The sequence below is a fragment of the Theropithecus gelada genome, chromosome 7b (assembly GCF_003255815.1).
Source record: "Theropithecus gelada isolate Dixy chromosome 7b, Tgel_1.0, whole genome shotgun sequence".
In the NCBI taxonomy this organism is placed as follows: Eukaryota; Metazoa; Chordata; class Mammalia; order Primates; family Cercopithecidae; genus Theropithecus; species Theropithecus gelada.
In genome coordinates this window covers 97092612-97164700 of record NC_037675.1, presented here as the reverse complement: position 1 = coordinate 97164700, position 72089 = coordinate 97092612, and the positions used below count along the sequence as shown (strand labels likewise).

The 72089-nt window shown below is 46.6% G+C and overlaps 1 pseudogene across 1 annotated transcript; it reads right to left on the bottom strand.

Moving 5' to 3' along the window:
* Positions 1 to 15259: 15259 nt before the first annotated feature.
* LOC112628916 lies at positions 15260 to 20616 on the bottom strand (annotated as a pseudogene). The gene is made up of 2 exons (XR_003120502.1): positions 20563 to 20616; positions 15260 to 17558 (listed from the first exon to the last, which is right to left on the bottom strand). The product of XR_003120502.1 is annotated as an uncharacterized LOC112628916 (transcript).
* Between the last annotated feature and the right edge of the window lie 51473 nt (positions 20617 to 72089).

Genomic DNA, 72089 nt, shown 5'->3' with positions numbered 1-72089 from the left:
AGGATCAGATAAAGCCGACAGAAACAAGGCCACGGGAGGCCACGTGGCCACCTGGCCAGCCCATCCTTGGCCACGGGACCCAGTGCGCCCACTTGGCCTGGTCGTCTTATTTGCTCGACTTTGTCACGAGGCCACAGAAGCTCAAGAACATAGCAAGGTCCGTTCTATAAGCACCCTGGGCCGCTCCTAAATGCACCATGAATAGGAACCTTTTCATTTTGAAATCCACATGCATGATTCTTCTAGTTCAAGTGAAAATTAGTATTGAGATGACGCCATTCTGCTGGGGAGATGTGAAAATGATTTCTGGACAGTCCTGATCCAGTGTAAGTGGCAGGTAGGATAACCACTTTTGAAGAACTCACTGGGCAGCTTCTGTGGAGGTCTGAGCCTTGTTTTCACAGCAATTCCACCTCCTTCCCCAGTGTTTTTCCAAGAAACCAACACTTGGGCTGGGACTGGAGTAGGCCAGGAAGACAAGGGACATCACAGTCTCATATAATGTGATGTGGAATCACGTTATATGTGGAATCACGTACGTATGTCACCTTTGCCGCATTCTATTGGTCAGGGGTAGGTCCTACCCTTACTCAAGGTTATGAATACTAGGAGGCAGGGATCATGGGGACACCTGGTCTCCTGGGCCCCCCGTAGCCTGTTTGCTGTAAGTACCTACCCTATGGGACTCCTCTGAGGATCCGATAAGGCTGTGTGTAAAGTGTTAAAGCCTGACACATAGTTAACACTTGAAATACCCTGGTCAATAGTTATGTTCTCAGACGAGTTCCCTCTCTCAAGCAGAATCCATCAGTCCTACCCTTGTAACCCCAATGCAATTACTATTTATCTCTATCACTTTCTATTGCAAATATATATATTGATATTCTCAACCTCATTCCCTGATGGGCAGGTGTGTGACTGTCAGTGGGGTTGGAGGTAAAGGTTGCTTAATATGTGGGAAGCCCCTATGCCATGTCAGGCATTTTTCATAGAGTATCTCACTGACATCTCCCAACAACTCCATAAACTAGAGACTGTCACCCCCATTTCATAGATGAAGCATCAGAGGCTTGAGGGGCTTAGTAACCTGAACGAAGCGGGTAGCAGAGGAAGCATATGGACCCAGCTGTTCCTGATTCTAACATGCATGCTGCTTGTTGTCTGCCTTGGCCAAGTTTGGCTCATTACATGGAAGAGGCAGAACCTGGAGCAGGGAGATCCACAGTGGCTACTGAAGAAATGGTGGTGGGCTCTGAAGGTGCAGACGGAGAACACCTTCCCATGAGTGGGTGGTCAGAAGGAAAGTAGAGGTCTCCATAGGCAGAAAGAAATAACTATCAGTTAGCCTCGAGGTGGAAAATTGATTGCTTCACCGATCACCCTCCTTGGCCAGGTCTCCCACTCCTCAACCCTTGGACCTGCTCCAAAAAAAGCCTCAGAGCTGCAGGTGAGAACAGTTTGGTCCCTGGTCCTTCAGCTGGCCTTTGCCCATGTCATATCTGAGATAAGGCTATGTCTTCTGGCCAAGTTGTCCATCTCTGGTACCTGTGACCTGAAGGATTCACTCTTGGGGGTAGGTGCCACCAAAGTCTTTGAGAAGCACTTTGATCTCTCCAGAATTTCTCCCAGGATTGCCTGGTACTGACAGTGCACTCATGCCTGGGCGCAATGCTCTCCTCTTCCAGCAGAGGGAACCCTTCACAAGCCCCAAGCCCCCGGGGGACCTGCTTGCTGGAAGGATTCCAGACCACAAACAAGGAGGCACTGTGCAGGGATTGGAAGGCTGGGTAAGAGTCACTGATACCTCTGCACAGTTCTGTTCAGCTCCTCCTCGGTACTGGGCCAAAATGGCAGGGCAGACAAGATGTCAAAGGCAGACGGTCTAGACAGAGCGTGGTATAGATGGAACTGGCAAAGTTATCCCACCAAGGAAGCAGCATGAGTAGACCTGGACGAGAGGTAATTCAGGGTGTGTCTGGAGATCAGGAATAATGAGGATTATCCAGGCTCATACGATAAAGAATAAGAATGTGGTGGTGGTGGGGTGGTGGGGGCAGGGGTGGTGCTGATGCTCCATTGTAAGGATCAAACACGTCAGTGCCAGCAGCTGGTTTTGAATGAGGAGCAATGAATGTTTGAGACAAGGAGTGACATAAGTATGCACTTAATGTTTGAACTAATGATAAAACCAGAGAGTGGCTTAGTAATCAAGTAGATCGTGACTACTAGAGAAAAGACTGGATGGAGACTGTGCAGATAATAACAAAACAAGAACGTCCAGAGCAAACTTGCAAAGTGGTAAAAGAAACTCAAGCCAACCATGGAACTGAAGAATGGGGGTTTAGGAAAGTTTTGCTCATTTCAAGGTGAAAATGTACACTATTTTCTTCTAAAGGTTTCATTTAGATTCATTTGTCCATGTTGATATCCAATTAACTTAATGCCATTTATTTAAAAGACTACCCGTTCTCCTACTGTACTGTATCATCACTTCTGTCACAAATCTGGGAATATTCATGTCTGAGTCTGTTTCTGGACACTTTTCTATTCCACTAGTCTGTTTGTCTCTCCTTGTGTTGATACCACATTGCTAATTACTATAGCTTTAAAATAGGTCTTTATATCTTATAGTAAGATTCTGTTTCTCTGGAGAACCCTAATACAGCTATTCGCTTCCCTTTACATATGCATATGCATTTTAAAATCAGCTTGTTAATCCTTCCCACCTCCAAAAGCCTGCTAAGATTGATGGGGATTGTGTTGAATCTATAGGTCTATTTGAAGAGAATTAACACCTCCACCATATTAAGCCTTACAATCAGAAGCAATTGCATAGTGTATCCTTCCATATTTTGGGTTCTCTTTCATTGTTCTCTCTGATTTTATTAAATTAGCTCTTAAGTATTTGATTGATGCCATTTTAAACGTCATTTTAAATTCTGTATTATGTTTGTTGCTGTTATAAAAAAATGCAACTGGTTTGTGTACATTGACACTATATCCAAGACCTAGATAAATTGACTTTAATAGTTTATCCATTCTTTGAGGAAATGTCTTAGCCATTGTTATCTTCAACTATTCCTGTCTCATCCTTTCTTTTCCTCTTTCCCTCTCTTTCAGTAACTCCAACTACACATTGTCAGACCCTTTAAACTGTGTGCCATGCTCTCTATGTTCTGTCCTGTTTTGTTTCCCCTTTTTTCCCTCTCTGAGCTTCAATTTTGATGTTTTCTATTGGTTTATCTTCCAGTTCACGAATGCTGACATCTGCTATATCCAATCTGCTCTCAATTGATTTCTTTGCTGCAAATATTATGTTTATTAGTTCCAGGATGCCCACTTGATGCTTTTTTTGAAAGATTAAAACTTTATCTGATAATCTCTACACTTTTAATCATTCTGTCCATCATTCTATTTCTTTGGACATAATCATAAAGTTCTTGTCTAATAACTCTGATTTACTGGTGGGCCTCCTTCTATTGTCTGCTTTTTCTCTTGGTTTTTAGTTAAATGGTCTTTTCTCTTGAGTAATATATAAAGGAATGCCAAATATTTTGTATAAAAGCACTGGAAAGGCTCTAGTGTTTTCCCCCTAAGTACGGTTAACCCTATTCTCTGCTAGGCAGATACAGTGAAGTATTAAACAGTTTAATCCCAATAGGGACTGAACTGAGCCAAGGTTAAGTTGCAGTTTGGAAAAGAATCAGTCTATGCGGCCAGGCACAGTGGCTCACTTTGTAATCCCAGCACTTTGGGAGGCCAAGGTGGGTGGATCGCTTGAGCTCAGGAGTTTGAGACCAGCCTAGGCAACAGTGAGACCCCCATCTCTACAAAAAAAAAAAATACAAAAAGTAGCTGGGTGTGATGGTGCATGCCTGTAGCCCCAGCTACTTGGGAGGCTGAGGTGGGGAGGATCACTTGAACCCCAGAGGGCAAGGCTGCAGTGAGTCAAGATCGAGCCAGTGCACTTCAGCCTGGGTGACAGAGTGAGACTCTATTTAAAAAAAAAAAAAAAAAAAATAGCCCATCTACCTCTAGTTTGCCCTGTTCTTAGAGTATGACCTTCAATCAAGAGGCTGGTAGGTCTTTGTCTCAGCACTGTGAACAAAAGTTCTCTGGAAAGGAAATTGGAGGAAAGAGACTTTATATTCCAGTGAATAGTTTGCACACCAGGGAGATGCAGCCTTCAGTGTAAAACAAGATGTGTTCCAGAGAACAAAGGGAGGCTTGGGGTTCTGTAGCAAAAGTTTCCACCCAGGTTCCCAATCAGGTCCATTTATGCAACTGAGAGATTCAGACTCAGGTAGTTCCAATTAGTTGGTACAGCTGAGCCTTGATTGGTCAAGGCAGGTGGGCTCTGACTGGTTGGTTTAGACGTGCTCTGAAAGTCCTCAAGTCGAACAGAGGTGTTGGATTTCTGGGAACTCAGAGTACCTATGTGATTTCTAGTTAGCAGATGGCTGCTTGGCTCTGTTTTACATTTAGGCCCCATTAGCCACTAAGGATCTTTCTTGAAAGATTGGCTCTTTCGGGTTCACATTTGCTCATGACACTAGGAGACTGCAGGAAATTATTTTGCTTTTGGGGGTTTGGCTTTGCTCTTCAGCATCCTGCCCTGAACTGCTTCAAATTGTAAAAAGCCTGTGGTTAGAGGGTACTGGCCACACATCTGAGGTTCCCTCAAGTCTCCACATTTGTCCAGCTGCACAAAGACTCATGGCTAATGTTCTCAGGAAAGAGCAGCTGCAGATGCCTGACAGCAGGGGTCAGTTCACCTGCTCTCCAGCGTTTTCTGCTCCCGCCAAGTTGTTCTCAGGAACTCCACCCCCTGGTGAGCCTTTGTCTTCTCAGGAGACCACAGGGAGCCTGGGCAACATGGTCAGACCCACTCTACAGAAAATACAAAAAGTACCCAGGTGTGGTGGCACGTGCCTGTGGTCCCAGCTACTTGGGGGCTGAGGTGGGAGGATCACTGGAGCCTGAGAGGTCCAGGCTGCAGTGAGCTGTGATTGTGCCACTGCAATCCTGCCTGGGTGACAGAAAGAGACCCTGCCTCAAAAAAAAAAAAAAAAAAAAAAAGACCACAGGAAATTCCACTCTACTTTTCTGAGGTCTTCAACTTAGCCTGTTAGCCTCTCATATTACACAGCTTTACAGTTCAGCACATCTTAAGGAGGAAGCTGGCTGGATGCTTGAGGCCCCTCAGGCCTTTAATTTGATTACTCCACAGCAGCCCCCAACTAGACTCGGCACGAATTTCAGTCTTTAGCCTGTGCCCGGAATTATCAACTGACAGCAAGGGAAAGGCATCTGCAGATGCTCACCTCTGAGCTGTCCTCCCTTCTCCAGAATTTTACTTCCTCTGGCCCTTGTTGCTTCCGTAGCTCCCCGACGGTTTGGAAAATACAATCTTTATTTTTATCTAGATTTTCCATAGCGTGGCTGTAGTGTTACCAGAAAGGGGTCCCAATCCAGACCTCAAGAGAAGGTTCTTGGACCTCATGCAAGAATTTGGGGCAAGTCCATAGGATAAAGTGAAAGCAAGTTTATTAAGAAAGTAAATACAGAATGGCTACTCCATAGGCAGGGCTGCTGGTTGGCTATTTTCATGGTTATTTCTTGATTATATGCTAAACAAGGGGTGCATTATTCTTGAGTTTTCCAGGAAAGGGGTGGACAATTGGACCGGAGGGCTCCTCCCCTTTAGACATATAGGGTAACTTCCTGATGTGTCCATGTCATTGTAAACTGTCATGGTGCTGGTGGGAGTGTCTTTTATCATGCTAATATATTATAATTAGTGAATAATCAGCAGTGAGGATGACCAGAGATCACTTTTGTCACCATCTTGCTTTTGGTGAGTTTTGACTAGCTTTTTTTTTTATCACAACCTGTTTTATCAGCAAGGTCTTTGTGACCTGTATTCTGTGCTGACCTCCTATCTCATCCTGTGACTTAGAATGCCTAAGCTCATGGGAATGCAGTCCAGTAAGGTCTCAGTCTTATTTTATTCAGCCCTTATTCAAAATGGAGTCACTCTGGTTCAAACGCCTCTGAAAGTAGCATTAGCCTGTTGCAAACCACTTCATCTTACCCTAAGAGAGGGAGAGCTTTTTTTTTTTTTTTTTTTTTTAAGGTAGAAGGAATTAAATTACGTCTTTGTGCTGATGGAATTGAAGCAGGAGGGAATGACAAGGTATAAACTGAAGGCAAGCACAGTGGTGAGAGCCCAAGGGGATGACTTGGCTTGAAGGAAGGAGGGACTCTTCTTCCAATGTAACTGAAAGGAACAAGGAGAATCAGCTCAGAGGCAAGTAAGGGTTTTAGGTTTGGGGGCAAGAAGAGGAAATTCCCTTCCTCCACCTTTCACAACATGAAATTACAAATGGTTATTTTGTAATTTTCTAAGACCTAACCTTGGAAAATAAACATATGAAAATATTAAGAACATGTTTATGACCTTCGATAGGGATGACCTTCTGAAAGATGATGCACAAAGCAAAAGTATGACTTTTTTTTTTGTTTTTTTGAAATGGAGTTTCGTTCTTGTTGCCCAGGCTGGAGTGCAATGACACGATCTCTGTTCACCACAACCTCCGCCTCCCAGGTTCAAGCAATTCTCCTGTCTCAGCCTCCCGAGTAGCTGGGAATACAGGCGTGTGCCACCACACCCGGCTAATTTTCTATTTTTAGTAGAGACAGGGTTTCTCCATGTTGGTCAGGTTGGTCTCAAACTCCTGACCTCAGGTGATCCGCCTGCCTCGGCCTCCCAAAGTGCTGGGATTACAGGCATGTGCTACCAAGAAGTATGACTTCTTATGACAATACATGAATTTTCAAAAGTGACCAGAGTAAGAGAAGATAGTAACAATATATAGCAAAGGATTAGTTTCCAGTATATGTAATGAACTCTTACAGATCAGTAAGTAAAGGGAATAACCCTTTGGAAAAATAGGGAACAGCTAGAATTCGCAGAAAAGGAGATGAAAACGGCCAGTTGCTGTATGAGAAGACGCTCCGTCTCACAAGTAATCAAGAAAATGCAAATTTTAAAAGTGAGATACATTTTTAAAATCTATAGTAGTGCCAAACAAAAGCACTTGGCAATATCAAATGTTGGCAAGTGACGTCATTTGCCTTATTGACCAGGTCCCTTCTTCACAGGAGCTGGTGAGGGAGAACCAGGCTCTTCCTCTCGTGGCCACCCTGGCCCGTCAGTTTCCACGGAACTAGCACACCAGGCTGGGCAGGCCAGCGCAAGTTTCTTTACTGAAAGTTGGGTCCGTTTCAAAAGGACAATTTGGACACAGAATAGACAAATGTTAGAGTTTGAGAGTTTTCCCTTGAGTTTTGCAAGACAAAACATCTAGTAACTTCAGTATTCACCCGGAAAAATTCTCCAGTGGCCTCTCCCTCCGGCCCTTTCTCCTGCCTGCCTTCAGGGTCACCCCTTGTCTCATAGGCTTTAGTTTTTCAGGTCTCCTTCTTGGATAGATTCTATCCTGCCCACAGGTGAGCCCTCTCTTCCCATGCCAAGTTTCCACCTAACCTTGGTCTGGAGCAGGTGCAGGCTTCGGCCAGGTGGAAGCTGCTGGGTGGGTGCTGCCTAGCCTTGGATGCTTGGGTAAGGAGAAGCAGGGTGAAATTAGGGTGATGGGCTCCAGCCTGTTGGCCAAGGTTGAGCCTGGCTTCTCTCATTCAAGTTTCCTCATTGGCAAGAACTATAAGCCTGCCAGTTCTTTTATTAACAGATCTATAAAGTTGGCACCTCTCCCAAGGGCAGACCTTTTCTCCCCCATAGGACAAGACAGTCTAAAACCAAATTGAGGAAACAACACTTTGTCCGTTAGCACGGGCTCGTCCTGCCCTTGCAAACTTTGGTCTCATTCTTGTCAGAGGGGCTTTTGATTTCTCCCCAGCTCCACTGAGAGGGGGTGGGGAGAGCTGGATTTATCCTTCATAGCTGAGCTTTGTTGGAAGAGGACCAAGGAATAAATTAATTCAGCCTAGCCATTCTTTCTCCTTCCCCATATAAATGGAGAAAGACGGTTCCTACAATGCAATAGTATTTTCCATTTGCAAATGAGTTAGGAAGCCAGGGGCACATAGCATCAAGCCTATGGCAGGAACTCTTGCCTCCCTTTCAGTCAGAATAATTGTCTCCCACCTTTTCTTCAGACTTCCGTTATCACATCAGCCTCACTCTGACTTGGCTTACAGCATGTAGGTTTATATTGCCTGGATCCTATTTCAGGCTTTCTATCTCTGTCTCCACTGGACTCTGGCTCCCAAATGAAAAGGGGACCTGGAATATTTGGAAGTGAAATGGGAGAGTTCCCTGACCCCTGTCCCATGACATGTGACAGGGGCATAGCTCTTATGTTCAGCCACCACATCCTCAAACCCCTTACCACAGGGGGAGCATGCAGATGGGCAGGTGCAGGAGCCAGGGTGAGCACTTTTGGGGCTCCGGCCCCACAGTAGCATCTATGGGTGGGTGTCTATGACTCCCAGAGTCCAAGTGGGCACATGTTACAGTGTTCTGTTAGCCTTGCTGTCCGTGGATTACTTAAGTGTTAGACAGTTCAGTGGACCCTCTTGGTATCTAGGTCTTTGTCCAGTGTCCAGGAAGAATCAGGTCACACATAAACTTGAAGGATGAATGCAGGGGGTTCATTGAGTGGTGGAGGTAGCTCTCAGCAGGATGGATGGGGAGCTGGAAGGGGGATGGAGTGGGAAGATGATCTTCCCCTGGAGTTTGGCTGTCTAGTGGCTAATCTCCTTTCCCACTGCCCCCAGCCAAATTCCTCTCAACATTCAGATGTTCCTTTTCTTCTCTCTACTGTGCCATTCTGCCATTCTTCTGCTCTTCTGTTTGTCTCCTCATCTGCTTCTGGAGCCTGGGGTCTGGGGTTTATACAGGTATAGGATAGGGGACATGGCGGGCCAAAAGGCAACTTTTGGGCATGAAAACAGGAATGCCTCTTCCCATTTAGGGCCACAGGTTTCCAGGTTTGAGGGTAAGGCCTTTGCCAGGGAACCACCCTCTTCTACCCAGTATTTCCAGGTCTCCTGTCTGTATCAAAAGCATATAGGGTTTGATGGTGAACAGTCCCAAATCCAAAGGTTAGTTTTACCTCTGACTAGTTGTGTGACTTTGACCTTATAACTTAACCTTTTTGAACTTCCTACTCCTTACCTGTAACACAAAGATGCTATCTACCTTACTATGTTGTTGTAAGAAATGGTAATAATATTTGTAAAGTCCCTGGCACATGGCAGATCATCAATGATAATTGATAATTGATAATCAGTTGAGGGACAGAGACCATTTCTTATTCATCTCTATGTCCTCAGCATCAAACCAGTGCCAGAAACATTGGAAGGGCCCAGAGAGTATTTGTTGGATTGAAATATCCTTTAGTCAAATGGTTTCCTGGGTCAACATGAACCCAGAGGTGTGCTGAAAATATAATTCATTCTGACTCCCTTCCTGCCAACTCCTCATAGAAAATGTACTCAGGAATGAAAGTGTTCACAGCAAAACAAAGGCCCTGGGTATTGAGAGTTTGCAGTGAAATAGAGAGGTCTGAGGAGTCAGGAGAAACAAAGCATCAGTCCGCACAGACGGTCCCCCGGGGTCTCTGTAATTATCATGTCTTCTTTTGCAGGTCTGCTGTGTGACTGGTCTATTTAGGTTAGCAGAGTTGCCGAGGTGAGAGGTGCGCTCTGATTGGCCATGGGGGCTGCCCTTGTGTGCCTGGAGCTTTTCCTGACCGTGGTACAAAGCTTCCTTATGCAGTGCATGAAGATCCACCTGCATCTTCCCTCTGCTGCCTCTCCCTCTGGCTCTTTGGGCTGTGGTTTTAAATGGTTCTTCATTTAATCCATCAGAATGACCCAGAAGGAAGCAATTGTTTGTAAATGGGTCACTCCCTCAAGCATGGTGGCAGCCTTCTTATGATGAAGAAATTGGGTCTTTGCAAATATTAAGTATCTAACTGAAGGGTGAGGGGAGAGAGGCCAGTATGTGTTACCAGCTCTCCATGGAAACTGGGCAGTGTTCCTATCTTTGTTTTAGAGATGAAGAACCAAGGCTCTGAAAGCAACCATCAGGATGGGCACGGTGGCTCACACCTGTAATCCCAGCACTTTGGGAAGATGAGGTGGGTGGATCGCTTGAGCCCAGGAGTTTGAGACCGGCCTGGGCAACATGGCGAAATCCCATCTCTACAAAAGGTAAAAAATTAGCTGGATATCATGGCGCACACCCCACAGTCACAGCTACTCAGGAGGCTGAAGTGGGATGATCTCTTGAGTTTGGGAGGTTGAGACTGCACTGAGCCATGATCATGCCACTGCACTCCAGCCTAAGAGACAGAATGAGACCTTGTCTCAAAAAAAAAAAAAAAGTGACCATCAGTTAGCCAAGATCACAGAGGTAGCTAGTGGAGGAGCTGGAATCTGAACTTCAGCATGTTTGATTCCAAAGTTCAAACTCTCTTCTACTACACCACAGGTACCTGGTGGACACTGCAAACCCTGTTCACTGATTGACGGAAGTCAGGGTGGTACTCATGAGCTGGGGACATATGCCCCAGTAACTCAGCAAGCCTCTCAAGTTACATTGCCAAATACTAATGACTCATCTAATCCACACAGAGCATCTGGGGCCCAGCTCCAAGCTACTCCATAACAACAGAGGGTACCATCTTATTTATACTCAGGCCCTGTAGGACCCAACTTGTCTAGGAGATATTCTGGGGATGAAATGGAGGGGACCTCACTACACAACTCTAATAAATAGAACGCCTGATTTGCAAGGCCATGGTTGCTTGAATATCTGAGGTCCCAGGGATGCCAGCCAACATGCCTGGCTTTCTGGGGTTGGGAGAGGAAGTACCCCACCTCTCCCTACTCTCTGTAAATACAGATATTATGAGGACCCTCCCATCCTTAGAAACAAGCCTGCCCACCGCCATCTTTTCATGATGGTCAATATAGTATGTGGGTTAAAAACACAGATTCTGGAGCCAGATTGCCTGGGTTCAAATCTCAGCTCCGGTATTTACTAGCCATGTGAATTCCAGCAAGTAACTCACCTGTCAAAAGGTATAATGAAAAGACTACATACTTCATAGAGTTGTAAGGCATTTATTAAATGAGCTGAAATGTGCTGAGTTCTTAGAACAGTGCCTGGCACATTCTAACTGCCTTAGGTATTGTTATTACTGAGTATTGTGCTAGCTCTCCAGCCTTCCCTTCGAAGCCAGACTTCTCAGAAAAGTCTAGGGGCACTAACCCTCAAGCCTGATTCCTGATACAGACCATCTCATAATCTTGTTTCTGCCAACCTGCCCACAGCCTCCACTGAAATTGCACTCTTTTTTTTTTTTTTTTTTTTTTTTTTGAGACGGAGTCTCGCTCTGTCGCCCAGGCTGGAGTGCAGTGGCCGGATCTCAGCTCACTGCAAGCTCCGCCTCCCGGGTTTACGCCATTCTCCTGCCTCGGCCTCCCGAGTAGCTGGGACTACAGGCGCCCGCCATCTCACCCGGCTAGTTTTTTGTACTTTTTAGTAGAGACGGGGTTTCACCATGTTAGCCAGGATGGTCTCGATCTCCTGACCTCGTGATCCGCCCATCTCGGCCTCCCAAAGTGCTGGGATTACAGGCTTGAGCCACCGCGCCCGGCTGAAATTGCTCTCTTAAAGGGCCCCAGGCGCCTCCTTCCTGAAGGTGGTGGATGATCAGTTCCTTTAGCAGAAGTCATCCCAGTAACTCTGCTGCCTGCCACACCGCGGCCCTTCCCACCTTCTCAACCCTCTGGTTTTCCTTCGGTTTCCGTGCCTTGACACTGGCAATTCTCACCTTTTGACATACCAAAGTTTAAAATGTTAGGTGGAATTAAAATTAACCATCATCCATCTCCTAAAAGCTTTCCCCCCAAACTTCTTTTCCTTTTTTAGACAGGGTCTCACTCTGTCAGCCAGGCTGGAGTACAATGGTGTCATCGTAGCTCACTGAAGCCTCGACCTCCTGGGCTCAAGCGATCCTCCCACCTCTGCCTCCCGAGTGGCTGTGACTACAGGTGCATGCCACTGCACATGGCCCCCGCCAGACTTCTGGTAACAGCATGTATTTTGTCCCCACCATTCACCTTTCTCATCAGAGAGATCTGGTAAATGAGGCTTCACTGAACACACAGAGCCCAAGATGTGATTGTTTAACAACCATCCATCTTTATCCACCAAACTAGATTCCCTAGTGTCCAGGGAAAAGGTTGTTCCCATTTTCCTTATGCTATAGGGACCTGCTATGGGAGGTGGACAGGCATAGGGGCAAGGCAGAAGCAATGAACAGCCACTGGCTGGTCTCACTGGGTTATAAAGTGTGTTAGCTGGGCTCTCTGGGCAAAAATCAAAGGTCTCAACTCAGATCTTACACAGACGTCCAACATACAGCCAAGTCCATGATCCTGTGACCTGCCAGGTTCATCATCCATCCCTTCTCCTTCCCAGTGTCTAGAACCATTCATCTCCCTGCATCATCAGCCCTGAACCAGCACTGAGTCCAATTCTACCCTGATTTAGAGAAGAGGAGTGGATTAAAGACCTAGCTTAGAATTCAGCAACTCCAGCCTGTCTGCTGGCCATACTAGTGTTCGAAGTCCCCACTTCAAAACTAGGGTTCAAGTCCCCACACTCTAGTCACTCCATCAAAGATTTGCCTTAATACCAACAGTTCAGGGAGAATTTTCTGCCCCCAACCCCCAACATACACACACCCTACACACAGTGCATGTATACATGTACACACACTCACTCATCCTTTGCAAACACCAGAGGCCTGCATCTGATTCAGAGCTGTGCCTCAGGCCTCAAGTCCTGATAACAGTCTCTCTGATGCTCAATAGATAGACACGGACCATGTCATCTTGGGGTTTACAGTAGGCCTGGCACATACCAGGTGCCTGAGAAATGTCAGAAGAGCCAAATTCTTGCTCCCTCATGCCTGCTGCAAGAAAAGTCATAAGGAACAGGATAAAGAGTACGTCCTTGGGGATGAGACAGCCTAGCTTGGATTTGGGTTCTGGCACTTCGTTGGCTTTGGGATGGTGAACACATTCCTCAACCCCTTTGCACCTCGGTTTCCTCAAGGTTGCGAGGATTAGCAATGACATATGGAAATGTGTGCTGTAAAAATGCCTGCCTGGGTTTGATCTTGAGAAATGGTGCTATGAAAACAGAATATTATAACTCCCCTGCCCTTTCAGAGGGGAAATAAATCAGAAATATACATTTTTCTTCAGGAAAAGAATTACTTGTAATGAAAATAAACTATGAAGAAATTACCGTACCTTTGTTTATCCAGTGCAGAAATGCTGCCTCTGCTCTGAAATATTTGTAAGGCCTTCTGGGTTATAAAGTGTGTTAGCTGGACTCTCTGGGCAAAAATCAAAGGTCTCAATTCCGAGCTTTCTTCTGAGTTTTCACCCTCCCTAAGCTACCTGATGCTCAAGGTCCAGAAATGCAAGAGATTGCTCAGCTGTGCACTCCATCTTTGCCTCTTTATAAAATACAAATCAGGCTGGGAGTGATCGCTCACACCCGTAGTCTCAGCACCTTGGGAGGCCAAGACAGAAGGATCGCTTGAGCTCAGGAGTTTGAGACCAGCCTGTGCGACATAGTGGGATCCCATCTCTACAAAAATAAATAAATAAATAAATAAAATATGAATCAGAACCCTATATTCTGTGCAGACTCCTAGCTTTGTGAAGCACATTTTGTATGATGCCATGAAGCCATAAAACCTGGCAAGTATAGGAGTTTGCTGAATGTTACACATTTACTCACTCGAGATATACATGTACAGAATTTAGTTTTGTTTGGGATTTTTAAAAAAATGTTCTCTCCCTCTGTCCTCCTCCTCCTCTGGTTGTTCCCCAGCACTGTGAATAACTCCAGGAGCCTTTAGTGTTTGAGGGGGCAGCTTCCTGTGCTGATTCTCCCTGTTGGAGGGAGGTGTAACAAGTTTCTATTGATAAAAGTGCTTTGGACAATTTCAGAAACTAAAATTCATCTCAAAACAAAATAGTAGCGATTGTTACTGCTGTCATTATTGTGAAGTCCTCGTACATCAGCTTTCCCCCAGACAGTGGTAGTCACCCACTTGCTAAGATACCAAATTTACCTCTTCTTGGAGTCTCCCTCCTTCTGCCTTCTGTCACCTTTCATTTCTTCAATAAATATTCCTCGGGCTCCTACTTTGTGCCGGCATGGTCCTGGATGCAGCAGATCCACAGGTGAATGAGACAGGCACGTGCCTCCCTGCTTCATCCATGTCCTTTCTCGTGGGGTGGCAGATGATGCACAAAACCAACTGATGTTATCTAGATGGCAATAAAAGTGTTATGGCACTGTAATGGGCTGGAGGGATGGAGGAGGGTACCATGTCAGACCACAGGGCCAAGGAAGACCCCTCGGAAGAGGGTATTCAGGCAGAGAGCCAGCTGCATGATCTGGCAGAGGGGGCACAGACTCTCAGGAGACAGAAAGCATGAAGGTCCAAGAGCAGAACAAGCTTGGAGTGTCTGAGAAACAGAAAGGCCGGTATGAGGAGGGGAGGGGGATCCTAGATGAGCTTAGGAGGTAAGGACAGGCAGCAGGTCACACAGGGCTGCAGGCCGAGGTTTCATTCCAAGGGCTGTGAGAAACCAAGGAGAGCAGATTAAAAAGATCTGTCTTGTGGCTCCACAGAGAAGGCACTGCATGATTTGAGAGCAGAAGCCAAGACCACTCGGGAGGCTGTTGTGAAAGTCCCAGTAAGAGATGAGGTGGCATGGACTGGAATGGGGGAGACAGAGGTGAGAAGGCGCTGGAGGCAGGATCTATTTCAGAGCTGATAGGACTCGACAGTGGGTTGAGGTGGGTGTGAAGGAAAGAGAGGAAGGAAAACAGGCCCTCTGCCTCCCCAGTACGCGCTTCGCCAGCCTTTCTGACTAGCCAAGACCCTGGCCCAGCTCCCACCTCCACCCAAGCACCACCCTGATTTCCCTCCTCACAGGCTACATGTTCCAGAGCCCCCCTCCTCTCTCACCTGCACTCTCACCTCCCCAGCTTCTGTTGTAACTCCAAGAAGGAGAATGAGGGAAAAAAAGGACATGACTGGAATCTGCAATGGTAGGTGCTCTTGGCCCAGTGTGAATGTGTCTGGGATGTAAATCTGTTGTCTCTCTGGATAAAACAGGAAACAATTACTCATGCCGATGAAAAACTTTTATTCCCCTCCTTGACAGCTAACATCTCAAGGAGCCTTTACTATGTCAGTCCTCAGTTGAGATAGAAGCAAATATTTAACATCTATAGTCTCTGGGATAATGTAAGGCAGCTCCTGGTTTAATAATGAGCTTCTGATTTTTGGCAGGACCAAGGAGATACAAGGCAGGGAGAGGAGGAAGGCAAAGAACAGCGAGAGAGGTTCTAGGGAAGTGCACCTGAAAATTGCACGTGAAAATTATTTCAAAGTCGAGGAAGTCGATATGGTACTGGGTACTGGTCTAGTTACTGAGATGATATAGGGGCTCCTGGGAGAGATGAGCCCTTAGACAGCGCCTGGGCAGGGGACAGGGACCAGAACTGGAAATTACAGCCCTGGGTTCCAAGCTGGGGCTTATTTCATTCAATCATTCACTCATTTAACAAATCTTCATTGAGCATCCACAATGTGCCAAGCCCTGTGTAGATTTTACTTTAGGTACTGGCAGGAGTGGGAGGGGATTAACAAGTAAACAGAAAAATTACGATGCAGAGTAAGCATTAGAAGAAACCAGCACAGATTTGGATGCTGCTAATAAGAGCCCAAAGAAATTGCATCTAAGCAGAGGCCTTAGGAGGAGGTGGGCAAAGGCAGAAGAGATGGAATTCCAGGCAGAGGGAACAGCATATGCAAAGGCAGAAAGGCAAGAGGTGTTCAGCAGGCCCAGGGAGTTGCTAAGAGCTCAGTGTAGCTGCAAAGTGGATTGTAAAGTGTGGAAGGCAGCTTCTAAAATAGCTCTCAAGTTCTTCACCTCCTGCAGTTTATCCTTTGCACAGTCCTTGAATGTAGGTATGACTTGTGCCTTGCTTCTAACCTGTAGAAAACAGGACAAAGGTGGCCAGGCACAGTGGCTCACGCCTGTAATCCCAGCACTTTGGGAGGCCGAGGTGGGTGGATCATGGGATCAGGAGATCGAGTCCATCCTGGCTAACACGTGAAACCCTGTCTCTACTAAAAATACAAAAAGTGCTGGGTGTGGTGTTTGTTTATTGATTGATTTATTTATTTTTCAACTGAAAAAGCTTAGTAGCCCAGCCCTGTGGTTATCCACTAACTCCAAAGTTATCAACTAGTGCTTAGCTAGTTACGGGCTTATAAACACCAGAATTCTAGCTCAGCTCCAGCAAAGATTAGTCAACAGCTGGCAAGGAGAAACACAGACAGGGGGACAAGAGCCAGAGAACACCAGAGACAAGAGCGAGGCTGATTAGGAAGCCAGAGCTGCGAAGCCAGACAGCCAGCAGCCTCTTTCCAACCCTATTCCTCCACTACATCGTCACTCAGGTTTCTCTTTTCTTCGCTGCTTTCCTGGCTCACTTGAATCAATTTACAGGTGACTCCATACACCTGTCTGCCTCTGCACTTCCGACCCCAGTGGGGTCTTCATCCCTATCCAAAGGAGGCTGGGGAGTGAGGATTGCTCATCCAACTCTGGCTGAGGGCAGCTTCTGGAACAAAGAGGCTGCTTAGAACACGCCCATGGAAAGAAGTCGAATTGAAGCCATTGGAATTCCCCGCTTGTTGATGCTGGAGTGAAGCAGAGACATTCCATTCCGTAAGGCCCATTTTGTAGATGGGGAACTGAGGCTAGAAAACATGTCCCTCGAGCCCTGTTTTTAACGATGACAAAGAGACAGTGGTGTGTCGTACAAAAGGCCTTGAACCACAGATGCAGAGATCTGGGCTCTACTTGTACCTCTGTCAGGGACGCCTTGGTTGACTACAGACAAGCCACTTATTCTCTGAATTTAGGAGAAAATCAGAAATTGCTGATTCATCACTCATTCAGCAAACATTTCTGGAGCCTCTTGGATGTGTCAGGCCTGGGGATAACTATTGAAATATGTGGGCTCCAAACTGTAGCCAGATCACATCATGGAAGTCGGGTTTGGCCCTGCGGCCACGTGTCCGCATGGCTTTCGGTCACGTTTTCTCACTTGCTGTGTCTTCTTCACATATGTGTAAATGAGAGAAAAGAAGGCCTGTTTTTCAGGCTGCTATGCAGATTGAATAGTAACATAGGATGGTGCAAAGAGCAGCCCTGGCCTGCAGAGGCTCTCAAGCTGTAGACAGTGTTGGTCAATGGACTGCTGCAAAGAACCAGCAACAGGCAGGACACTCAGTAGACCAGGGTCCACTCTAGAAACACTCATCCAAGCCACACACCTCTGGAAACTTAGCAGGAAGGCTTAATTTGAAACACTTGTGGTCATACCTCAGGCTGTCACTTGTAATGTCCATGATCTGTAAAAAGGTGAACTTTCACACTCACATTTAATAGCTTCATTCTAACATCTCAGGTACCCCATAAACACATCACTCTGCACCCACAAAAATTAAAAATAAAAAAATTTTAAGTTGTTTTATGATATAAAAATAGCTTGACTCTAATCAAAACTATAGACAAAATCATGAGTTTGATATTCTGGTAACTTTTTGGAAATACAGAAATGCATATTAATCATTGCAATTCTCTGTATTTGCAGCAGTTATAGCCTATCGGGAAAAATTCCGAGAAATCGAAAAGCATTATAGATGGGATGGAATCATTAACAAGAGGTAGATGATGAAAATTTCCAAATGAGGGGCATGAGTAGTAGGGATGGCCTCGGCTTCCAAAGGGGTCTCTGGCCATAGAGTGGGGCGGGAGATTCCAGGTGAGCCCAGACAGGAGCAAGGAGGGGGTTGGGCTTGTGACCAGAGCTCGAGTCTGGGAAGGGCCTCCACTGGCCACCCTGAGCACGATGAAGGTGTGGTACAATACCCAGCAGGGGCCTCAGCACGTGCAGACATGGGCCATCACCCCCTCCTGAGCTTCGAGCCCCCAGGGAAGCAGGCAGGAAGTGTTGTTTGCAGAGAGCTTTCAGCAGAGTGCCCAGCAGATGCCCTTTGTGCAGATGGTACATTTCCCAGGAGATCTCTCTCTGTGCCCTGCCCTCCAGCCCCACCCCTGGTACCAGGGAGGGCCACACCAGGGCAGGATCCAGCAGGACAGCAAGAAGCCAGCTCCCTGCCTGCCTGACTACAATACAAGGTGCCTGTGGCTCTCAGACCGTGCAGTAGTGGAGCAGTGGAGCTGCAGCCAGCCAGAACCCGGTTCAAATTTCAACTCTGCCTCTTACTAGCTGGCTGACCTGGGCACTTCCTTCCTTTTCTGGCCCCCGTCTCCTTCTCTGTAAAACTGAACATGAATACCTGTCTCATTGGACATTGCATCCACCCGATATGTACTGGGCATCAGTTATGAGTGAGGCACTGTTCCTGCCGTGAGATCCCAACGACACCCGGGGAGAGCAATCATCATACTCAATAGAGCTTTCATTTATCACGTGCGTGCTTCCTCTATACCAGACCCTGGATGAAATGGTTTACAGCTAGTATTTCATTTAATCTTCACCAAAACCCAAGCAGAGATCGAATCATCCCATTTAACAGTTCAGAAAAAGAAGGCTCAGGAAGTGAAACAAGCTGCCCAAAGAGTTTCAGCTTAGCACAGCACAGCTGGGATGGAACCAAGGCCTGTGGGACACCAGCCTGCCTCCCAGTACCTCTCAAGGAGTCCACACCTGGGACATTCTGGGGAAATGCCTGGGATTAGCCAAGGTCCTTGATCCCCTTCCCACACTGCGTTGCACACAGGATGGGGCACACTAAGTGTCCATACCCAGTCAGGAGTGACTGGTGGAGGGTGGAACAGCATAACCAGGCATTCCACCTCACATCAGGGGTCCTGCCCCTAAATCTCAGTGGGACCTCAGCCAAGTGGCTCCCCATCTGGGCCTGGGCAATGAAGAGATGACAGTTGATAAAGATCTTTTGGAGAGTTCTCTGAGCACTGATCAAATATAGAGTCACCATTTGGATCAGAGGGAGCTCGTGTTTCTGGCCTTGGATGCTGGCCTGCCACTCTCTAGCTTTGTGACCCTGGGTAAGTGACTTAACCTCTCTAAGCCTCGATCCAACTCAATTTTCCTGTCTGTATTCTAGGGATAGTAATAATGCCTTCCTCACAGAGCTCAGAGGTTAAAGGAGATGATAGAGGCGAAGTGCCAGAGCAGGGTGCCAGGCCCCAACGGGGTGCAATGACGTGCTGTGATCATAAGAAGAGTGGGTATGGTGGCAACCCCATATCCCTGCATCCTCCTGGCCCCAAGCATGGGAGGCAACACCCAGTAAACCTGTGGAATTGAGTTGAATTTACCAACCCCAGATAAGAACCCATGTGCAGTGACATGAACCCACTTGTAAAGACCTCATAGGAAAAAAATATGCTTTGTCCACAGTCCAGGATGGGAGGTCCAGTGGGGGCTTTATTGAGCAGGGCAGAACCTATTTTCTTTTTTCTCTTTTTTATTGGTTTTTTTTTTTTCCTTTTTTTTTTTTTTGAGATGGAGTCTTGCTCTGTCACCCAGGCTGGAGTGAAGTGGCGCGATCTCGGCTCGCTGTAAGCTCTGCCTCCCGGGTTCATGCCATTCTCCTGCCTCAGGAGAATGTTAGCCAGGATGGTCTCAATCTCCTGACCTTGTGATCCCCCCGCCTCTGCCTCCCAAAAGGCTGGGATCACAGGCATGAGCCACCACGCCCGGCCCAGAGTCTATTTTCTTTCCCTCCATGCTAGAGTCAAGCCCATGTAGGGAGCTCCAAATGCCATGCCTTTCCCTAGCTGGTGACTGCTGTTATGCCGAACCCCTGTCTACTCCAATGGGGATGGCAGCAAGTTTGAGAGGCTGAAGAAGGGACCCAGGACTGGTGAAGGAGATGCGGAGTTTTACTGGGGCTTACATGCAGGGGAGAGCATCTAGCAGTGGCAGGCTGGGCAGGAGAGCCACACAACTTGCAAAAAGCATGCAGCGTATATAGCGTCTTCACTTAGCACCCTCCCCCAACAGCCTCCATCTGGCAACATTTACCTAACCCAGAACAAGGGGCCTTGATCCCCTGTATTGTCTGTGTTGCACAGGACCGGACAGGAGCTCAGATGTTCCTCATAGATAAGGAATCAGAATGAATCTCCAGGTTGGCCACTCCCAGATTCATTAGCTCAGAACTCCAAATCACATTCACCTGCACCTGCCACAAGGGTCATTCTCAGGGGATGCTTAAGTGATTGCTATCAGGTGTGTTCACCGTAAGCGGCTTTTGTGGAAATCGCCTGCTGGGACTGGATGAGCAGGGCCATCATAGGAGAAGGTCCCCCAGGGTCAGAAGAGCCTGGTGATCTCAAGCACATCAGCTCTCCAGGCCTCACCTTCCCCATGCATCCATCCAGGGACCTCTTCCTCTGTGTCACTCTGGGCTCCATCCTCTTGGTGCATTTGGAGTCAGATGAGACCTTGGTTCAAATCCTTGGCTGGAGGGATGCAAGATGCACATGGAAGGAGAACCAATTCACCCTGTCCAGGCTCTTCTAGAGCAGCTGGTCCCCTGCCGAACTGTCTAGCTGACCCTAGGCACCAGGGCAAGCCCAGCCAAGGTGGGCCAAGCCAGGCCCCGACTGGCAGAAACACTCAGCTGACTTGAGACACGTGGGCGACAGTAAGTGCTCGCTACATGTCGGTGTGGCTTGTCACGGAGCAATAGCTCACCGGTGCAACCAAGAGGCAGCAGGGCGGTGCGTACAGTAAGCAAACAGCTGTCCAGCTGCCAAGGAACATTTCATATAGGAAGGCAGTATACAAAGGCAGGAAGCCTTGACAGCACCTGCAGTTTACCAGCAGGGTAGTTGTGAGGTCTGGTGCTGTGGGGGTCCTTCTACCACGAGAGAAGCCAGCCTGGGGACAGAGGACGGAGGAGACCCTGTTCCCCACTTGTCTCCTCGTGTGCTCCCACATGGCACAGATATTTGATGCTCAGAGCTGTGCCAGGCATCTTACAAAGGCGAAGGAAAGGAAAACTGTATAAATGGGGATGCCAGCTCAGTGCCCTGACCTGATGAACCAGTGCTGGAAGCTTCTGTTCAGGGATAAAAATAAGTGCTTCTTATTTCAGCTACACTGGCGGGCTGTCTTTTGCCTGCTGCTGAAACTCCTATCCGATGCACAGCGGCTGCCTGGTCCCTGCAACTCCCTGATTTCTGCAAGACCAGGCCAGACACCAAGAACCTCCCATTCTGTCCCCATGCCAGTGGTCGGTGCCTAGTTGGTGCACTTCTGAATGCAATTAAAAAGCTTGTTTGAGGCCAGGTGCCATGACTCATGCCTGTAATCCCCACACTATGGGTGGCCGAAGCAGGTGGATCGCTTGGTCAGGAGTTCAAGACCAGCCTGGCCAACATGGTGAAACCCCATCTCTACTAAAAATACAAAAATTAGCCTGGTGTGGTGGTGTGTACCTGTAATCCCAGCTACTTGGGAGGCTGAGGCAGAAGAATCACTTGAACCCAGGAGGCGAAGGCTGCAGTTAGCCGAGATCGTGCCACTGCACTCTAGCCTGAGTGACAGAGTAAGACTCAGTCTAAAAAAAAAAAAAAAAAACATTGTTTGGTGCTCAGCCCAAGTGTGGGACATTTTGTTTCTATTTTATTTTTTTCTCAATTGATTCTTTATGAAAAGTTCTTAACCTGCTCTGCCTTTTAAAACACTCTGTGTCACCCCCCCAAACAGCACAATCCAACAAGGTGCTGGTATTATTTCAAATTGCTGTCCACTTAAGATTAAAGTCCAAAAAGAAAGAGAGAAAATAAATAATCACAAGGCATGAAACTGACCACACCACTGCTGTCCCCTCTTTGGCTCCACACACACTCTCAGACTTCGTGTTTCTGATTGCAGGCGTGTAGCTGGAAGGTAAACCGAGATAGTATGAAAACAGGTGGAACCGGCTGCAAAAAGAGCACTGGGGCAGGAAACCTGGATCCTGTGCTGCTCGGATGGACTTGGCTGTGTGACCTTGGACTTGGCCATCCACTCTCTGTGCTTCGGTTTTCTCCTGTGTTCAGGGCAATCTCACTAAGTCCTTTTCCCACTCTGCTCCTCTGTGAATTGAGTGAGGATCTTTCTCTTTAATTTCAGCCTCCATCTTGTAAACCAAAAAGTATCTGAGACAGGTCTCAATCGATTTAGAGATTTGTTGTGCCAAGGTTAAGGACATGCCTGGAAGTGTTAAAAAAAAAAAAAAAAAAAACCACGAAATTACAGCAACAGTCTCTAGTTTGTGCCTTTCTCCAAAGATGATTTTGAGGGCTTTGATATTTAAAATGGAAAAGCAGGCTGGAGGGGAGAAAGGCAGGGGATGGTCACATGACTGGATCCCCATGTTACAAAGGAAAAGGAGCAGGTAGGGGATAGTCAATTATGTATTTGTCTCATGCTCAGCAAATCAGCAGTTTACGTAAGATAAGGTGAACATAGAGTAGCTACCTGTGGAGCTATTTAACCTTTTATCTGTAGCGATCTACTTAGGAGCAAAAGGAAAGGCAGCTTCTTGCATGACTCAGCTTTCAGCTTTTTGTTTTGTTTTGTTTTTTTTTGCCTTTTTGGCATAGTGAATTGGGTTCCCAAGTTTTAATTTTCCTTTCAGAATCTGCAGCTGCAACCATGTCCCATGAGTGTGGTAAGGCTTAGGGTGTTTTTGGAGATGAGCAGGCCCGAGTTTTAATCCAACTATGATGCCCAAATGCTAAGTTAATGTTGGACAAATATTTAACCAACCTGATCTTCAGTTTGTCGTCAGTGAATGGGGAATAATAATAATAATAATACCTTCTTTTGATAATTAGAGACAATGCATATGAGATATAAGCACACAGCAGATGTTCCATGGCTGGTAAATATTCTCCCTCTTCTTCTTTGTGTAGTTGTCTGCTTGCTGTGTGTCTATGGAAGTCAGATGAGCATTTGCCCAGAGGCTGGGTAGATGGAGCCCACAAACTCATAAGAATAAAATAACTAGAATGGAAACAGAAACTTAGGTGTTCCATATGTTGTAACTCATTTTTGGCTGGAAATTATAGAGACCTCGGTTGGGAGTGTCATTAGATACTTGGAAAGGATGGGCACTGATTAGCACAGGTGGCTGGAGATGAACTCCCTGAACCGGCCCTGACATCTTGTTAGAGACAGAAAAGCTCACATAGGTGTGAGCCTAGAATTTCAGTTAATATGCATTTATTCCGTATCTTCTCATCACAGAGTTGAGTTTTGCAGTCAGCTAAGAAGAGCAAAGAACTTCCCAGTAATATTGAAAGGTAATAGTCCTAAGGACCTTGAAAAGCTACATTTGTTAGGGAGTTTATTGTAGAATAGCATGCTTATTCAGTAAAAGTGGAAAATTAACTTTGTGATTGATTTCACCGGACAGCACTAGTGATAACCCATCATGACTTCCATTTTCGCTCAGTCACCTCCACCTGTTGTGCATCTGGCAAAAACAGGAAAATGGCTAATGATTTCTTTCCCCAGATGAGTATTTGTTTTGTATATAAGAATAATGTGACCAGACACGGTGGCTCACGCCTGTTGCAGGAAGTCAAGGACCCCGAACAGAGGCCAAATTAATACTTTTATAATTTCTTACACCTGTCTTTACTGTAATCTCTGAACATAAATTGTGAAGATTTCATGGACACTTATCACTTCCCCAATGAATATCCTTATGATTTCCTATGCCTGTCTTTACTTTAACCTCTTAATCCTGTCTTCTTCTTTGTAAGCTGAGGAGGATGAATGTCACCTCAGGACCCTGTGATGATTGTGTCAACTGCACAAATCGTTTGTAGAGCATGTATGTTTGAACAATATGAAATCTGGGTATCTTAAAAAAAAAAGAACAGGATAACAGTGATGTTCAGGTAATGTTGGAACCGAACTGCACCAAATGTTGGAACCGAACTCTCGATTCCCTCCTGGGCAGGGGTCGCCGCGAANTGCACCAAATGTTGGAACCGAACTCTCGATTCCCTCCTGGGCAGGGGTCGCCGCGAAGGATCACCGACACGAGGTTTACAGCAGAGAGTTATTTATTGCTAGCGCGCTAGGGTCCCAAGCTCTAAGTTGGCCCTGGGACCCCGACTGCTTGTTACAGGCTGTTTATATAGGCAAACACAAGTTCAAACACAGCTTATGGCGCGAAATTCAAACAAAGCTTAAGGCGTAAAATGATTGGGTCTAGCTATAGCCTGAGCAAGGGGTCTTGGTTTAATTGGTTAGAGCAGGACCTTATGAGGTTCTTTCCTGGAGTTGTTGATTCCGGGAACTTTGAGGCAGGGTGAGACCCCTGGAATTGGCAGGGTGGGACCTCATGAGGTTGTTTCCCGGAATTGGCAGGGTGGGACCCTATCGAGGCAGGGTGGGACCCTATCTAGGGCCACCTGGTGCTAACTTTTTAGGTTTTGTGAGGCCTAGTTTCAGTAACACGAGAGGTAACTTTGAACTGGCTGCTGGTGAGCCGGACGGAACAGAGCTATATTTCTCCTCTTTCAAAAGCAAATAGGAGAAATATTGCTGAATTCTTCTCAGCAAGGAACATCCCTGAGAAAGAGAATGTGCCCTGAAGGTAGGCTTATAGATGCCCCTTTTAAGGCGTGCCGTCTTTTATGGTCAAAGCTGAAGGGATGAAATAAACCTCGGTCTCCTGTAGCACTCCCAGGCTTATTAGGTGGAGGAAAATTCCTGCCTAATCAATTTTGGTCAGAGGTTGTCTGCTCTCAAACCCTGTTTCCTGATAAGATGTTATCAATGACAATGCGTGCCGAAACTTCATTAGCAATTTTAATTTCACCTCATCCAGTGGTCCTGTGATCTCGCCCTGCCTCCATTTGCTTTGTGATATTTTATTACCTTGTGAAGTAGGTGATCTCTGACCCACACCCTATTTGTGCACTCCCTCCGCTTTTGAAAATCGCTAATAAAACTTGCTGGTTTTACAGCTGGGGAAACATCACGGATCCTGCCGACATGTGCTGTCTCCCGCGGACACCCAGCTTTAAATTTCTCTCTCTTGTGCTCTTTCCCTTTATTTCTCAACCCAGTCGAGACACTTAGGAAATAGTAAAGAACCCACGTTAAACATTAGGAGTGGGTTCTCCCGATAACGCCTGTAATCCCAGCACTTTGGGAGGCCGAGGCGGACAGATCCGAGGTCAGGAGATGGAGACCATCCTGGCTAACACGGTGAAACCCCGTCTCTACTAAAAATACAAAAAATTAGCTAGGCGTGGTGGCAGGTGCCTGTAGTCCCAGCTACTTGGGAGGCTGAGGCAGGAGAATGGCGTGAACCCGGGAGGTGGAGCTTGCAGTGAGCCTACCTAGATTGTGCCATTGCACTCCAGCCTGGGTGACAGAGTGAGACTCTGTCTCAAAAAAAAAAAAAAAAAAAGAATAATGTAACTATAAACAAGTATAGAATAACAAATCATCTCAACCACAGTAAAGCTCCTGAGAAGAAGTGAGCCAACAGCAATCAGGTCCAGCTGCTGAGGCCACAGGGACTTTCTGTGGGAGGCCTCAGAGGCCATCTGAGAGGAAGGGTGTCTGAATGAAGAGTGGGAGAATATCTCAGCGCAGAAGCTACTCCATTTCTTAACCTAAAAACACAGAGGTCTGTGCTTTTGTGTGGATTTGTGCCGGGTCAATTTGGCTAAGCTAGAAATACGTTTTCCAGAATTTCCTTTCCTGTATAGCTGCAGGTTACCAGGGGCCCAAGAGAAATTCACTGTGAGATTTGCAAGCTGAAACAGCAGTCACATTCTTCTTGCACTCAGAAGGAAATCTAGCCGAGCATTCCGCACGGGTACTCCACAAGTAAACATCAGGGGACGGAGCAGAGAGGGGCCAAGGGCACACTCTCTAGCCTCAAGGTTCAGGGTTAGACCCCTGGGTTGGTGTGGTCTGCTGCACGATGTCCCCACAGATCTATCCAGGTCTTTGTCTCTGGAACCTATGAGTATTACTTCATGTGGCAAAATAAACTTCACAGACACTGCTTAAGATTAAGTTATAGATCTTGAGGCCAGGCACGGTGGCTCATGCCTGTAATCCCAGCACTTTGGGAGGCCGAGGCAGATCACCTGAGGTCAGCAGTTCGAGACCAGCCTGGCCTACATGGCAAAACCCTGTCTCTACTAAAAATACAAAAAAGTTAGCTGGAGGTGGTGGTGCACACCTGTAATCTCAGCTACTTGGGAGGCTGAGGCAGGAGAATCGCTTGAACCCAGGAGGCGGAGGTTGCAGTGAACCGAAATGGTGCTACTGCACTCCAAGCTGAGTGACAGAGTGAGACCACGTCTAAAAAAAATATTAAGTTCTAGATTTATAGATGATCCTGGATCGCTGACATAGGCCCTAAATATCATCACACAAGTGTCCTTATAAGAGGGACAGAGGGACATCTGACTGCAGAAAAGGAAAGGCAACGTGAAGATGAAAGCAGAGGGAGATCTGAGGATGCTACGCTGCTGGCCTTGAAGAGGAGGAAGGGGGACCATGGGCCAAGGAATGCAGCTCTCCAAGCTAGAAAAGGCCAGGAAGCAGATTCTCTCCTAGAGCCTCAGGAGAGAGCACGGCCCTACCTTGGTTTCAGCCCGGTAAAACTCATTCTGCACCTTTGACCTCCAGAACTACCAGACAATGTTTGAAGGCACTCAGTTTGTGGGATTTGTTACAGCAGCCCTAGGAAGCTAACATCCCTGTTAAGGTTCAGGGTCGTTCCCAGACAGGGGACTGAGAGTAGGATCCATCCAGCGCTGCTCCGATCTTGCTGTTACCTTCAGGAGATCCCAGGGAAGAGTTTGGAAAAGGGGAGGCTTTGGGTGCGGAATAGTTAAGTGACGTGTCATACAACCACACCAGAGGACGCTGTGTGTGTGTGAAAAATGACATCCCATAGAGGCTGGATGATGCAGGGAAATGCTTAGCATGTAATGCCAAACAAAAAGAACAAGGAATTTTTTAAAGTATACGTAGTAGAACTTGACTGTGCTAAAAGCGGGGGGCAAGTCCAGGCTGAGAGCAAACAAAACAAAATATTGCAAAATGTACCCAAAGGCTATCTCTGGCTCGGGGGACTCAGGTGATGGCTGTTTACTTTGTACTTTTCTGTGTAGGGTCTCATTTAGGAGGATTCAGTCCTGCAGAACAGCAGCTGCTAAATGAGCAAGTTATAGCCAGAAGATTTTCAAATGTCAGCAGATCAGGAGCTCTGAGATAACATCGGAGGCCTCCCAGCTGCTCATGGGATCCTCAGGGTTGGACCATGGGAGGGGAGGAGGGGGAAGGAGAGAGTGTTGTAAGAACTAAGGAGGCAAGTTACAGACAATAATCTGCCAGCAAACAGGTTTTCTAACCCGCCTTGCCTGGGGCTGCGCCTTGCCTGTGGCTGCGGCACTGTTCTCTTTTTGCCAAGGGAAGTGGGAATACAATGTTTGCCTTTCCCATTCTCTAGGTCTCTGAATTGTTGGGAAAGACACATCCAGGCCAACAGCAGGCTCATTTTAGCAAGCACCATTTCACACTGCTGCCAGCTGGGGCTGGATGGGGCTGGCGGGCACAGCAGCCTTCTCCCTGTCTCCAGACCCAGGCTGAGACTACACCACTGACTCCAGGCTGGAAGGTGACTTTTATCTCCAAAAGAGCTGATCCTAGTTCTCTAGTTCTCCACGTGGTTTAGACACGAAGAAGCCCAGGACTGGAGGAAGAGAGAGCAGTGCCGGCAGATCGCTGGGTGAAGCTGTGTCTCTCTGGTGCCGCCGTGAGTAATACATTGGCAGGGTCCTGTGTCCAGAGGAGCCCTGGGCTGCCCAGCGGAGATAGCTGTCAGGACGGACCCTTCTAAACCAGAAGCATGGGTCTTGGCTTCTGGGTGAGGAGCAGATCTGCCAGCTCCAGGCAGCAGGGTCAGAGTGAGGAAGGGGCTTCTCCAAGCCTTGTGCTAATGGGAATTAGGATGAGAAGGGACTTCCAACCTAGTAGAGCTCGGCTGGAGGCCTGGAGCAGCAAAACTGTCTTTTGGCACTAAAAATTAATAACGTGGAAAGCTGAGAAAGAACGAGGCTGTGAGCCTGCCCACCAGGCAGCCTGGGCAGAAGTCAAAGAATTCTATTTTTATCAAGAAGTGTCATGTTCTATTACACTACTCTAAAAGAGATGCTCATTTTTAACATGGCAAGGAAGTCTCGGTCAGGGGTAGCTCTGAAAGGAAAGGTCTGAGTTGCAGGGTGTGTGTGCGCATATGTATATGTGCATATGTGTGTGTACATCTGTGTGCATGTGTGTGCATACATATATAATATATAAATATATTTAAATATAAAATATATAAATATATTTATATACATAAATATATCTAAATATATGTATATAAATGTATACACATATATGTGTGTGTGTGTATATATATATGCATGCATGTGTACATGTGTGAGCACCTACAGGGGCTGTTCAGAGAAGCCAGAAAACGTGACTACAGAGATTTTTAACACCTGCAGCCTGGCTGGATTGGAGGCATGTGCCTGCTGGTCACTTCCCCTAGGCCAGATAAACAACCCAAGCGTCACACCCAGGACCCTGCATATTCACTGCAAACTCCAGAGGTCCCCAGTTGAGCCCACTGTCCTCCTGTCCAAGTCTACCCCTCCTGTTCTGGGTCCCACTTAGCCCTGCTCAAACTGAGGCACATCCGAGATGCTGGTTTCCCCTTGCCCTGCATTAAAAGTGGGGCCAAATCCTCTCCACCCGTTCCTCACCTCCCTCTTTTGACCCACCATCAAAATAAACAGGACACACCACCATCTACCACACTCTCCTCATTTGCTCCCTTTCCTCACCACGCACGGGCTACCTGAACCCCACACCTGAGCCCCATCCCTAAGCATCCTCCTTCCTTCCTCCTGGTCTTGTCCTTCCAAATCTCAGCAGCCACCATGGCTTCCCAGCTCCGCCCACTGATGGCCCAAAACAGGGCGGACTCTGGACAAATGTGATAGAATAACTTCCTGCCTCTATCTCCTCCCTACCTCCTAAACTCTATGAAAATGACAGTAAGGGAATGAACAAAATAAAAGCTGTTAACCCACAGGGATGGAGAGAACATGACCTCAGGCAATGGCAGACAGGATCAAAGCACCCAACACTTGGGAGAGGCCTCAGAAGAGTTGAGGACAGTGTATGGTAAAGGTGAAGGGGGTATGGGAAAGTGGAGGGGCAGGGTGGGCATCGAGAACAGAGACTCTCCAATAAATCCTGGGTTTGCAAACATCAGGCACCAAGAAGAACTGGCACTGAAAGCATGAGGTTGACTGAAAGTCAGTATACTGGCTGGGCACAGTGGCTCACACCTGCAATCCCAACATTTTGGGAGGCTGAGGCAGGAGGATCACTTGAACCCAGGAGTTCAAGACCAATCTGGTCAACATAGGAGACCCCCATCTCTACAAAAAATAAATTAGCTGGACATGGTTGTGTGCACCTGTAGTCCCAGCCACTTAGGAGGCTGAGGCAGGTAGACTGCTTGAGCCTAGGAATTTAAGGCTGCAGTGAGCTGTTATCATGCCTCTACACTCTAACTTGGGCAACAGAGTGAGATCCTGCCTCTAAAAATGAACGTCAGTATACAGTTACCATCTAGCACCCCAATCCGTTTCCCTCACCTGCTCAAGCAGACACACCCCTCCTCCCACCTCCCTCAGGAGACCCCAAATGATTGTGTGGTGAAACCACACCTGTCCAGTCTTGAGGACACAAAGCACAGGGGAGGAAAGGGTGGGATCCCAGCTGGAAGTGGGGCTGTGTTTAAGGGAAACACTACATTGTGAACTGTGGGGGCCTCTGCTCCCTTCCCTCCTGGCAGGTCCACAGCCCTCGCAATCCCTTAGGATGGAAATGGAAAGGTTCATTTCTGGAGAAACTGAAGGTGCCAGAAGGAGACCCTCTGCCCGCTGATATCTGGGGATCCCCAACAAGAAGTTGGGCTCATCATTTTCGCTAGTCAGGGTTCTTGAGAGAAACAGAACCAGTGAGATAGATAGATGACAGATGGATGGCTGGATTGGTCGATAGACTGACAGGTAGATAGACAGAACACATAGACTGATGGATATAGATTTGTTATCAAGAATTGGCTCATGTAATTATGGAGGCCAAGAAGTCCCATGATCTGCCACCTTTAAACTGGAGACCCAGGAGAGCCGATGGTGTAAGTTCTAGTCCACAGAGAAGAGGAGACCAACGTTCTAGCTCAAGTGTTCAGGCCAAGAGAGCAAATTCTCCTGCCTTTCTGTTCTATTCAGGCCTTCAAGGGTACGGTGCCCGCCCACATTGAGGAGGGCAGCTTGCTTTATTTAGTCCATCCATTCAAACGCTAATCTCATCAGGAAACACCCTCTTAGGCACACCCAGAAATAATGTTTAACCAATTAACTGGACACCCTAAGAACCTGTCAAATTGACACATAAAATTAATTATCACACCATCCAATTACTCTCCAAAAAAGCACTCTAGGTGACAATCCCACCCACATACAGCTTGAAAAGTTCCTAAGAATCTGCTCTGATCTTAAAAAGAAACAATAGTTCAGGAGAGATTGAGGAAGAAAGTCAGAAACAAACTAATTGGGGAAAGTAAAAAAAAAAAGTATCTGCAGAAAATTAAAACAAGGGAGAAAATACAACCTTCAAAAATTAGATATAATATGCTCAGAAAGAAAACAGGAGAGCCCACACATCAAACAACAATGGAATGTTTTTTTAAAAAGGGAACAAAAGAAAGCTCTTAAGATTTTTTTAAGGCATGAGCAAAATGAAAAATTCCTCGACCAAGAGTTGAGGAGAGTAGAATGAAAAGACAAAAAGATGGAAAACAGGAAGAAAGAGATCAGATAATTAGAGGATCAAGGCAGTCTGGCATCTGACTCCAGTGTGTTCCAACATAAATAAATAAAAGGTGCAGGTGCAACAGCACAACTCCAGAGGATGCCATTCATAGAATATGGGGTGAACAGTGCCCTGGAGTCGGACGCTGCAGAGGCCCCGATCAGAGGGAGAGAAATCAGGCAATCAATGCTACAGATATTTTTGCAAAGCCAAAGGACACACGTTTCCAAGTTGAAAGGGCCAGTGAATACCCAGCACAGTGGGTAAAACAGACTCACACTAGAGCACATAATTGTCAATGACAATCAGAGGCTGAATGCAGTGGCTCATGCCTGTAATCTCAGCACTTCAAGAGGCTGAGGCTTGAGAATCCTCAGTAAGAAGTTGGGCTCACCTTCTATATTAGTCAGGGTTCTCCAGAAAAACAGAAACAATAAAATAGATGGATGGATGGATGGATGGATGGATGAATGGATAGATTGATAGGTAGAGAGACAGACACAGACATATACAGATGGATATAGATTTATTATAAAGGATTGGCTCATGCAGTTGTGGAAGCCAAGAAGTTCTATAATCTAGAAAGATTGCTTGAGGCCAGGAATTTGAGACCAGCTGGGGCAATATAGCGAGATCACATCTCTATGAAAAATTAAAAAATTAGCCAGCCATAGTTGCACATGCCTGTTGCCCCAGATACTCAGGAGGCTGAGATAGGAGGATACTTAAGCCCAGGAATTCAAAGCTGCAGTGAGCTAGGATTGCACCACTGCCCTCCAGCCAGGGCAAAAGAGTGAGACCCTGTTTTTTAGGAAAAAAAAATAAAAATATTAAAGAATGTCAGAGAAAAAAAAGTATTTCAATAATAGTAATAGCTAACATTAATTCAGTTCATTAAATTCCAGGAACCATTTTAAGTATTTTATGTGTAACTTCTAGTGAGAAAAAACTGGTCTCGTTAATAAACATGTTGCAATTTAAAGTGCCATCAAATCTCAATGGCCATGCTGAGTGCTAGAAGATGAGGGGACAATGCCTTCAAAGTTCTGAGGGGAAATATTTCCCATCCTAGAGTTAGTGAACCAAAAAGTATCTGAGACAGGTTTCAATCCATTTAGAAGTGTATTTTGCCAAGGTTAAGGACGCGCATGGAAGAAAAGGACACAGAATCATAGAAACAGTCTATGATCTGTCCCTTTCTCCAAAGATGATAGTGAGGGCTTCAATATTTAAATGGGGGAAACAGACATGGAAAAATTCATCTCTGGAGGGGATAGAGGAAGAGTATGGTAATCCACATGTTGCAAGGGGAAAAGAGCAGCTAGGGAATAGTCAATTACCTATCTGTCTCCTGCTCAGTAAATCGGCACTTTACAAAAGATAAGGTAAACACAGAGTAGCTACCTGTGGAGCTATTTAACCTTTTATCTGTAGCCATCTACTTAGGAGCAAAAGGAAAGGCAGTTTCTTGCATGACTCAGCTTTCAGCTTCTTTTTATTTTTTCCTTTTGGCATACTGAATTGGGGTCCCGAGTTTTTATTTTCCTTTCACAAGTTCAACATCCAGTCACATTATTAATCAAAGGTCAAACAAAAACATTGTCAGATAAGGAGGGGCTCAGAAAATGGGCCTCCTGTGCACCCTTTCTTAGGAAGCTACTGGAGAACAGGCTTTAGCAAAAGAAGATAATAAGAAAGAGAAAAATGCATGTTAAAAGATAATTTTCAAAAACAAGTTAAATGATAACTCAATATAGATATAAAAATGAATATGTGCTGTATTAGTCCATTTGCAAACTGCTATAAAGAACTACCTGAAACTGGGTAATTTATAAAGGAAAGAGGTTTAATTAACTCACAGTTCCACATGGCTGGGGAGACCTCAGGAAACTTACAATCATGGCAGAAAGCAAAGGAAAAGTGAGCATCTTTTTCACAAGCTGCCAGAGAGAGAGAGAGAGAATGAGAGAGAAGGGGGAACTGCCAAACACTTTAAAACCATCAGATCTCGTGAGAACTCATTCACTATATGGGAACACCATGGGGAAAACCGTCCCCATGATCCAATCATCCCCTACCAGGTCCCTGCCTTGACACACAGGGGGATTACGATTCAAGATGAGATTTGGTGGGGACACCGAGCTAAACAATATCATGTGCTAAAGATTATATATAATTCCCCAGTGAAGAAACTGAAGAGGTGTGACAGCTAATTCAAATGAGAATCTGAAAGTCAAATTTATTGATCAAAAATACTGAAATGGGCTGGGCACAGTGGCAGATGCCTATAATCCCAGCAAGTTGGGAGGCCAAGATGGGAGGATCACTTGAGCCCAGGAGTTTGAGACCAACCTGGGAAACATAGGGAGAGCTCATCTCTATAATTTTTTTTAATTAGGCAGATATGGTGACACGTGCCTGTAGTCCTAGCTATTTGGCAGACTGAAGTGGGAGGATCTCTTGAGCCCAGGAGGCTGAGACTACAGTGAGCCATGATTGCACCACTGCACTCTGGCCTGGCACAAAGGGAGACACCCTAAAAAGAGAAAAGAAAGAACAGAAGAGAAATATTGAAATGAATGTGCAAAATGGAAGCAAACTGGGGGATTTGGGGGAGGTAAGGAAGGGTTGTCTCTCTTCAGAACACAGGCATTTGCATGTCCACAGACAAGAATTATTTTTCATTGCTATCAGTTATCTGTAGCTTTGAGAATTGTAAGACAGGTCCCATAGAATTGGAATCAGATAACCTGGAGGAGTATGCCCTGGACAGGGAAAGATTCTGCTCCTTGCCTCCCATTGAAGCAGAGTGTTTTCTACAAATGCAATCCAGGTAAAGAAGAATACCTGTTAGGAAGCCTGGGAAGAGCATTCCGGGGTGGGGTTGGGACAGGCTGAGAGATTCCAATCAACTTGTGCATACACAGCTGAACAAACTCAAGAAAACATGTTTTTGTTTTTTTCAGACAGAGTCTCGCTCTGTCACCCAGGCTGCAGTGCAGTGGTGTGATCTCGGCTCACTGCAACCTCCACCTCCTGGGTTCAAGCAATTCTTCTTCCTCAGCCTCCCAAGTAGCTGGGACTACAGGTACCTGCCACCACACCTCGCTAAGTTTTTTATATTTTTTAGTAGACACACAGTTTCACCATGTTGGCCAGCCTAGTCTTGAACTCCTGACCTCAACACCACGCCCGGCCTAAACAAAATATGTTTTAAAAGTCTTCTCCCAGGCTGGGCATGGTGGCTCACACCTGTAATCCCAGCAGTTTGAGAAGCTGAGGCAGGGTTATCGCTTGAACTCAGGAGTTCAATACCAGCCACGGCAACATACTGAGACCCCATCTCTATAAAAATAAAATAAAAATCTTTTCCCTGTAATCCCACCACTTTGGGAGGCTGAGGTGGTAGGATTACTTGAGGCCAAAAGTTTGAGACCAGCCTGGGCAACACAGTAAGACCTCCATCCATACAAAAAGTTTTAAAATTAACCAGGCATGGTGGTGCATGCCTGCAGTCTCCGGTACTTGGGAGATTGAGGAGGGAGGATCGCTTGAGCCCAGGGAGGTAGAGGCTGCAGTAATCCGTGATTGCACCACTGCACTCCAGTCTGGATGAGAGTGAGATTATTGACAAATGAAGAGTCAAGCTCTGTAAAGTATTCGAACAGATTTATTCTGAGCCAAATATCAGTGACCATGGCCTGTAACACAGCCCTCAGGAGATCCTGAGAACATATCCCCAAGGTGATTGGGGTATGGCTTTGTTTTATACATTTTAGGGAGACATGAGATGTCAATCAAATACATTTAAAAAATATATTGGTTCTATCCAGAAAGGTGGGACAACCTGAATTATTAGGCAGAGGTTGGGGGCTCCCAGGTTATAGGTAGATTTAAAATTGACTAGTTGACAATTGGTTGAGTTTATCTAAAAATCTGGGATCAATGGAAAGAAAATGTCTGTGTTGCAATAGGAGGTTGCGGAGACCAAAGTTTTACCCTACAGATGAAGCCTCCAGGTAGCAGGCTTCAGAGAGAATAGATTGTAAATGCTTCTCATCAGAGAGGTATAATGAGTCCTGTCTGACCTCTACTTCCCATCATGACCTGAACCAGTCTTTCAGGTTAAGAGTGCTCTGGCCCAGGAGGAAATCCATTCAGATGGTTGAAGGGTGGGGGTGCCTCAGAATTTTCTTTTTGGTGTACATCCTGTCTCAAAAGAAAAAAAAAAAGAATAAAAGAGTTTTTGGTTTACACCCTTTCTCAAGAAAAAAAACAAATGAAAGAAAAGAAAAATCTCAAGGACATCTAAAAGCTGGTAAGACAGAAATTACCAGGCCAAAAATCAAAGGGAAGTGGAATTCAGAAAGTGCAAAAAACAGAATGGAAGCTGCTTTTTCCCTGAGAGTTTTTTCAGAACCTGAAAATCAGACCATGTTTGAGCCTCATGGAGACTGGCAGAGAAAGAAGTCAAGCCAGGCCTTGCCCAACTCTAAAGGAAAACCCAAACTTGTCGATATTTGATGACACTATAAATCACTTGCCTCTTTTCACTCTCTGGTGCTCCAGCAGCACAGCCCCACACCAACCTTCATCTGGAGTGTCTCAAGACCTTCTGGAATCTTCTCCCACACATACCTCCTTAGGCAGATCCATTCTGTGGAAATAAGCAATTCAAAATCTAAGCTGTTGGAACTTTAAAATATTCTGAGCCTTAAGGGAATTTGATCATGGGACCTGAGTCATGTAAACAGGTAGATGCAACCTTTGTTTCTCTGATTATAGATCAGCCTTTTTCCTTACTTACATTGTTGTGTAAAATGTTGTATATGACTGAAGGGCTCCAGGGAAGACCCCTTTCCTCTTCACTGTTGATTTGATCTTCAATATAGATTAACTCCCTCTTTCCTCTCTCCAGAGACTTCATAACCATCACATTGTCTGGGGTAGAATGTTAAACATATTCTTAAATTGGAAAGGAAATGAAAACAAGCTGTAGAGAAAAGAAAACAAGGTGGGGGCAGGGGAACAACCTCTAATTAATTGTACCTTGTAACTCATAGACCAGCCTCGCATAGAAAATGTTAAACAACAAAGTTAAACAAGAAATGTTATACAAGAAAATGTTCTACAAGGTTACTAAATTTCTTTGTTTTCTGCCTATGTCAGCAAGACTTTAAGTTCAGAGCCCTGGCTCCATTTCCCTGGAGTCTGTGTTTCTCAGATGGTCACTCCCAGCTTTTGGCTTGAATAAACTCTTTAAAACTGGATTCTGGGCTGGGTGCAGTGGCTCATGCCTGTAATCCCAGCACTTTCGGAAGCTGAGGCAGGAGAAATCACTTGAACCCAGGAGTTCGAAACCAGCCTGGTCAATAAAGTGAGACCGATTAAAGAGAAGTAAACTTAAAAGCAAATAAAAACAACTTTAAAAACCCTGGATTCTGATCCTTTCAATTACTTTATGCTGACAATTCTACTATGGGTGCTGCCCAATCAGCCTTGTAAAGCACAGGGCTGACCACTTCAGCTCCCTGCTAAGTGTTCAATCTGGAATAAAATCCAGATTCCAGAGCTACAGAGCCCTTAGGTCTGGGACCCTTGCTTTGTATTTCTGTTTTTCCACTTTACTTAGTTGAAACACATTCCCTATAGCAAGCTAAGAAAGGCAAAGGTCCATTCCCAAACCCTTCACTCCCTAGACCACTGCTCTGTGTGCAGACAATGAAAACAGCCATGAGTTCACAAAAAAGGGAAGGACTAACTGCCCAGGGCAGGATTCAAGGAATGCCTGTTAAGCCCCAGGGAGGAAGTGGCTATTGACCTGGGAAGAGTCTGTTGGGCAAAGTCAAGGGCTGAGGTGGTGGTTGACATGAAGGCAAATTTTCTATGCCCTGGTGAGAAGTTGCAATCCTTGCTGTGAACATTGGGGAGTACAGTGTGCAGGACCATCTGCTTGGCTATTGGATCCCACCTGTTGACATGTACCAGGCCTGATTTTTCTTGGCCTTCCCTCCTGATTTAGCTGAACACCACCCTTCTCAACACAACCCCAAAGTACACCTTGCTCAGTTTTTAACAGAGCTGCCGGATTTCAAGGCATGATTCTCAGCACCGTGACTATACTGAAGACAAAAACTCACATGGCAGCCATGCTTTTGCTCCCAGAACAGCAGGCAATGCTGGCAGTGTCCTTGTCCTAATGTGTCTGTTCCCACCTTGGTGGGAAACCACTAGGAAGAGGGGGTCAAAGGGGAGCAGAAAAGCTGACTCCCATCTTCACACATAGGACTGGTGCTCTAGCCTTGTGCACCCATACCCAGCTTGTTCACCTCACCCTATCCTGGTACCCCTCTCCAGCTCTGACTCCTCCTTCTCAGCCACACCTGCTACTTAAGGGCAAGGAGCTCTCCTGCCATCTGGGCAGATCTTTGTAACTATTCAGGCCAAACCAATTCAGACAGCCTTTCTGTTAGGGACAAGCAAGTACCTAGCCACCACCATCTTTGCTCCCAGCATGGCTCACCTGCCTAGCTCAAACCTTCATGGAGCTGTGATCTGTACCCCAGGATACAAACAAAAGTGGGCCCCATCCCACGGTCCATATCAAACTCATGACCAGCTCCTAGAGGACCCTCCTGCTGCCACACTCATCCTCAGGCTGAAGACCTGCTTGACTCTTCACACATGGCTACTACTGCACTCCAGGATTCTCCATATGACCCCTCCATCCACCCAGCTGCCAGCACCAGAAACCCTGGCCATGCAGTAAGAATTCACTCAACAAACTCTGAGCCCCAACTCTGGTCAGGCACTGGGGTCAGATCAGACGTGGCTCTGCCCTGCTGCAGCTTGCAGTGTGACTGGGAGCAATGACGGTCCCTACTTAGCCTGTCACCTTGCATCCATCAGTCCCACATCAGCCCATTTACCTCAGGCTCACATTGTCCATTGCAGGGACCATGCGGCTCAGTGTCGGCCCTGCCTCTAGGCTTGCCCCTCCAGCTCCCCCTTCACTCTGCTTCCAGAGATACATTGCCCATTCTAATTTAATTTTACATCTTCCCAAAGAAAACTCCTCAGTAGATGCCAATTGTTTTTAGGATAAAATTAACCACCTTGTTTTGGAACCCACAGTACCGCATGACCCTCATGCCAGGCCCCCAGCTCGGACATATTGGTCCAGATGGGGCACCTGGCAGTTCCTCGAACGGATCACGCCCATCACACCTCACACTGCTGCCATGCTGGCCTTGTGCCATGAATGTCCCGCCTCCTCCTGCATGTTGCCGCCAGATAGGTTTCAACTTGTCTCCCATATTTCAGAAAGTCTTCCCTAGCCCTCCAAACCAGGCTCCATGCCCTCTGGTTCCCCATAGCGCCCAAACCACGCTCTGCAGCAGCACATATCATACTGAGTGGTAAATATTTACAGCCTGTCTTCTACACTAGACCATGAGGGCCTTGAGGACAAAGACAATAAAGCCATTCATTTTTGCATCATCAGAAACTAGCCCAGCACTCAATATATATGTACCTGGTGAATATTTACTATATGAATCAATGTAATGATTAAGTAAGTGTCCAGACTTCAGGTTTGGCCCACCGGCACTAATAATACCTCCTTCATCTTTCTCTTCTGACACTCAACTTATGACTCCCCTGACTTGGATTCCCATTAAGGACTGAAGGTTTGTGTTTCCCCCCAATTCCTAGGTTGACACCCCGACTTCCAATGTGACTGTGTTTGGAGGTAGCGCCCTCAAAGGTAGACAGCAGCCGTTTATTGGGCCACTTTCCAGAGACCACTCTCCTAGGACCGACCATAGAACTTTTATGGGTCCTCCTGGGACCAGTCACAGCAATTTGGATTTTCTACCCCAAAAGGTAAACGGGTCAAAACAACACATTAATTAAATTAACTCCATGGCTAAAATTCTGTTTCTCTTTTTTTAATATTTTATTGAGAAATAATGGTAGATTTGCATACAGTTGGAAAAAATAATATGAGAGATTCCATATATTCTTCATTCACTTTCCTTCTATGGTATGATTGTAGTACAACATCATAACCAAGAAAGCCCTGGTTGATAATCCACTGTATTCAGATACGACCCACCATATTAGATATGATCCACTATATCGGATTTCCTTTCACATGCACTCATTTGTGTGTGTGCGTGTGCATGTGCACATTTAGTTGTGCAATTTATCAGATGCACAGATTCGTGTAATCACCACCACAACCAAGATGTGAAACAGTTCCATCAGAGGTACCCCTCAAGCCACGTTTCTATTGCCAGAGCCATCTCCTCCCCACTCGCCTGGCAAGTACTAATCTAGTCACCATTTCTATACTTTTGTTCTTTCAAGATTGCCATCAAAATGCAATCATACAGTATATAACATTTTGGAATTGACATTGTCCACTCACCATAATTATCTGGAAATTCATCCAAATTGTTGTATCTGTTAATAGTTCACTCCTCATTATCAATGAATAGTATTCCATGGTATGCACACACAACAGTTAAACCATTCACCTGTGGAAGGAAATTTGAATGGTTTCCAGTCTCGATGATGAATACAGTTGCTAGGAACATTTGGATACAGGTTTTGTGTGAACACAAGTTTTTATTTCTGGGTTGCATGGTAGTTGCTTGTCTACTTTTACAAGAAACTGCCAAGCTGCTTTCCAAAGTGGCTGTGCCGTTTTATACTCCCACCAGCAATGTAGGAGACATCTAGTTTTTCCACATTCTTGCCAGCATTTGGTGTCTTCATTATTTTGTATTCTAGCCATTCTGATAGGTGTGTAGGGGTATCTCGTGATTTTAATTTGCACTCATTTAATGACTAATGAGGTTGGATACGCTTTCACGTGGTTGTTTACCATCTCTATATCCTCTTTGGTGAAATGTCTGTTCACATTTTTTGCTCATTTTCCAAGTAGATTGGTTTTTTACTGTTGAGCTTTGAGCATTCTTTGTATATTCTAGCAACTAGGAATATGGGCTCTATCTGGAAGGAATTCTGATGGATACAGTTACTTAACTATTACATCACTTTATATACAGAGTTTGGCAACCACATTTTCAAAATCAGGAATCCAGGGAAGAAGAAAACAATGAGTAAGAAAAGTCCTCAGTGTGGATTTGAGAATGGCTTACAATGTGTCAGTACCTCAGACTGCTGGCTTCTGAGGAGCCCCACTAAGACCCTGCTGTTCCCATGTGGGCCTGGCTGGGGCAGGCAGCCTGATTCTTATGCATCAGGTACCAACAGCCTCAGTGACACAGGGCAGACGTCCCTGACACCGTTGTCAATCAAACCCCATTACCAGCCCTGCTGTCCCACCTGCCATCACTGTCCTTCTTGTGCAGGTAGCTGGCGTGGGAGACACAGAACAATTTATGAGCCACAGCCTCAGGGCTTGGTTTGGCCAACAGAATCAGAAATCCAGTTTGAAGGCTGCTGCTATATTTCACCCTTCCACTTCCCTTTGAACACGTTTCAGAGCTATTGATCTTAAAAGCAGAAGATTAGTCACTTCAAAATGAGGCTCAGAGTGTGCTACAGAGGAGGGCTGTTCTGAGGATTACAGGCAGCTGCCCCTCCTCCTTCTACCCCTCCACTGCAGCATCCTCATCTAGGCCCCTGGGGCAGGTCTCCCAACTGGAAACTCCTCAACAGTGAGGGCAGGACAATTAAAAGAGGCCAAGCATGTACAATGCCACAGAAGATGATCAGTAAATGTTGGACAAGAATCTAAGCATGCTGGCACGGGCAGCAACAGGGAGCTACCACGCTTGACAACCTGTCTCCCAGAGGCCTCCTGGTCAATGTTTCGCAATCCAGAGTCAGCCTTCAACCTTGCATTCATAGAAACTGAATTTTCCAGTTCTCAGTAGATGTCCACTAACCCAGCCCACAGGAGCGAAGTAAGAAGCAGAAGGCCAGTTTATTAATTTATTAAAACAATGCGAGGTGTAACTCTGTAGGGACCAGAGCAGCCCAAGTCTATGTGAGATTGCCTTCTTCATTGTCAGCAGATTGGCAGGGAGCCTGGCATGGCTTAACGAATAAGAGGCAAAGCCTGAGAAGCCAGTTTGGACCCAGACATCAAACATGGCAGCCCAGGCCCCTAACTGCTATGCTACGCTCCCTCCAGCAGGTTCCATCGGAAATAACTTGGGGCCTGTCCACCCACAGCCGCCTGTGTCCTGTTTCTTGTTTTCCCAGGGAGGCCATTCGCCCAATCTTAGATGGACCTCAAAACTTTACCCAAATTAGGGGCTTCACCAAAATCGCCCCCAGGAGGGGTAAATCTGTCTTCCCAGTACTTCAGGCTCTCTTGTCAGAGGCTTGGTCTGAGCTGGCTACTCTCAGCCCACAGAAAAAACGAGCATCCTGGCTGGGCGTGGTGGCTCACGCCTGTAATCCCAGCACTTTGGGAGGCCAAGGCGGGCAGATTATGAGGTCAGGAGATCGAGACCACCCTGACTGATAGGACGAAACCACGTCTCTACTAAAAATACAAAAGCTTAGCCAGGCGTGGTGGTGGGTGCCTGTGGTCCCAGCTACTCAGGAGGCTGAAGCAGGAGAATGGCGTGAATCCGGGAGGTGGAGGCTGCAGTGAGCTGAGATTGTGCCACTGCACCCTAGTATGGGCGACAGAGCGAGAAGACTCCATCTCAAAAAAACAAAAAAAAACCGAGCATCCCCAGATATGCCAGATCTGTTTAGCTCTTCTGTTTGCAAGCAACAAGTATTAAATAGCTCAACCCAAATGGCCATAAGCAAAACCGAAAATATGTCCATATAATGGGAAAGTGTAGGGAGAGGGGGAGGGGCAGGCCCTGCTGGATTCAGGGCTCAACCTGTGGGGCCAGAACTGGGAAGGTGGCTGCCTCAGTCACACCATCTTTTGTTCACAACCAGAAGATTGGAGAGCGGACAATCAACTTCCTCAATGACAAAAACAAGTCTAGAATTGGGGCTCTTTAGCTCTGCAGCCAGAGCTGGGTCATGTGCCCATCCCTGAGCCAATCACTATCATCAGAGGGGGACCTGAGGCTCTGATTGGCCAGGCCTGAGTTGCATGCTCTTGGAAGCAGGGAGGAGGTCACCTTCATTAGAAGCAAATTGTGATGACTTTCAGAGGAAATCGGGGCTCTGACTAGCCATGGCTGAGTGGATGACGATTAGCTCCAAACCACAAATGTTCACCCCCGCATGCTCTGTGCTCACCTCTGGACTTGAATTCACCCCAATGCCCACACCTGAAACGACCTCATGCCCATCCCACCACTACTCCATCCTACACTCCTGTTCACTAAAAAACCCAGAGCCTGCCTCCATCAAGCAGCCGTTCCTGATTACCTCAGCCCACACATACCCTTCCTCAGCACTCTGAAGCCACTTACTGTCCACAAAGGCACAGGGCACCTAGCACGGCTGACTGGTCAAGCTCTTTGTCTTTTGGGGTACATGTATTCTCTCCAATACAGTCCTCTAGGGCTAAGGTATATAAATTTTTTCTTTAAAGAATTGGATTGTAAATATTTTAGGCTTTGTGGGCCATATAGTCTCTGTAGCAACCACTGAACTCTGCCATTAGAGCACAAAAGTAACCAGAGACATCTAAATGAATGAGGATGGCTGTGTTCCAATACAACTTTATTTGCAAAAACAAGTGGTGGGCTGGGTTTAGCCCAAGTGCTACGGTTTGTCAACCCTTCCTCTAGGGGCTTTAAGGACTGGACCTTACCTTCTTGATTTTTGAATTTCCCATTCAAGCCAGCACAGCACTTCACACACACGGACTAACAGTAATCAAAGCTGATTGGACAACATTGAATTATATTATTTTAGTTTCCTTCTTTTAAAAGAAACAGTAGAAAGCTGTGAAGACTGACTATAGCCAAATAGGAACGAGTGCGTGTTCCTGGTTCACACCAAGAATGAGATGTAGGATATACTGGGAATTTCTCTGTCCAGACTCTTCCAGAAGTCAGAAACAACTAGAGCAGTTGGTAAAAGAGACTCTTCTCTGGGGCACACCAATCACAAATAAATGGAAAAGCATGCATGTCTGTGGGAGTTTTTATTGTGTGTGTGTGTATGTGTGAGTACCTGTATCTGCATATATGTGTGAATGCATGTGTGTAGTACCGGCACACCAAAAACAGGCATCCATGTTGCAAAGGCCAGCCCCACCATCCTGCTGATTCCACTTTCTCCTCACAGGCCCTGCCAAGACTGTCCCTTACCATGCATCCCTGTGACTGTCTCTGGGAATAAAGATGGTTCAAGCCTAGGCCATTCTGTGATTCCACACTAGGCATTTTGGGAGCCCTTTGTTCTGTCTGGAGGGCCATGAGCTAGAGAAGTCACTGAGGAAAAGCGAGTGTTTTTAATAGTATTGCTCCCCCTTGGTCTTAGAGAGTCAGTTGTGTCTTTGAGCTGAAAGCCATGGGAAGGAGCACAGGAAAGAGAATGAATGGACTTGGGTTCTGAAAACCATCTTTTCTGCCGCTGGGAGGAGTTGACGGGCCCTCTTGGGGTTCCCCACTTCTATTGAGCCCCAGATGTCCTCCCTTTTATGACTCCTGCTTTCCTGCCTCACTGGGCTTTGTGATAGCATCTGGGCTCCACCACGTATTTACCATGGGATCCTGAACAAGGTATGGTCTCACTGAGTCTCAACCACTCATCTGCACATTAGGAATACAATCTATTTTCTAGGACAGTTGTGAGGATGGAAGATGGTGCATGTGAAGTTCCTGAGACAGAATTTACTCTCAGAAATAGCAGCCAGCATTAATATTAATAATTCTACTTATTATTATTAGCAGTTACCTAAAATGCTTCATGATCTTCAGCTTTGTTCATGTGGCCTCATTCTCCTAGAGGGCCCTCCAATCTATCCCCACTCCACAGTGCCCACTTCCTCACAAAGGAACAAAAGCATTTCCCTAGCCATTCTTCATAAATACCACTAACTCTTTCATACAACCTTCATGAGTCTTCTGACTCAAACCACAGTGGAGGCCTTGTCTTGTTCTAAGAAGCCATATGGCAAGGTGGAAAAAGAACCCCGGAATGGTTGTTCAACCTGGGCATAAGTCAGGACTCTCCAGAGAAAGAGAACCATTGGGATATACATGAGGAGATTTATTATGGGAATTGGCTCTTGAGACTATAGAGGCTGAGAAGCCCCATGACCTGTTTTCTGCAAGCTGGAGAACCAGGAATGTTAGTGGTGTACTTTTTTCCAAGTCTAAAGGCCTGACAATTGAGATAGCTGCTATAAGTTACTGGGTTCAAACGCCCCAGAACTAAACTCTCTAATGTCCAAGGGCAGAAGAAGATGGATGTCCCAGTCAGAGCAAAGAGAGAGAATTCACCTTTCCTCTGTGTTTTTGTTCAATCTGGGCCCTCAGTGGATTGGATGATGCCCGCTTACTTGGTGAGAACAGGTCTTCTTTACTCAGTCTACCCATGCAAATGCTAATCTCTTCCAGAAAGAGATTACAGACACACCCAGAAATAGTGCTTTAGCAGCTATCTGGGCATCACTTTGCACAGTCAAGTTGACACATACAATGAAGCATTACAACCTGAGTTCTGCTCTGTTGCTCGCTACCTGGATACCTAGGACAACCCTCAACCTCTCTGAGCCTCAGTTCTGCAAAAATGCAGTTGACTCTTGACTCTGTGGGTTCACTGTAAGGAACTGTTAAGGTGACAGTGCATGGTACGCTGGAGGAGCTCCAAAAATAAAGGCTCATGTTCAAGAAATGCTGTCAACTCACAAAGACATTTCTTATACCCACAATATGACCTTGATTTCCACAAATAATACAACATTTTTCTTAGTCTATGTTTTTTCCTCTCTAAGGAACCACCCAATCACACAGAAAATGAATTCCCACTTCCACCTTCCTGGTGGTTGGACAACTCTCTGTTCTTCAGTGTCCTTGCTACATTCTCCCTCTCCCATTTGTGCTGTTGTCAGCTCCATCAGAGCAGGAGAAAGAGGCAGGAATTAGGTCTTTATCATGATTGCTTAGACTGTCCTGCTAGTGTTCATTGAAAGACTTTTTTTTTTTTAGTTCAAAATGTAAAAACTAACAGCCAGGTCTTCCTTAAGTAAATTCAAGTAGACATTTTCATTAAAAAAAAAAAATAAAGACTCAGAAGCCATAAGGGAAACAAGCAAATGTTCATGCTCCCCCTCATTCTCCCTTGACTCAGCGGGGAGGAACTGGTCACAAGGCTTCCCCCGGCAGGCAGAGGCCACAAAGAGAAGGCTGCGCATCGCCAGCGGCCTGTGGATGCCCAGGGAAGCAGATCTTATCTGGTCAGGGCAAGAACAATGTTTCTATCCACTGGTCATTGCATTCAGTGATCCAAAAGTGTTTACTAAGCACCTACTGTGTGCAAGGCATCATGCTACCTGCTGGTGTGACCCTAGGGGAAGAAAGAAGTCAACACCGTTCTGGAGTTTCTCAAAACCCTAGGGAGCCAGCCCTAGGCCTTCTCTTCTGTGGGGCTGGCCTGTCTCAAGAGGGGCCTGACAAGGACCCACAAGTTCTTTTAAATGATGCTTCCCCAACACTGCAATGCTTTTACAAACACCATGTTGATCCTAAATCCAAACTGCTGCCCTATCCTAAAGCCCTTTGGGATCTAGGCCCCCAAAATTAATGGCTATCCAGGTCAGGAGGTATCTGTTCATCTTCTTTTCCATCAGGGCAAAACGTCTGATCCTGACTGGCCCTTAAGTCAGAGCTGGAGAACACAGCAGCTTCGTTGCACTCCTAAAGAGGAAAACAAAAAAGAACAAAGCTCAAAAGGGCATGGAGAGAGGGTCCCGGGTGGGAGGGCCCCTAAGCTCAGTGAGTACAGCACAGATCCACGTCGGAGGGCTGAGCACGTTCTTCTGGAGAGTCGTGGGGTCTGTCTACCTGCTAATTATACCAGGAATTTCATCCGTCTGCAAAGGCATCTCTTACACTCACAAGATGAATTTTGTATTTCACAAATAATGCAGCATCTCTTAAATCAGCACTTTTCTTCTCTAAGAATACTCCCAGCTACACAGAAAAATTAAAAATATTCCCAGAGAGGCCGGGCATGGTGGCTCAAGCCTGTAATCCCAGCACTTTGGGAGGCCGAGACGGGTGGATCACGAGGTCAGGAGATCGAGACCATCCTGGCTAACACGGTGAAACCCCGTCTCTACTAAAAATACAAAAAAAAAAAAAAAATAGCCGGGCGAGGTGGCCGGCGCCTGTAGTCCCAGCTACTCGGGAGGCTGAGGCAGGAGAATGGCGTAAACCCAGGAGGCAGAGCTTGCAGTGAGCTGAGATCCGGCCACTGCACTCCAGCCTGGGTGGCAGAGTGAGACTCCGTCTCAAAAAAAAAAAAAAATATTCCCAGAGAATGGGGTTTATAAAAACACTTCAAAATCTCAAGAAATGGACATAGCTGTAGAAAAAGGTCTCAGAAACTGCCACCGCCATTGCAGACAAGGTGACTCAAGGCTGGTGTGGACGGTGGCCTCATCAGATGGGGATATGGTCCTGCCTTGCAAGACTGTGGCTAGGGCATCACAGAGATAACCGCAACAGGAATGGGCAGCTGCCCCCAGACTCCCTCTCCCTGTCCCTCCTTTCCTTGGCCCTGGCTGACAGCACAGCAGCCTAAAGTGGCTTGAATATTGGGGTTTTGAAAGGCTCCAGAAATGCTCCCAGGAAAGTGAGCTCCACACAAGCCCAGACAACAGGTTTACAAGGCTTTAGATGTCTTCTGTGCCTTACTGCACCGCAACTCTCAGCTCTCGAGGCCATGACCCCACATTGACTCTTCCTTAACTTTTGACCCTCAGTTCAGCTCCTCAGCTGTTACTAGATTGTGCTGTTCAGGAGGAAGAATTGTTTGAGTCACAGCCCTCCTCCTGTCCCCAGCTCTCCTACATCTGCTTTTAAGCCAGGAAGTCTGACATCCCCATTCCAAATGAGCCTCTTGCCCCTGGAAGGAGAGTTCAGTTATGTGACCTCAGATAAATCAGCTACCCGCTCTGTGACCTTGAATGCCATCATGGGGTGTTTGGGCTTGCTCTGAAGGACATCAGAATTGACAGAAAAATTATAAGCAAGTCATTTGCATTATACTGATTTGCATTTTTTAAAAGTTCCTTCTGATGGCTTTTTGAGGGCAAAAACCACATAAATGGAAAGAAGTCTTGCATTGGAGTCAGGCAGACACATCATGGTGCTGCCCTACTCAGTGAGGTGACCCTGGGGAGTCCTTTAGTGTGGCCACCTTGGGGGGTCTTGTTAAAGTGCAGATCTGATTTTGCAGGGAGGAGGGAGGCCTGAGAGTCTGCATTTCTCCCAAGTCCCGGGGTGATACTTCTGCAACAAGACCCAATTCCCTGGGCATCTGCAGGCCACCAGTGACACCCATGTTTCCCTGCACACAGAGCCTCAGTTTCCTCATCTGTAAAAATGGTATCAAGAAAACCCCAGGTGTATGGGGTGTGTGGGGTGTGAGCCAGATCTCACACGTGGCTAGGCTTTTGCTGAGGCCCCCTGCCCCCAGCTCCCTTTCTCCCCATTACTGCTATGCCCCAGGATGATTAGTGTCTGTTCTAGGCTCAGCACTGACTCCTTCATTTCCTCTCCTCCCTCCTTTTATAGTTGGTGTACTGTGGAACTCTGCTTGGCACTGGACTTGCCTTTCAAATGCCCTAGAAATCTTCTTTTGGCTCTTCTCTCTTCTCAAATTCAAAATCCACAATGCTTGCCCAGGCTTTCTACAGTCCCAGCACCATTATAAGATTAGAATTTTGCAACACCTGCCTCTGCTGCTCCCAAGGTCCGACTTTTCATGCCAAGCAAGGCACAAGACACATTGGCCACATTCTCCTTCCAAGTGAGGGAGCAACCTGTGAGGATGGGCTTTCTAATAATAAGGCCTTAGGTTTGCAGCTTACCTGGTTCACTTCCCAGGCCCTGCAGAGTGCTGGGGTTGGGGAGGGCTTGCAGAAATCCAATGAGGTAGGGAGGGTGGGAAGCTCTGTGTGTAGGCCACTGGCCCAGAAGTTTCAGGGCCTGGGAGCTTATCCTGGCTCTGTCGCTCACTCCCTCTATGACTCTGGACAGGTCATGACCCACTCAGGCCTCAGTTTATCCATCTCTAAAAAAGACATGGAACTAAGTGTCCTCTAGGAACCCTTGCAGCCCCCCATCCTCTTGTGGTCTCCAGTTTTTAAGTGAGAAGACTCAGGGTTTCTGACTATGGGCCAGGGCTCTTTCTACCCATGATATACATGGTAGTCATGCTTTACAGCCATGATACATGATACATACTTCATATACATCCAAGATAAACATGGAGTCACTTCGTTCCATTTTGAAAATGAGCCACTCAACCCTACATTTCGCTCCCACTGTGGCCCCATTTCTTTGTTCTTTTTTATTGCAAAACTCCTTGATAGAGTTCTTGGGGAGGTTTTTAATTATGTCTGTCAATTCTTTCACACTGCTCCCAGGGAGAGATGAGGTCCATGTCTCCCACTTGAAATGGGGTAGGCGTTTGAGAGTATTTTGACTAACAAGGTAGGGTAAAAGGCCACACACACAGCTCTGCCTTGCTCACAGAAATTCTCCTTCTTAAGCAGTTTCAATACCCTGAAGCCGCCATGCCGCAAGGAAGCCCAAATGAGCTCCCATCCAGCAACATCATGGAGAGACCCTGAAACTTCATGAAAAGCAAGACAGAGATCTGCCTGATCAGCACCGAGCAAGCTCCGGCTCCAGTCACTGAGGGCCTGCATGACACTGCCTGGCAGGTCCCAAGTCAGAACTGCCCAGCCAAGCCCTTATTCTCAGAAACCATGACAGATAATGAAATGATTGCCATTGCTCTGTGCCACTAAGATGTGAGTGACAAGACAGCACTCAACACTGGAACAATTGTCTATGTGTGCTCCTGCAAATCCCTTCACCACCCCACTGCTCCTCCCAAACTGCTTTCATGACGCATGACCATCACTGTGCCAAATCCAACAGTTTTCACCCTTCATCCTACTCAACCTGTCAGCACCATTTGACCTGAAGTCATATCCTGTTATGTCGTGCTCTGCTCAGAACTTCCCAGTGGTTTCCCATCTAACTTGGACTAAAATCCAAAGTCAAGACAATAGCCAACGGAGCCCTACCTGATCTGTCGCCCATCTCCCTTACCCTTCTCACTCAATTCCCATTACTCTTCCTTCTGCTCCCTCTGCTCTGTCCACTGTGGCCTCCTGGCAATGCCTCAAACATGTTTCCACCTCAGGGTCTTTGCACTTGCTGCTCCCTTGGCCTGGAACTCCTAGATAAATGCATGGCTCTTGCCCTCACCTCCCTCAAGTGCCACTCATCTAAAAAGCTTTCCCTAATGGCCCTTATTATTTTCTTAAAAATTTATTATTATTATTATTATTATTGAGACAGAGTTTTGCTCTGTCACCCAGGTTGGAGTGCAGTGGCGCAATCTCGGCTCACTGCAACCTCCACTCCCGGGTTCAAGGGATTCTCCTGCCTCAGTCTCCCAAGTAGCTGGGATTACAGGCACCAGCCACCAAGCCCAGCTAATTTTCATATTTTTAGTAGAGACGAGGTTTCACCGTGTTAGCCAGGATGGTCTCAATCTCCTGACCTCGTGATCTACCCGCCTCAGCCTCCCAAAGTGCTGGGATTATAGACATGAGCCACTGCGTCTAGCCCCTTATTTAAAATAGACACCCACCTGCTGGGCGCAGTGGTTCACGCCTGCAATTCCAGCACTTTGGGAGCCGAGGAGGGCGGATCATGAGGTCAGGAGACCGAGACCATCCTGGCTAACATGGTGAAACCCTATCTCTACTAAAAATACAAAAAATTAGCCGGGCGTGGTGGTGGGCAACTGTAGTCCCAGCTACTCAGGAGGCTGAGGCAGGAGAACCCAGGAGGCAGAACTTGCAGTGAGCCGAGATCACACCACTGCACTCCAGACTGGGCGACAGAGTAAGACTCCATCTCAAAAAAAAAAAAAAAAACCACCCACTAACACCCTCACACACAGAGTACTCCACTACTGGACCCTTTCTTGCCCCTGTTTATTTTCCTATAACATGCCTCACGCTCTGGCATACCTTACATTCATTTGTTCTATCTGTCTCCCTCCACTCAATTTTAAGTTCCATGAAGGTAGGAATTTTAGGCTGTTTCATTCACTGCTGTTTTCTCAGCATCTAAACAGTGTCTGGCACATAGAAAGTACTCAATAAGTGTTTGAGTGAATGAATGAAATGATATGATATGATATGATATGATATGATATGATATGATATGATATATGGCTCCCAATTGCTGCCATCAGAGTGAAAGCAGACACAAATCATTACCCGCACCCTTCAATAGCTCGCTATCATCTTGAGGATAAACCCAACGTCCTTAACCCTACCTTTAAGGCCCTTTATGACCTGGCTCCTGCAGACTTCTGCAGCCGCCACTTCTCACTGCTTCCTGCTTTGCACTTCACACTCCAGCAACACCTAACTGCTTGAGTTTTTCTACATGTCCCCATGATATGTCCCCATGATATGTCCCATGTTCTCTTGTCTTTGCTCTACCGTCCCCTCTTGCCTGGAATGCCCTCCCTGCCCTCTCCTCCCTGAAACATTACCTCTCTTTCTTCAGTGTGCAGCTCAAATATCCCTTCCCCAAGGAACCTTCCTTGCCTTTCCTAGGCTGATCAGCTTCTTCTTCATGCTCCTAAAGCAGCATGGATTGATCTCCATCACTGTAGCTACCACTTGATGGTTCACCTACCTGTTTTCCCCACTCCCCACTAGTTGTAGAGAATACCAATGACTAAAGACATGAGAATGTTAATTTAATGAAGGGTAAGATCCAGGGTCAATGCTGGAAATGATATGCTACAGGACGACCTCAGATGAAAGGAAGAGGAACGTTGAGTCAAATCTTCTTGGTCCTTCTTTTGGAGAATCTTGGATGTGAACTGGATATCAGGAGATGCTTTGGAATTATTGTTGATTTCCTTGGGTATATGTAAAATGGGGATAATAGTATGCCTGTCTCCATTGGTTGCTGCAGGCTTTAAATCTAGCATTAAGTTAGGCACATCTTCAAGAGGTGCTGAACACAGAACAGTGCTCAGTCAGTGATACTGACGAACAAATATGATGCTTCCATCTGGTCCAGGGCTGGGCATGTGCTAGACACTCCCAGAATGTCTTTGAATTGGAAAAAGAAATGGAGGCATGAGCATGTGGGGATTTCATGCAGCACCACCCGGAGCGTGTTTTGATGGTGCAAGGAAGAGAGGAGAGTAGAGCCCCTCTTCAGGATCCTGCAGGGATGGGGCTGAGCCTGAGCAGATGGTGAGGTGACAGGTCCCTGCTCTTCTTCCCTCTACCTTCAGCAGGCAATTAATTACCTGCGTGCTTCTCTCATTTCTACAACAATGACGCCCCTCCTGGGCCCAGGGAGCAGAGGAAGGGGAGCTGCTTCCCTGACAGTTCTGGAAAAACCCAGGCTGAGGCTGACAGGGGGAGGAAGATTTTGCCAGTCTCTGCTGGGAGACTCAGAATCACTAACAGCAATGGCCAACAAATCCACCCACCCGGTGGCAAAATTGTGAGCATGATCATCAGGATTAACATGAACTGCTTACTGAGAATATGACTTGGCCTAGGTCCACTTTTTATTGGTTATTTTATTTGAACTTCATATGTTAATTCCATGAAATAGGAATATTACCACCATTTTGTAGATGAAGAAACTGAGGGTCAGAGGTGGGTGGAGCATCTCCTAGATTCACATGGAGTCGGGATTTAAACAATTGCAGAGCTCTTCTCTGCTACACAAGTTCACAAGTTCCGGAGAAAAAGCCCAAACGATGAGGTCAGGAATAACACCACCCCACCCCCCGACACACTTCACACACACCACATATACACACATACACCAAGAACCTGGTTTGGTGATAAATAAAGATGTAGAGAGCCACACTCCTGTGTCCTGGGCCATTTCCTCCCAGGACCTCTGCTCCTGACATCCAGCATGCCTACTCCTCCCACTCAGTGAAGCTGCCCTGTCCCACCCAGCCCCACTCTCACACGCTCCCAGGCTGGAACCTTCCAATATGGTCGGGGTCTCCAGCCTCCCCTCCAGCACCTCCCCGAACATGGGTAGCTGCAGGACAAACCTTACCTACTGGTCAAAGCACCCAGAAGTCAGGGCACACCCCTGGCCTTGGATGAAGACAGAGATGAAATACACACCCAGGGATTCAGGGAGAAGCCTCTGCCTTGGACAGGAGTGGCTAATTCCAGAAAATAACAGAGACTCCACAAAAGCGCATGAAGGGCCCTCCCTGCACTCAGACTGACTCTTGTCTAGCAACTGAGGGATCTTTAGATGTTGTCTGTTTCAAAACAACTTTCGTGCCCATTGGCCAATATGATGACAGAAACAGACTCTTAACAAGGACATGCTTTCTCTATCTTTCTATACCTGCATTCATTCATTAACACAGTTTTTGTTGAGCCCTATCTATGAATTAAGTCCTGTTCTAGGTGCTGGAGATACAGCAGTGAAGGAAACAGACAAGAACTCCTGGCCCTGTGGAGCTGACATTCCGGTAGATGGACAAGCCCCACATACAGAGGTAAACAGGTAAACATACCATGTGTCAGATGGCCAAACAGGGGCTGTGGAGACAAGCAAAAAAACGGGAGGGGAGTGGCTGCAATTTTAGATCAGAGGTCAGGGAAGCCTCACTAGGACAGTTTCATTTGAGCAAAGGCCCAAAGGAGCAGAAGGAGGTAGCCAGGCAGATATCTGGGGAGGAAACATTCCAGGCAAAGAGAACTGCCATGTACAAGAGCCCTGAGGCAGGAGCGACTTTACTTGGTCAAGGAACAGCAAGAGGCCAGCATGAGCCAGAGGAAGGCAATAGGAAAGGAGGAGAGGTGGGGACGAGGCCAACTTGTACAAGGCCTTGTGCACCACAGAAAGCTCTTTGGCTTTTCCTTTGAGCATGGCTGGAAGTGACCGGAAGCTTCTGAGCAGTGCCGGAATGTGATCTGACTTGAATTTTAAAAGAGGACTGTCTACTATGTGAAGAATAGATGGCTGGGGACAAGGTGGATGCAGAGTCAATGAGGGAGCTCTTGTAATAATTCAGTCAGGATGACAGAGGCTTGGCCCAGTAGGAGCCTGGGAAGATGGAGAAGGGGTTAGGCTCACACAATGGTGTATTAAAGGCTTATATATGTCTTCTCCCAGAGGCAACCCAGCAGGGCGTTAAGAGTGGGACCTCTGGAGTCCAGCAAGCTTCTGTTTTAATTCTGGTCACTCTTTCTCAGCTGGTTATCTTTGGGAAAATTGACTTAATCCTCCTAAAGTTCCAATGTTCCCTCATTGGAGAAACTACGTCTGCTACCTCTTAGTCATCCAATGTAGCAATGCCTGTGTATTAGTCCATTCATACATTGCTATAAAGACATACCTGAGGCCGGGCGCGGTGGCTCAAGCCTGTAATCCCAGCACTTTGGGAGGCCGAGACGGGCGGATCACGAGGTCAGGAGATCGAGACCATCCTGGCTAACACGGTGAAACCCCGTCTCTACTAAAAATACAAAAAACTAGCCGGGCGAGGTGGCGGGCGCCTGTAGTCCCAGCTACTCGGGAGGCTGAGGCCGGAGAATGGCATAAACCTGGGAGGCGGAGCTTGCAGTGAGCTGAGATCCAGCCACTGCACTCCAGCCCGGGCTACAGAGCAAGACTCCGTCTCAAAAAAAAAAAAAAAAAAAAAAAAGACATACCTGAGACTGGGTGATTTGTAAAGAAAAAAGGTTTAATTGACTTACAGTTCTGCAGGTTGTACAGGAATCATGGCTTGGGCAGCCTTAGGAACCTTACAATCAAGGCAGAAGGTGAAGGGGAGCAGGCACATCTTCACATGGCTGGCAGGAGAGCAAGCAAGTGAAGGGTAAAGTGCTACACACTTTCAAACAACCAGATCTCATAAGAACTCTATTATGAGAACAGCAAGAGGGAAGTCCACCCCCATGATTCAGTCACCTCCCAGCAGGCCCCTCCTCCAACGATATCAGCCTGTAACACCCCCTCCCTGACCACCACCCAGCACAGCTTCTGACACACAGAAAGCACTCAATCATGATCAGACTTGTGGTGGCTCTTTGATTTCATGACTCTGTTACCAAGACCCACTAGGACAGAGGCCATAACAAGCTCTGTCTGCTGTACTCCAAAATGCCAACTCTTATATCTGCTCCAAATTAAACTCCAGGTTCGTCTGGGAATTTAGGACACTCTGACCCTGCCAGTCCGACCAGTAACCATGCTGGCCTTCCCCTTGTGACCTCAGGGATGGCTTATCCCATGTTTATATATAGGAGCTTTGGAATCAAAATTATGATAATAGTGACTTTGGTAAGAAACTATTTTTGGTATGAAATCCATTGAACTAATGTAAGCCCTTAAAATAGTTTTCCACATATCATGAGCTGTATCTTGCTTTCCCCATGTCCATTAGTCATTTTAGAAATTGTTTTCATAGGATTGGACTTAGGCACAGAGCTGCTGCATCTTACAACTTCAGGAAGTGCTGGCTAGGGGCAGCCCCTGGCATGCACGGGGCAGCAAGCTATGGGTCTGGGCATGGCTTATCTTGTCCACGTGGTCATACAACAAAGCTTGGATTCACTGAGCAATTGTTGGACCCATCTTGGCTTCTGCCAGGTGGTTTTGCTTAGCATCATTATTTCTTTCAAGTTCACCAGTGAGCTTGCTGCACGATGAGGTCAAAGCAGCAGGGTCATGACATCCTCTGGACCAAAACATCCTCTGAGCCAAAACAGCAGGATTTTGCCCCAGTCCCTGGTGATGTTTCTGGCACCTCAGACACCCCTGGGCTGTGTGGCTCTCATTCCCTTGGCATTCCTGTGACCCCTCCCAGTGGGGATGCTTAACCCCCATCTCAGACCTCTGCCCACTTGGGGTCCACCACAGCCTGACCTCTTCGGCACTACTGCCAATATCAAGGTAAGTTATTCATCAGTGTCACCTCAAGGATTAAAAGGAAAGAAGACATCCCAGCAATGGTCCTCCCTGGTCCTGGCCATTCCCTCTAGCAGTGCCATCCAGCACATGCAATTCAGAGGTCCTAGTCTAATCCCCATCCCCCAACACACACACACACACACACACACACACACACACACACACACACACAGTGAGTGAGGAGATTTCTGGAGACAAGCTTTGCCCTGGGGGACTGTACCAAGGTCCCCTGGCTCTGCACTGCAGTAACTGAGCCAGCACCAGCAGTCTCATCACCCTCGCCTGGACTGCAGCCTCCCTGCCTCCCATGGCTTCCTCTGCATTGAATTGTGCCCCAGGAAGCTTTCAAAGTCTATCCAGACCCTATCCCGCCATACCCCGACCCAGAGGATGAAGCCACCTCCTTGTTTCATCTGCAAGTTCTTTCATCATATGGTCATCACTCGCCTCCCAGGCTCCTTGCCCACCAATGTCCAGTCCTCCTCTGCACAGTTCCCTCCAGATGTCCCCAGAGATTTGCAGGACCCATGTCTTCTCTACTTTTCCAGGCCTCCACAATTTGCCACAGCTGTTTTCTCAGCCTGACATCCCTTCTGCCCTCTGCTCTACAGCCCCAGTGCACAGGGAGTCTCTTCCGCCAGCTCCTCCCTCTCTCCTCCCAGAGGAGATGCTGTTGGGCATCACCCAGATCCTCCTTCAGGACCGAGTTCTCCTCCCCAGCTGTGGGGGTGTTGGAGGCTGGGAGCTCCTCACTGGATCCCTTCCCAGGAATTGCCCTCTCCCAAGAGAGCTGCCTCTCCCAAGGCCATGCCATCCTTCCAGCCTGATCACTGTCGATGCGGGCAGTAGGGCCCAGGGCAGAGAGGCAGCTGCTGGCCTTCACTCAGTGCAACTCTGAAGAACCATCTAGAGCTTCCTATGCTGCAACCATGCCACATGGCAGCCTCTGCCTCTGCCCAGCCCTGCTCCCTGCTCTGCACCCCTGCAGGTGTTGCTGACAGCAGCCCCCATATGCCTTCTGCACGCAACCTCCCTTTCAGAGTCCACTGGCTGGGAATCAAATCTGTGATGGCCACCGACCCACAGCAGGTGGGTGCCTGTGGTAAGCCTGTGTTAATGCCTGCTCGAGCACCAGTCTCACTCCATGGGGACTCTTCATAACCTTGACTCTCTGACCAGACCACCATCCTCTTGGCATCTTTATCCATTCATTCCAGAAACACTGACTAAGGAGCCCTAACTTAGTCATTCATTCCACAAATCGTTAATGAGCCTATACCAGGTGATGAGTGCCAGGGATGAGCAATCAGACATGGGGCTTAAAATATGCCTTCTGCCTGTAATCCCAGCACTTTGGGAGGCCAAGGCAGGCAGATCACCTGAGGTTGGGAGTTCAAGACCATCCTAGCCAACATGGAGAAACCCCATCTCTACTAAAAATACAAAATTAGCCAGGTGTGGCGGCACATGCCTGTAATCCCTCAGGAGGCTGAGGCAGGAGAATTGCTTGAAGCCGGGAGGCGGATGTTGTAGTGAGCCAAGATCGCACCATTGCACTCCAGACTGGGCAACAAGAGCGAAACTCCATCTCAAAAAAAAATGCCTTCCCCTCTGTATGACTTACCCATGGCTACTCTTACAAATCACCACATATTTAGTAGCTTAAAATAACACACATTTATTATCTTACAATGCTGTAGGTTCAAAATCCAACACAAGTCTGCCTGGGCTAATATCTGCATGCCGTTGGGCTACGTTTCTTCTGGAGATTGAGAGAGAATCCACTTCTCACCTTTTTGGCTTCTAGAGCTGCCCACATTCCTTGACTCATGGCTCCTTCCTCCATGGTCAGAGTCAGCAAGTGCAGGCTGGATTCTTCTCACACTTGGACCTTTCTCCTAGTGTCTTCTCTTCTCTGACTCTAACTCTGCCTCCTTCTTCCACTCATAGAGACCCTGTGGTTACATCAAGCCCACCCAGATAATCCAGGAAAAATCTCCTTATATAAAGTCAGCTGATTAGCAGCCTTAATTTAATTTGCATTCTTAATTTTCCCCTTTGCCATGCGAGCTAATATATTTACAGATACCTGGGAGTAGAACATGGACATCTCTGGGGAGGGGGTGCATTATTCTGCGGATCCCACCCTCCTGCCTAGCTTGGACATGACACAACAGTAAATGCTCAGTAAATATTACAACAAAAGACTGAATGTACGAAAAGCCCTAAACAGTTGATCCCAAGCATGACTGCCTTCCCGCTCCTTCTACCCTCTCTCCTTGGCTCAGCTGCACTGGTTCTAGCTTGTGGCACATGCTCTCACCCTTCCTTGGGGTGTCACTAACCCCTCTGTTCAGCCTGAGCCCCAGCAAATACTCTTCCATTTTCCTCACTCGGTAATGTATGTCTCTTATGTCTATCTATCTCACTCTAAGATGTCTGTCCTGTGTCTGTCCTTTTCCTGCATCTGCGAGTCTTACAGCACCTCCCCCAGTGCTCCACCTCCCCCAGTGCTCCAGAAATCATTCTGATATCCTCCTCTGCCCCCAATCCTCAGGTCCCCCCTCTAATCCCAGTACAGTTTTTCTGCATTCTACTTCTGTCTTCTCTCACCTCCTTTCTTCCTCTAAGGGCCCCACCTATACATTGTACATTTTCTTTTTTCTTTTGAGATAGGGTCTCTCTCTGTCACTCAGTCTGGAGTGCAGTGACATGATCTCAGCTCACTGCAACTTCTGCCTCCTGGGCTCAACTGATCCTTCCACCTCAGCCTCCTGAGTAGCTGGGACTACAGACACGCCACCACACCTGGCTAATTTTTTGTATTTTTAGTAGAGATGGGGTTTTGCCATGTTGCCCAGGCTGGTCTGGAACTCCTGGGCTCAAGTCATTCACTTGCCTTGGCCTCACAAAATGCTGGGATTATAGGCATGAGCCACCACACCCAGCCCACACTGTACATTTTCAATAAGCAAGTCATTCCCATTGATGGTGCCACATTTTATAAAGGTACTTAAGATGGCACATTTATTTTTTTTTTTTTTTTTGAGACGGAGTCTCGCTCTGTAGCCCAGGCTGGAGTGCAGTGGCCGGATCTCAGCTCACTGCAAGCTCCGCCTCCCGGGTTCACGCCATTCTCCTGCCTCAGCCTCCCGAGTAGCTGGGACTACAGGCGCCCGCCACTTCGCCCGGCTAGTTTTTTGTATTTCTTAGTAGAGACGGGGTTTCACCGTGTTAGCCAGGATGGTCTCGATCTCCTGACCTCGTGATCCGCCCGTCTCGGCCTCCCAAAGTGCTGGGATTACAGGCTTGAGCCACCGCGCCCGGCGGCACATTTATTTTTTCATGCAGACAAATCCATGCCCACGCTCTCACTCCACTTCTGACATGTCTCTCCTAAATTTACAACCACTTTTTTGGGGATGGAGGAACCATTTTAAAAATAATGACATTTAATATTCCAAACATTTCCACTCCTGGTAATGTATTAATATCTTAAATTGTCAAGCCTCAGAGGAAGCCAAAAGATCATAGTAATCACCCTGAGAAGCTGTGGCTGGTGCACGATTGATGAGAACTCCTATGTAACAAAGAGCCAAAGCAGCTGCTCCTCCGTCCCTCCTTCACCTGGTCAAACCCACGTATCACTTCCAAACCTTTAAGAGTTACACACAGTGGTGTGTGTGACATGCTCACCTCATTGTTTGGAAGGTGAATATTCTAAGTGGAGTCTATCTGTCTACCAGTGGTTTTCCATTGCTGTGCCCTGGAGCTTATAAGAGTTCCAGCAGTGCCTCAAGGGTAACACCAATCAGAATTTCTGTGTAGAAGTGGCTTAAGGGAGGTGGTCTGGTTGGTAATTGGCCTTGGATATTTGTCTTGATGATGAATTTGCATGACAAACTCATTGCTAAAGATTGGAGTTTCTGCCACTGCTGGGGGCTGCCCTCATTTTCTGCCACTGCTGGGGTGCCCTTTAGAAAACAAAAAGGGAGGCTAAGAAAAAAGAAATTTAGCATTTATGGAACATCTGCTCCATGCCAGGTATTTTCCAAACACTGACCTACTTAACCATTACAACAGTTCTGCAAGGTAGGAACCATCCCCATTTTATAAATGAAAGAGGCTCAAAGAGGCTAATTAACTTGCCTGTATTTGGTATCTTTTGCAGCATAACAAATTACTTCAAAACTTAGTGGCTTAAAACAACAAACATGCATTATCTCACAGTGCCTGTGGGTCAGAAACCAGGGAGAAGCATAGCTGGGTAATTCTGGCTCAGTTTCTCATGAGGTTTTCAATCAGGACATTGGCAGGGGTCCCAGTCATCCAAAGCCTTGATGGATGGCTGAAGGATCCGCTTCTGTGTCAGGTAGAATAATGGCCCCACAAAGATGTCCATATCCTAATTCCTGAAACCTGTGAATATTGTATGGCAAAAAGAAATGAATGTTGCAGACAGAATGAAGGCTGCCAACTAGTATATAGGGACATTATCCTAGAGTATCCAATGTAATTACAGGGTCCTAAAAATTGAAAAGGGAAGCAGAAGAGATTGTCAGAGAAAGAGATTGGCAACAGAAGCAGTGTCGGAAAGATGCAGTGTTGTTGGTTTCAAGACAGAGGAAGGAGCAACAAGCCAAGGAATGCAGGCTACTGCTAAAGTTGGAAAAGACAAGGAAGTAGATTCTCCCCTACTTTAGACTCCATAAAGAAACAGCCCTGCTAACACCTTGATTTTAGCCCAGGGAGACCCTGCTGGACTTCTAACCTACAGACTTCAAGATAAATGTGTGATGTTTTAAGTAAATGTGTGATGTTTTAAGCTGCTAGGCTTGTGGTCATTTGTTACAGCAGCAATAGAAAACTAATACAAGCTTCCAAGGTGGTTCACTCACATGGCTGCTGGCAGAAGACCTCAGTTCCTCACCATGAGGGTGACTCCTATAGTCTGCTTTAGTGTCCTTACAACAGAGCAACCATCTTCCTCCAGAGCAAGTGCTCTCAGAGAGAGAACAAGGAAGAAGCTGCAATGCTTTTCATGCTCTAGTGCTAACAGTCTAACATCAGCTTTCCCACCACATTCTAGTTGCATAGTCACCAAGTATGTACAGTCCTCACATAAGTGGAAGGTACCTGGGTGTTTACGGCCACACACCCTAAACGTGGCCAAACTCATCTGAAGTTTCAAAGAATTTGTGGACGTTTTTCCACACTGCCAAGGTCACACCAGATTAATCAGTAGACTTGAAATAAAATTAAAAACTCAGGCTTCTGTCCCCGAAGTCTACACTCTTTCCATTTCACAGAATTACAGAGCTGGTTCTAAGACTCAGGTACTGCAGTCTTGCCACATTACCAGTGGTACTGAGGCTAGGTTCCCCAGGAATAGTAATGGGGATCTAAGAACTATTTTCAATATTTTAAATTGCAAAGGGAACATCACATTCCCAACCAAGATGAGGTCGCACCAGCTCTTGCATGAAATGACATCAACTCAATTTGCTTATACTGTGATCAGAAGCTTTAGTTGGAAGTTATGGATGTCTTTAATAAAACATGGAGAACCTAATGTTATTAAATAAGCTCTATTTGACAGATAACATCTTTCAAAATATAGCCTTCCAAGGACAAAAACCAAAGAGTATCTTGGTGGCGAGGGGGTTGGGAATCCCTGTTCTACAGCAGCTCTCTGTTTTACAAATGGAGAAACTGAGGCCCAGAGAGGGTGGGGTCTCACCCAGGTCACCCTGAGAGTTAAATAAGTCCAGGATTTAATCAGGACATCCTCATTCCCAAGTCAGTGCTCACAGCCTCCAAGGAAAAGGTTTTCTTTAAATGAGAGAGGGGTGAGCAGAGAAGTAATCAAATAATTTTCTAACTGTTCCTCCTCGGCAGGCTTTGGCCTTTTTTTTTTTTTCCTTTTGAGACAGAGTCTCTTTCTGCTGACCAGGCTGGAGTGCAGTGATGCGATCTCGGCTCACTGCAAGCTCCGCCTCCCGGGTGCATGCCATTCTTCTGCCTCAGCCTCCTGAGTAGCTGGGACTACAGGCGTATGCCACCACGCCCAGCTAATTTTTTGTATTTTTAGTAGAGATGGGGTTTCACCGTGTTAACCAGGATGGTCTCGATCTCCTCACCTCGTGATCCACCTGCCTTGGCCTCCCAAAGTGCTGGGATTACAGGCGTGAGCCCCCGTGCTCGGACGGCTTTGGCCATTTGTAAGGTGCATTGCTTATGGGGAAAGGAGCTAATGTTCCCATGGGAGCTAATGAGAGGGAGGTGATGACTGATCTTGGAAGGGGGTTTTGGAGGAGGAAGAGGTGAAGTCTCTGTACAAATGACTATACGGATCCCAGAATAGTCCAACAGGCAAGAAATGACACTGAGCCATGAGTTTGTTCTCTACCCTGGATGTCAATCCCTGAAAGAGGAGGACTCAGATGACCCTTCATCTGAGTTCCTTGAATAATCTGGTTTCTTGAATAATTCCTAGGACCTAGCCCTGAATCTGCCCCAGCCAGGCTCAGACCTACTTAGAGCCCCAGGAAGAATCCGATCTCTGCAAAATGGCACAACTGTGGAAAACAATATGATGTTCCTCAAAAAAATTAAACATAGATTTACCATGTGATACAGCAACTCCACTTTGGGATATATGCCCCAAAGAACTGAAAGCAGGGACTAGAACAGATATTTGCACACCCACATGCACAGCAGCACTGTTCACAATAGCCAACACATGGAAGCCTCCAAGAGTCTATCGACAGATGAGTGGTCTATGCACACGGGGGAAATTACTTAGCCTTAAAAAGGAATGAAATACCGGCACATGCGACAACATGGATGAAATCTGAAGACACTCTGCTAAGTGAAATAAGTTGGTCACAAAAAACAAACACTGTATGATTTCACTTATATGAGGTACCTAGAACAGTCAAATTCACAGAGACAGAATGTAGAATGGTGCCGCCAGAGGCTGGGAGCGAGGAAAGAGCAGTTAGTGTTTAACAGGTATAGAGTTTTGGTCTGAGAAGATGAAGCCATTCTGGAGATGGATTTTAAAATGGTTAAGGTGGTGCTTTTTATGCTATGTGTAATTTACCACAATTTAAAAAAAAAAATGACATCAGGGAGGTAACACTCTTGGGGAGGGCTAGAAAACCAGGCTTGGAAGCTACATATTCAGGACTGACACCCCAAACTACCCTGAAGACCCCACTGGGTGGAGACGTGGCTGCTGAGCTGCCGGGCACAGATGCATCACCAGTGCTGGACTCCAGACCCTGCCACTGCTAACCTGGAAATCCAATAGAGCTGCCGCCTTGCCACCAGCCCTGCCAGGATATCTCTACTTCTTCATAAACTTCTGACTCAAGGAGCAGAAGCCCAGGTCATGTGCACACAGCCTGGATGCAAAGGGACCTGGGAAATCAGGTGCATATAATTTGTATCAACTTCCATTGCAGGAAATGGGTTCTAGCTCACAGAGAGGGAGATTTCTCCCAAATATTTTAGAAAAAAAATGGCCCTGATATGGTTTGGCTATGTCCCCACCCAAATCTCATCTTGAATTGTAGCTCCCATAATTCCCATGTGTTGTGGAAGGGACCCAGTGGGAGATAACTGAATCACGGGGGCAGTTTCCCCCATGCTGTTCTCACGGTAGTGAAAAAGTCTCATGAGAGCTGATGGTTTTATAAGGGGTTTCCCCTTTTGCTTGGCTCTCATTTCTCTCTTGACTGCCACCATGTAAGATGTGCCTCTTGCCTTCCACCGTGATTGTGAGGCCTCCGTAGCCACGTGGAACTGTGAGTCCATTAAACCTCTTTTTCTTTATAAATTACCCTGTCTTGTAATCAGCAGCAAGAAAACATACCAATACAGGCACTTGCTCTCCATCCACACCATCCTCCTTCCAGATCAGGAGTAGCGTGTCTCAGCCCAACACTCCTAACTTCCTCCTTGCTGACCTCTCTCTCTAGAGCTACCCCTTTCTATCCAATCTGCAGCCTCTGTGTTCCCAGGGGTTGTCCCTCTCTTCCTTACACTCACATCCACTGTGTCACCAAGGCCAGCTAGCTCTGCCTCCCCAGCATGCTTGTCCACCTTCTCCTTGCCACTCCTTTCCTCTCTCTTTTTAGAACCCTCATGCAGGCTCCCATTACACCCTTCTGGTCCCCAAGTCCAGGGAATGCTCTTGACCACTCTCAGCTTTCCCCCATGATGCTTCTAGATGGTAAACCAGATCAAAGCACTCCCCTGGTCAAAATTCACCAATCACTGGCTCCTCTGTGCCTTGAAGATAAAATGCCAAGGCCTTAGCCTGGTATCCATGCATCCTTCACCCTCAGCCTCCCCTAGGATCACAACCAGAGCATATCCCAGCTGCAGGCACCATGCTCTCTCTTGAGCCCCCAAATATTGCGTTTCCAAATGAAACATCTTTCCCACCCTTTTGGCCAAGCAAAATACTCAGAAGCCTTGCTTGACCTCCAAGGCTAGGTTGAGGGTCCTCTCTGTGTCCGCTGACACATGCATCCTGCCCATCTGCACCTCACTCAGCTCCAGAACAGTACTTATTGTTCTGAATTGGAACAAACTGTTCACTTATTGACACCCATGACCTCCAATAGCCTGGAAGCTCCTTCAAGTATGGGACAATGTTTTGTCTCAGCACTTAGGACAGCAAACAGTAGCCACTCAATAAATGTTCAACAAATGAACAAGGCAAATGAACTTTCAGCCCCAAAAGACCACCAACCTGTCTCTGGGGAGTCAGTCCTTTCATAACAGACTGGGCTCTTTAAGACTCAGCAGGTTTTGCTCTGGGGTGATGCTAGCATATTTTATTGCCTCCTGACCATGAGGCCTCTTCCCTCGAAACCACCAGCAGGAGACCAACCACTGGCCTTTCTCTAGAACTTCCTGTCTCACCAAACTTAGCCTAGAACAACTCAGAACCCAGCCTCTTATCTACTGAGCAGTCCTGCCTGCTCTGTCCAGGCTGTACCATGTCCTCAATGCACCAACAGCCTTGCTCAAGCATCCAGCCACACTGAGGCAAGATGAGCCTGCTGAACACAGCACGATAGGCCTGGCCTGGCCTAAGTTTCAGCCTAGCTAAGGCACAGGTCTCCATGGTCCCACTCCAGAACTTCCTGGATGCCCAGCTGTCCTGCATTTCATCACCTGCCTTTCTGCTTAGAGTTCTCCCCCAGCTTTTCCATCCTTCCTTCCCTCCCTCCCTCCTCCCTTCCTCCCACTCCCCTGTCTTCCCTCTCCTTTCCCTCCTGCTGTGGTCTGAATGTTTGTGTCTATTCCATATTCTAATCCTAATCCTAACCCCCAACATGATGGTATTAGGAGGTGGAGTCTTTAGAAAGTGATTAGATCATGAGGGTGAAGCCCACATCAATGAGATTAGTGCCTTTAAAAAAGAGGCCCAAGAAAGACCCCTTGCCCTTTCTGCCATGTGAGGACACAGGAAAAGGACAGCTATCTGTAAAACAGAAAGCAGACCCTCATCAGACACTGAATCTGCTGGTGCCTTCATCTTGGGCTTTCCAGCCTCCAGAACTGTGAGCAATAAATTGTTACAGCAGCCCAAATGGACTATGCCACTTCACTCTTCCATCCACATACATTTCCATGAATGCCTTTAGCCTGTCAAACAGGTGGGAAATCAATGAATCAACACATCTTGGTGTGCCCTTTCTTGCAGCTGCTGTGCTAGGCACCTAATACAGAGCATTTCACCACCACCAGCCCACAATCTCTGACACTGGGATTATGATACTCAGTTTACATAGGAGGAAGTTTAGCTCAGACAGGTCCAATCATTTGCCTTACTCATTAAGTCACCTAGCTGGAGTTCAAACTCTGGCTGCAAAGGACACACCCTTCTCCCTGCACCATCTGCTTTTTCTGCTCTGACAATGTCTTCTGCAAGAGGAAGACAGCCTGCTCCTTCTGCCCTTGAAGAATTTTCAGCACCACAGTAGGGAGAGCATTCCCTGCCTGTCAAGAAATTTAGACAAAAGGTGGGGGAGGCCCAGTAAAACTAGACATTCACTTTCTGTTGGGGAGATGTTTGAATTTTGTTTTCAAGAATAGATCAGGCTTAGGCTGTGTGAAAGAAAGTTCAAGGATAAAACAGGCAGGAAGGATGGGGTATGCTACAAGAAACATGTCAGGCTCCCTGGAACTCTGAGAGGCTTGTGCGTCACTGAGAAGTGATGCCCATCCTTGCAAACCACAGAGGAAACAGAAATATTGGGCAATGGTAAAAATAGCTCCATGGTGACGATGTATTTTTTGGAACCACCTGGACAGTGAGATATTGCTGACGCTCCACTGGTGAGGCTGTTCAGATTGATCTTTTAGGGGGTAGGGAGGTGGGGGGAGACAAGCAAATGAACTCATCACTTCAGGTAGAGAAAAAATAAAAGGTCACCTTTGGTACCAAGATATTTTTCCGAGTCACAGAGCCTAGCAATACCTAAACCCTATCCTTACATAACTGAGGGTTTTGCAGCCCGGGGGGGTTGTTGTCCGCAGTGAGGATCTTTTAAGAAAACAAATTGTCATTGTTTACATGATAGTAACAGAAAAAAAAAAAATAATGAAAACCAGGCAAGGGGCCCCTGGAGATGATTTTGACAGGTAATTAAAAGGCATACTAGAAGTCCCAGGACTACATCTGCCCCACCCAGGGGCCTGCCTCCCTGGTGGGGTCTGGGGAAGTAGGTACCACAGTTCTCCAATTTGCTGGAGGTTTGGTTTTGTTTCAGAGTTTTTCTTACCAAAGTTCATTCTTTGCGGTTATAAGAGAGAAACTGAGACCTAGATTAACATGCTAATTACTCCTTGGCAATTAAATTAACTTTAATTGTCAGAAAACAAAAGTTATCTCCCTGGAATGCATTTCCCTTGTTGCTTTAGCTGCTAGTTTAAAAGCAAATCAGCATCTATTCAAACAACATCTATCTGAGAGTCCTGGTAAAAGCTCCATGTTCCTCTTCATTCAGAAAAATGGTAAGAATCGCCAAAAAAAAAAAAAGAAAAAAGAAAAAAGAAAAAAGAAAAATAATCCCACTAAGAATCGTACTACATGCTCAGCTGGCATTGCTCTTCTTTCTGTCTTTCTTTCTTTCTTTCTTTCTTTCTTTCTTTTTTTTTTTTTTTTTTTTTTTTTTTGACAGAGTTTCATTCTTGTCACCCAGGCTGGAGTGCAATGGTGCAATCTCAGCCTCCCAAGTAGCTGGGATTACAGGCTCCTGCCACCACGCCCCTGGGTGTGGTGTGGTGTATTTTTAGTAGAGATGGAATTTCACCATGTTGGCCAGGCTGGTCTCAAACTCCTGACCTCAGGAGATCCACCTGCCTCAGCCTCCCAAAGTGCTGGGATTACAGGCTTGAGCCACCTCACCTGACCAGCTTCTTATATTCACTACCTCTCATTTAATCCTCAAATAATGCTGTAGAGTAGGTACTTCTGTTATGTCCATTTAATTAATAAGGATATGGAGGCACAGAGAAGTTAAGGACCTTGCCAAAGTCACACAGTTCATTTGTGGCTGAGCTGGGACTCCAAGTCAGGTCTTCAGTGCCCAGTTCTTAACCATCATGCCATCTGTCTACTGGGAGGTCTCTAGTCCCATGTATTGTTAAATGTCTTATTTTGTACCATGCATTAGACCAGGGGCTGGAAAACTATGGCTACATGCCAAATTTAGCTGTCTGCCTGTTTTTGTAAATAAAGTTTTATTGGAACACAGTCATATTCATTTACGTATTGCCTATGTCTGATTTCATGCCACAACAACAAAGTCCAGTAGTTGTGCCAGACTGGCTGGCCTGCAAAGCCTAAAATAGTCACCATCTGGCCCTGTTCAGAAAAAGGTTGTCAATGTCTGCCTTAGATCATTGGTTCTCAAGTTTGCCTGTATTTTGGAGTCTCTTAGGAAATTTAAAAAATACCTATGCCTGGGCTCTGCCTCAAGTGATTCTGATTAAACTGGTATGGAGTGCAGCCTGGGCACTGGAATTGTTAAAAACTCCCCAGGGACCAGGGGATTCCAATGACAGCCAAGTTTAAGAACCGCTGCCTTGGAGTGTAAGGGACTTAACCACCCTCGCAGTAATTACAGAAGTTCAGTTTACACATAGGAACACTTTATATGGCACTGAAGCATAACTCTGCCATCCATAGAGGACCTCCTGATCTTCAAAATCATATTAAATCTAGCCCACAGCCCAATTCCAGATTACTATGAAGGTCCAGCGCCTCCTCACCATTTCAGAGTCCACTCGATTGGTGCCCAGATTGATGCCCCTCCCCATCCTCTCCCCAGCTGCTTGACTTCCTGCTTCCTCTCTCAGAACGCAGCCCCAGGTCCAATTTCCACAAAACTCCACTCTTTCAAGCACTTCCAGAAGTTACCGGAGTGTGATGCTGCTGATGGGGAGTGGATGCCGTGGGGGGTCACGCGGCAAAACCCTGGCTGGATGCTTCTCGCTGGCTCCATCGGCTCTCCGCGCTCCTGCTTCCGCCCACTCACTTCCTGAGCATCAAAGAAACCCTTCCCCTCCTCCCTATCTCCTGAGCTGCCCTGGAGACCCAGCACCTTTTTGTGCCGTAGTTGGCTTATATGTGCCCCTCCACAAAGGCCAGTCATCCCTACAAAACACGCCCATGCTAACTGCTGTGAAAATAAGCATTTCTCAGCATTGTTCGTAGAGCAAAGTGCTCGATGACACAAGATAGGAACCAACAGATACCGTTTGCCCCATTTTTCAGGTGAGGAAATGGCAACGTGGAAATTTTCAGAGACTTGCCCAAAGTCAGTCCTAGCCCTCTAGGTTAGGCAGCTGGCCACACACGCTGCCCGGGGAAGCACAAAGATCCCAACCTTAGGTTGTTCCGGTCTCCAGGCTTGGCCAGCCAGGCACATGCCATCTCTGTCAACCCACTCTCCCTCGCTCCTGCTTCCCGGGTTCTGTGCATGTGTGGCTCTCAGTAGTCTCCTGTGTCCTCCTGGGATGTGACACATTAGCACATCCCTACCTGCCCCAGTCAAGCCTTCCCTTTGAAATCCTCCCACCCTTAACTCCATTCAGCAGCATTTCCTTTTCTTTTTGGAGAGACAGGGCCTCATTCTGTCACCCAGGCTGGAGTGCAGTGGCGAGTGCACCACCGCACTAGGCCACAGTCAGCAGCGTTTTCAAGTAAAGATGTTCTGACCACACCCCTATCCCTACAAGACTGACAGGGGTCAACCAGGCCTCTTCTGGGAGAGGGAGGTGGGCTTCATTTGCATAACAATTACGTATTGAGTCCCTGTTGCGCCACCTAGAGACTTCCATGAGGAGTACATCAAACACAGCTTCTGCTGTCATGGAAAGAGAAGCTGTGTATTATTTAAAGTGAAAGATCACATGTTCAGATCCCAGCTCTACTTACCAGCTGTGACTACTCTGTGCCTTAATTTCCCCATCAGTAAAATGGGGATAATGAATGTACATATAGTACCCTCATAGGGTTGATGTGAGTAGTCAATGTACATGAAGTGCTTAGACAGTGCCTGGCACAGAGGAAAGTGCTATGTAAATATTGGCTATCATTCTGGAGCTCACAGCCCTGTTGGGGAAGCAAACCTGAAACAAGTCGTTAAGGTCTGCAAATCTGGCCATGTATTAGAATTCCTCGTGGAGTTGTTACAAACAGACTGTTGGACCCCTCCCCAGACTTAATAACTCAGACTCTGTAGGATAACACCCAGGAATCTGTGTTTGTGAAATGCTCCCTGGGGCCATTCTGATTAGGCTGGTGTAAATGAAAGCCGCTCTTCTAATGCAAATGGTCCTCCCTATAGAACTGAGAGGACAGAAAGTCTTACGCAGCTCAGCAGAGCTAAATCAGTGGGTGCTGGCTGGATGCTGGAAGTTGAGCTAGGAGTTGGCTACAACTCCCCTTCCTTCAGCATCAGCCAAAGGGAGTCCACATAGTCTGGACAGGTGGAATCTGTCTCTTTTAAGAAGGAATCAATAGATGGGGGGAAAACATCCTAGGACTCCTGAAAAGTGCTACAGCCACAGAGAAATGGAACACTACAAGAAAGCCTCAGGAGAAACGACTTGCTCTGAAAATTATTTTCCCCATTAAGCAGAAGGAAACTGTTAGGAACCATAGATAGGGTATCTCAGAAGATGTGGCCTCTGTGGAATAGGATCCAGGAGCTTCAGCTGACAATCTCAGACTCCAGGACAGCAGGCTGAGATGAAAAGGGTAGGCTGAGACAAAAGCCTGCAGGAAAGCTGGAATGCAGTTGCAAAGATGAAATCCACCTGAGGCACTAAAGACAAAGCTGACCAAGCAGCAAATCAAATTACAGAGGGTGTGGTGAGTTGAATAGTGTCTCCTGCCACCCTACCAAAATTTATGTCCACTAGAACCTCGGGATGTGATCATATTTGAAAATAGGATCTTTGCAGATTTAATTTGTTAAATTAAGATGAGGCCATACTGAATGAGGTGAGTCCTAAGCCTAAAGACTCGTGTCCTTTTAGGAAGAGACACACACAGAGAGGAGAAAGCCATGTGGCAATAGAGGCAGAGATTGGAGTGATGCAGCTGCAAGTCAAGGAACACCAAGGACTTTCAGGAGACACCAGGAGCTGGCAGAGGCAAAAATGATGCTCTCTAGAGGCTTCAGAGAGGCCATGGCCCTGCCAGCACCTTGAGTTCAGACTTCTGACCACCTGAACTAAATTTCTGTTGTTTGAAGCCACCCAGTCTGTAGTAATTTGTTACAGCAGCCCTAGGAAACTAATGAAGATTTCTAGGTCACAGTTCCAGTTAAAAAGGAAGAAAAAAATGGAATAAAAATGTTAAATTAATAGCCACAGAGGAGAGAGAGAAAAGATCTAAATGATTAGGCTGTCTGATCAAGCAGACAGGCCCCAAGTGGGTTTGCTGAGAGAAGAGAGAAAGGATTAAAAACAAGTCACCTGTCAGGCCTTTTGTGTCTATAAATGAAGGACTGTTATAACAAAATGTAAAAGAAATGAAGGGGCAAAACATTAACCTATTAGTACAAAGTTTTACAAAGAAAGCACAAATAATACAGGAACAATAGTCTACACTTTAATAGAAGAAAACTTCCCAGACCTCGGAAGTTATACTTTCCTGCATTAAACCAAATTAGGACACCACTGAAGCCTGCCCAGGTACCCAGCTACAAGGATGGCACCTCAGGCTGCCACCTCTGCCACAGGCTCGCCACATTCCTGCTCACATTCTAGGCTTCAGCGACAATGAATTACTCCAAGCTACCCAACCATGTTCGTTCATGCTCTTTCGCTTACACCCTTCCCCAGAACTGGAATCGCTTCCCCATCTCCCCTCTGTCCTGCCACAACCCCTGCTCGCCCCCTCACTATCCTGAGACCACCCACTCACCCACCAGGTCATAGTCAAGCACCTTGGCCTCCACAAAGCCTTCACCAAGGCTGCCCCTTCCTTTTCTTGTGCCCACTACACCCTGGACACGTTCCTATGATCCCATTACTCACACTGCGTTGTCATTTCTATTTTTACATCTCCATTTGGCCTTCTAAGCTGGAAGTTTCCAGAAGACGAGACTGCTGCCTTTTCCTGTCCTTGTTTCCGCTGCTTCCTGCACAGTACTCAGCCCTACTTTACCCTTTAGGGATAAATTAGTGCTGTACCTAAGGCCAGTTAAATTTGCAAGTGTCAAACAAAAATATCTGGGACATGAAAAACAAAATAGCTCCAACTATAGAAAAAAGAGAGCAAATTTAAAATTAATGTTTGTCCATTAACCGTAACATCAAATCATTTTCATTAGTTATTCACTTTAGTGTTTGTAAGAATGTCATTACAATTGAAAACAAATTGTAGGGTAGGTTTTCTTTCTTTGCAAGAATCCCTCATATGCATAATGGTTGATGAGAAATCATAGATAATCACAATAAATTACTTAAATACAAATCATTTTAAAAGTAAAATGAGGGGGCAATGAGGAGATGTTGGTCAAAGGACATAAATTAGACAGTACAGGAAAATAAGTTCAAGAGATCTATTGTGCAGTATGGTGATTATAGTTAATAACAATGTATTATGTACTTGAAAATTGCTAAAAGAGTAGATTTTAAATGTTCTCACCACAAAAAATGGTAAGTATGTGAGGTAATGCATATGTTAATTAGCTTGATCTAGCCGTTCCACAGTGCATTCGTATTTCAAAGCATCACTTTGTACACCATAAATATATGTCATTTTTATTTGTTGTTTTGTGAAAGGCCGTGTATACAAAGTGATCCCAAAATGCGAAAGAAGCTGAGAAACCAAAGAACAAGGCAGACAAATTAGTTTGCCTTTAGAGGATGATTTACTGGGGAAATTACGGACAGAAGTGTGGTCTTGGATGGCCATAAGACAGATAGCTCTCTACACTGTTATTCCCGGAGACCCAGGGCTTATATACCACAGGGAAAAGATACATGTGACCTATAAGGAATGCGCAGGACAATTAAAGTTGACCTTCTAGGAAAGGACAAAAATGCTGTGTACATCATAGCCTTGAATTTGTATGATAATATCAAGGCCGTCTTGACCTAAAGGCAGGATTTATGGCAAGCTTATGCTCTTACACAGGGACAGGAGATAAAGTGGGAATTAGAGGCATTCCCAGACCTGGGGTTAATCGGAAGTCAACATGGCAGACTAGCATCTAAGATGGAGCTACTTTAGCCTCCACTTGTAAATTGAAAAAAAATTAAATTTAAAATAAATAAAGGTG